This window comes from Coptis chinensis, chromosome 4 (genome assembly GCF_015680905.1).
Source record: "Coptis chinensis isolate HL-2020 chromosome 4, ASM1568090v1, whole genome shotgun sequence".
Lineage (NCBI taxonomy): Eukaryota > Viridiplantae > Streptophyta > Magnoliopsida > Ranunculales > Ranunculaceae > Coptis > Coptis chinensis.
The window spans coordinates 62,025,918-62,086,865 of NC_141459.1; the positions used below are offsets into that span (position 1 = coordinate 62,025,918).

A 60,948-nucleotide genomic window follows, 5' to 3' on the forward strand; every position below is an offset into this window, starting at 1 on the left:
GCAAAGGTTGGTTGCTAAGAAGTTCTATGATTAAAGGCCAAGATTCAAGGAGAAAAAGCTTTTTTAAAGCCCGGTCATAGCTGAAAAGTAAAAGTCAACGCGGGTAGAAATAGTGCACAAAAGTCAGCAGAACTTCCAAAGGCCATATCTTTGGACTCAGACCTCAGAATTGAGCCTACCTTATGTCAAAACGACCAACTTTGAAAGAGCTTTCTAATGGTTCAAGATTTGACCCGATCAGAGGAGCATAAGTGGACAAAAAAGCTATTGAAGTAATTTCTAGCTGAAAACCCCTTTGTGGACTGAAGTAATGAGGTTTTAGGCTCGATTTTTCTGACCCAAAACATGGCTCCAAGCCCATGCACGAAATTGTGGATCTAGTCTCTTCTATATAAAGAGACTAAGACTTAGCTCTTAAGTTAGTTAGTTTTTACTTAGTTATAATTGATAAAATTAGTTTTCATTCCAATTAATTAGTTTAGAACAAAGAAATGAGTTTTATTTAGAATCAGATTTAGTTTTATAATAAAGAATTAGTTTTTCATTTCAACTTAGTTTTATGATTCAATTCTTATTTAGCTTAAGTTTGTCTTAAATTCATAATTAGTTTTTCTTAATTTCATTTCATAAATTCAGCTTTAAATCCAGTTTAATTTTTAGACTATTGTTCAGTTAGATTTATAAAGTTAATTACTTATTCAATAATGACTTGTTCTTATTGTTCTTGTTTTAGAAATGATATTATAATGATTCAAGACTAAAACCTCCATTAGAGGGGGGGGTTTGAGGAAGCCTTGATGATGACTTGATTTTTGTTAGTATAGATATAGTTGTAATATTATATTCTACTCTAGAAAGTAATTAGTTCACCATGAGAATGGGTTTGATTACTTCATATGCTAGTTATTAGTTGGTAGAGATTACCACAAATAATTAGGGATTATAAATACTCAACCTTTACGTGAAAATGTAAAGATTAGGATTACAACGTATTCTATGCTAGTTTATTAAGTCGAATTAAGGTGGAATAAAATTCCCCTAATTCCTCCTCATATTGTCAATTTAGTATTTTCGTAGTTTGATTTATATCATCTTGATTGTTGATTCACCATCGTAGCTAAATTCAATTTCATTACTCTCACGACTTTGTTAGCTTACACGAACTAGGAAACTTCACATCTAAACGAACTAGGAGTGGAACGAATTCTCTACTCCAAATATATTGCATTGATAACGAGAGTAGATAACTTTGATATATAAGCTCGAAAAAAGTTTTAGTTTTACTTACATTTGAGTTTTATTACTTATTTGTAGGTAAAACTATCGTTTTACATTTTATCAAATGGCGTCGCTGCCATCTTAGTTGTGTTTAGTTTCATTTCCTTTAGTAGTGTTAATCCCACCAAAGTCCCATTAAACCCACTCACCCTTGTTTGGTTATAACTGTGGTTGTTTGCTTCAGAACTGATTTTTTTTGCAGGAATACACTAAGCGCACCTTGCGCCCTTGTAAGCAAATTTGGAGCGCACCCCGCGCCCAAAGTTCCTGGATATCGGCCAAGGCACGAGCGCACCATGCGCCTTTGAAAGACAAATTCAGAGCGCACCCCATGCTGAATTGTTTGGACCTCGAGTCAGGCACGAGCGCACCCTGCGCCTTGGAAGGAAAAATCAGAGCGCACCCCGCGCCCTATTATGAACCGCCCGATTTCCACAGGTTAGTACAAACTCCCATTTCTTCAAGTTATTCAGTGTTTCTAACTTGTTAAATACACTGAGCTCGTGTATACAAGACGCTATTCATAAGCGAAGTAAGGATGCATTCAGGTACTTCTTTCTTCCACTCCTCGCCTCTCCTGTTAGAGGATTTATACTAGCATATCAGGATTGTTTGATTGTTGTCGTATTTCTTTAATATTGGACTTAGCCTTGCATGAGATTATGGTCAGGTAAAAGATAAATGTCTAACGTAATCAATCGTCAACGTCAACACACACGCCTATCTAGTATACCACACTACACACCTAACTAGTATACCACATACTACACCTGAAATAATGGTTGAAGAAAGAGAGACTCCTCTCTCTGACTTTTACAAAGCCTTGAACGATAGCCCAAAATCATGCATCGTTCTTACAGATCCAGTGGGGGATTTCCGAATCCCCCCGAATATATTTAATTTGTTACCAGTTTTTCATGGGTTAGACCATGAAAAACCTTATCAGCATATGCGTAGGATTGAACAAGTTCTTACCACATTCCATCATCCTATGGTAGGTGCGGAACAAATTAAATTGAGGGTGTTTCCTTTCACCCTAGCCGATAAGGCAGCGTCTTGGTTAACTGCCCAAACGCCTAATTCTGTGGACTCATGGGCCAAACTTGTTCAATTGTTTATGGAACATTTTTACCCACCACTGAAGATAGATGAAATACTTTCCAAGATTCATTTTTTCCTCCAGAATCCTCATGAATCCTTTTCAGAGGCCTGAATCATTTTACTGATCTTCTTATAGAGTGTCCACACCATAACCTTGCGAAAGACACGTTAGTTCGTGCCTTTTTCAAAGGACTTTTACACCACCATAAAGAGGTCCTGGATATAATGAATGGGGTAGTTTCCTCAATAAAGGACCCCAGAGGCTTATAGGTTTTTAGAAGATCAAACAAAGCGTAATAATAACTGGGGGGTAGTGACGATATCCCCCGCTCCGCTAGTTCTTCTTCAATAGTTAAAGCTACCAGTATGTTTGAGGTTAAATCCGATCCTGAGCTTAAAACTATAATTGAATCCCTCACTAAAAAGGTAGAAGTTATTTCTGTTCAACAAAAGCCTACCCTTGTCATGAATGTTAACTCTATTCCATGTAATTTCTATTGGAGTCCTGCGCATCCCGACTCCTATTGTTCTCTAGTTTATGAACAACCATCCGCACAACCGAACAATGTTTGTTCCATTAATAGCGAACCTAACGCACCTTGGAGACAAAACCCCAACTTCGGTTGGCGAAATAATCAACAAGTTACACCTCTAGGGTTTAATAATCAAAATGTCAGGCCAGCAAACAACTACAACCAAGCTCCATCGAGACAAGGACAAGGACAAGGACAAGGTAATTATAATAATTATAACAATAATAATTATAATACTAATAGAGGTATCGTTCCGGTTAATAATAACTATCACGACCCACCCATTAATAATCAACGTGACATAGTTCCTGTCATACAACCTGTAACAACCACGCCTCCACAATCGGATCGTTTCGACGCCTTTATGCAAACCCAACAACAGATTTTACAGTCCATCCAACTTTCTTTACAGCAGCTAACCATAGAAAAAGTACAACCAAAATGTGTGTTTCCAGGTCAAGTGATACCTTAAAACACCAAACACAACCTTTGAGGTAAACGATAATACTAGTAATGAAAATAGAAACGTAGATGAGTTAAATGCTATCACCACTCTCCGTTCTGGCAAAGTGGTTGATAACGTAGTAAATACGCCCATTGTTACACCACCTATAAACATAACAAATGAAACATTACTAGATACCGAAATAGAAACTAAAGATCATACCCCTGTAGAGGTACCAGTTAAACCACAACCTAAGAAACAAAAAGCCAAGGTTAAACATCCGGTTGATCCATATGCTCAATATAGAGAGAAATCATCGTTTCCCCATAGACTAGCCATGTTAAATAAAGATACAAATTTTGACAAGATTAGGGAAGTTTTTAAAAATCTAACGATAAACTTACCTTTTCTTGAAGTAATTAAAAAGTTACCACAACATGTTAAGTTTCTCAAAGAGTTGTGCACTACTAGGCGTAAGACAAATATTCCTAAAGACATATTTTTAACTGAACAGTTTCCAACTTTATCCGAATATAATGGAATCGTTAAGTACAAGGACCCTGGTCGTCCTACTGTACAATGCACATTAGGAGATTCCCACACGACGACCGCACTATTAGACCTAGGGGCGAGTGTTAACTTACTCCCTTATTATTTATATAAACAAATAGGTCTACAAGAGATGCAACCTACTAAAATGACGTTGCAATTAGCTGATCGATCTATTAAGTATCCTAAGGGTGTGGTTGAAAATGTGCTTGTTAAGGTTCAGGATTTCTATTATCCGGCTGATTTCGTTATCTTCGATACCGAAGTCACTAACGACTCTATTCCTATCATCTTAGGGCATCCTTTCTTGGCTACTGCCAACGCGCTCATAAACTGCTGCAATGGTTCGATGTCCTTGTCCTTTGACCATCTTTCTATTGAGGTCAATGTTTTTAAAACGAGGCAACAGTTACCTGATATGACTATCAATTGAGAAGTTAGCATGATTGAGAGCTTAGTTCAAGATTATTTCAAAACCATGTTTTCTTATAATCAGATGCACAAATTCCTTACCTTTGGAAGTTCCAACTTCGACGAGAACTCCCTGGAAGTCGAGGAAGATTTCTTTCGACTCTTTTGCAACTTTGCCTTGCCACCTCGCAAGTCCACCCCAGTCAACATCCATTCATCCCTTGACGCTATAACGGAAGATGAATTTTTCACCCTCTATCCCAATGATTATTTTGATCCACCTATTGAGGAATGTCTTGTATATCTCAAGGCTTCTGATGATCTAGACCTGAGAGCTCTAGCTGAGCCCCATTCATCCACCTCACATCATCATGTCACTCATTCATCTTCCATCACCAATTTTCCCCACCTTCCACCTTTTCAAAGGAACCTTGAGTTTGCACTTGACCCTCTTGCTTCTCCTATGCTTAATGATTTTCTAAATCCTCTTAATACGGAAATAATTCCCAAGGAAAAGCCGTTTGACACCTTCATTTTCAGAATTGAGACAGTTCCTACCTACACCATGAATGAGTTTTGTACTAAACCCACATTCTCATTTTTTCCATTCTTTCCTTCTAAATCTTATCCATATCCAACATATCTTCCACAAACATCCATTTTCTCATGATCATTCACTTGGATACCCTTTCATTCAAAGCTGAAGAAGAAGGTGCATGCTCGGCTACGTTCTAGGTCTATTAGACTTTGCTTTCATTTCACTAAGTTACGTCGTAGAAAGTATTGTAGAAAGTATTGGTTCTTGATTGTGTTTGGATGTGTTTTCTGTGATCATTATTTATGGCAAGATCCACAACTATTTCGATTGTTGATATATGGCAAACTATAGGGTATGTATATATATATCTATTTATTTGTTAAAAGTCTCGAGTATCTGACTATAAATGACTCATTTTATTCTTCGGTGTACTCTATTCCAATCATATATTTTGGTAAGTGCACCATTCAGGTAATCGGGCCCTCCCTATGGAGTGTGTGGTTGTAAGTACCGGATCCTAAGTCCACATTTAACGTAATTCACGTTTTCCACTCTTGCATGTTTTCTCGGATTTTGAGTCATGTTTCTTTATGGTGTAAATTATGTCTTTATTGCTTTATTGTTTTCCTATATTAAATCTTATTCATAAAAAGTAAAAAAATATTAAAACCGTAAAAATAGTAATTTAGGAAGTTTCCCTGTTTTCGTAGAATTTTATTTCGAGTTGTTTACTTTATTAGTTAGATTTGAATTATGTATTTGTTTTCGACTATTTGATCGTTAGTTAAAATTTTAATTTAATTTGGTTTTTGTTTAAGCATGCGATGATTTTTCCATGAATCCCACCTTCCCGAATTGTTTGGGGGGTGGTATTATTGTTTTGCATTGCTTTTATCTTATCCACCGTTTTAGAACTTAATTAAATTTTGCAAATGGTGAAAATATGAGTTGTTGGGAATGTTGCCAATATTGGTGTGGCTAAGATTATATATTGTTGTAGTGATGGAATTTCAATGAATAGAATTAAGAAGTTGCTATTTTGAATTCGACCAAAAAGCTATTGGTTTATATTTGAAATATGCACCTAACTTGTTTCCATTTTTGTTTTAGAATATTTTGTTTTCGGCAATTGCCTTAAATTTTTTGGTAACTTGTGGATATTCGTTTTAGTAACTAAACCCCTATACATACTTGATTTACTCTACACTCACAACCCACACCTCTCACCTTGCACTCTCACCTTTCACTCCTCATTTTTCTCTTAGTTTTCCACTGCAGAGCACTCGAAGTTATACAGAGCGCACCCCGCGCCCTTAACAGGCTAAATCCGAGCGCACCTTGCGCTGAAGTGCCTGGAACTTGAGTTAGGCAAGAGCACGCCCCGCACCCTTAATAGGCAAAATACGAGCGCACCCTGCGCTGTAGTGCCTGGACCTCGAGCAAGGCAAGAGCGCGCCCTGTGACAAGCCCTCTTTTTGTGTATGTAGATGGTGTATGGTCGTTGAACAAAACAGAAGCGTATCAAAACCTAATTATCCCTCAATAAGTAAAGGATGAGTAGGATATCGTTCCACTTTTAAGTGCATGTTATGTGAAAGACAGGACTGGAAAGGGAGTTTAAGGGATTAAAAACTATGATTGTAGAGACTTTAGATTCTAATGTTAAACTACACTAAATTAACTAAACTATTGAAAATTTATAAGAGAGGGAATTCAAGAGATTAGAATCCACCAATACTTTTAATCTATGACCTTCTACTTCATGGTTGTTCTTACAAGTAGACTACAATTAGACAATCGAGCGAGTGTCGATGCCCTCTTAGATGAAACATCATTAACAATTAACTCTACTTAAGGTTATTCCTATGTTTATGCTATTAATATCTTCTTTTCTTTTATGTAAGCTCGGGCATCCATTCAATATATTACCGAGAGCAACATCAAGGAGTACTTCTTAATAGGCAGCCATTCAATGAATCACTACTTAAGGCAAACACAAAGAATATTTCCCCTAGGCAGCCACTCCCTGAGCTACTCCTTCTAAGGCAACACAAAGAATACTTCACTAACTCTAAGGAACTATACTACTAGAAGAAAAGTAAAGAACACTAGCATGATATTAATATAGTGAAACATAAACCCTATTCTATACTTTCATCCCCTGGTGTGGGCAACAGAACTAATAACTAAAAACATAAAGAACTAACCTGATTGAAGAACACCATAAACCAGAAGAATCATTAAACCTTAAGCATCGGCTTCATCTTCTCCCTTGAAGGAGAAGATTAGCCTTCCATAAAGAAGGAAGAACACGAAGAATGAGAAAAAAAGAGTCGAAGAACATAAGACTAGAAAGACTAATTTATTAAGACTCAGCTAGTTAAAACCGATATTTTATTATTAATCTCTCTCTGCCTCAAGTTAAGACAAGAATATAAGTGAATTGGCAAATTACATGAGGCACTTAGGTCCTCTATTTATAGAGGTTACAATGAGCTCTAGAAGCATTCCAAACCGTCATTTGTTTCCTAATACAAATAGACTTCTTTCAGAGTCCAACTTCGTCTCCAAAACTGAGAAGAAATTAGCTACAGTGTCGATCTATGCGTCTGGATGCACTATTCATGCGTCTCAGACACGATCAATGCGTTTGGACGCTCGATCCATGCGTCCCAGACGCGTAAGCCTATTTTGTCTCTTCTGCTCTATCCTTCTATCCTCTTTTGTGGGCTTTGGTCCAAGCAACGAATAATTTGGCCTTGGGCTTCCAAATAGGCTTTAAAATAGGTCCAAGTCGCATATTTAATAGCTCCAATTCCTTGGCCTTCTCCATGATTGTCCACGGGCTTCCCATGTGATCCTTAAGGCTCCGAATTGCTCCGTTTTACCCCTTTTTCTCTAATATTCCACAAAACTTTCTCTTTCACCTGTAGAATCATAAAACATAACTTTTAAACACTATTAGTCCACTAAGATGGCTAAACAAGAGGCATAATCGAGGGTTAAATAACACTTTTTGAGCACTTATCACCCTGCGCCCTTCACAGGCCAATTCTGAACGCACCCCACGCCCTGACCTTCGCAGCCACTTAAATTTCTGATTTTTTGTGAGTTTTTTCAAGGTTGTTTGCAGCACTTCTAGAGTGTAATTGTTGTGATGACATCCCCTCGTATCATACCGGAGCAGTCTTTTAAAGATTTGTTCCAAAGTGACGCCTATGGTGCTTGGTTTTGTGAGGTGATCATACACGTAGGCTGGGAACTGCTAATGGTAAGACCTGATGAACTTTATTCTCCTGCACTTACATCTTATTTTTATAATAATTGTAAGTTCTTTGATAGCCCAGATGGAGAACAAGTGTTCTCCATCACCATTGAGGATGAACCGATGGAAATTACCAGGTTCTTGTTAGCCTTTGTTCTTGGACTTGCTATGCCCGCTGAAATACAAGACTCATGGGCCTATTTGGTAGATAATATGTACCTTTATAACTATGAGAATTTGCATGAGCATTACGGGGCAGGAATCTTTAGGATAGAGGACCAAGGGGAATATAACATCGCCCTTGGTAGCATGTCCATGAACATGGGCACTGTTATGTTTTAGATCATGCTAAACATTAGAGGGGAATGGTGTTATTCTTCTGCGAATAACGAAACTTGTGATATTTTCCTTGCTTTAGCTAGGGGATGTATACTCTATGCTATTCCCCATACCCTAATATCTAGTTTAGCATGAGGCCATAGCATGAGGCATAAGTACCTTCTTATGCCTGCTTTAGTTTGCCGTATTATGCTATGTTTCTTTCCTGTTTTTTGTACCCGCTTCACGGATTGGGTTGGGGTCGACATTGTGAGACCCACCAATTATATTATTCGATCTTTCTGTGCAATGACTTGGCAAGGGTGGAGGATACAACCTCATCAGGTTACACCTTACACCCCATCCGACTAAGTGGCGCTTGACAGGTTAGCTATAGTAGATGATAAATGGTGTGAAGCCTGGTGATAAGTGCTCAAAAGTAATGATTTATAACCCCAATTATGTGTATGTTAGTCTCCATTTTATATTTAAATATTCTAATATGATGCAATTTGAGTTTTTGCAGGTCAAAGAACCTAAATGTGAAATATGGAGGGAAAAGAAGTCAAACAAGTCAAAAAGGAGTCACTGAATTACAAATTAAAGGCTGGGGCAAAAATGTCATATTTGTCTCCATGAGTGCCAAGCCTAATGGGACTCTAAAAGAGGATAATAATTGAGTTAAAAAGAGTCTTAAATCTGATCTCAAAGCCTTAATTTCGACTTCATAGAAAGAGAAGATCAATATGGAAAAGAAAGTCGAGTTTCACAAGAACTAGGAAACCGAAAAGCGTCGGAAAGCCGCACTTGGTAAATAGCCTGCAGAACAAAGTAGGCCACGTCCAACTTTGGTCCAACCGAATTTAACTTTTCCAGGATTGCTTCTAGAAAGATTACAGAGAGTTTGACACCAAATAAACATAGGATTTGGATCTCTATCCAGACGAGCATGTAAGCCAATATATAAGGCACAAAAACCTCAGTTTATATGATCTAGGAAATTTAGTTTTTGCATCTTAGATCTAGAATTAAGAGAGAAGAAAGTTCAGACCTTTTCACCATTAATAGCTATAAAGATTATTCCTTTTCATATTGTGTTCATAGCATAGTATGAGGGGCTAATCTCCCTTCTCTTGGGAGGGAGATGAAGCCTTTTTCGTATATTTTAGTTTAGTTCTTCTTCTATCATGTTTTAGTTTAAATCCCTCATTGAGTTTCTTCTTATTCGTCCATTGATCTAACGCTCCTGTGGAGGTTAGGAGGTCTTAGGGTAATTATTCAAGATTGTGTAGAGCCAAATACCACAAACCCTAGATTCTTTTCTTCTAGTTTTTAGTGTTCTAGTGTGATGATTGGATTCTTTATGGCACCTCAATTAGTTGTATGGTTAATGCCACATGTGGATTTTCCATGGCACCTAGAGTTGTATATTGAATGCCACTTAAAGCACAATTTGGTTAGATAGAAGATATCATTGGAGATTGAAGAAGTATTTGATGGAAAGATAGAAAGCACGTTGAAAGCCACATATTATCATCATGGTTATGAGCATAAGGTTTGTAGGTATGGTGAGTTTCTATTGGTGATTTATATTAAACATGATAGGTAGATCTATTAGACTAATTCTATGATTTTGGTGGATTCATCTCTCCCAAGATATTCTCTCTCTTGATTCATATTTATATATTTAATTTAGTTTATTTTATGTATAGCTTAAATCTCAAATCAAATCAACTATATATTAATTATTACTTAGTCACATCTTTTACTTGCATCCATTAGAGTAATTTAGATTAGGAATTTCTATTATCATCACTTAGTTATTTAGAGTAAGATTGATACCTTGCTAGCCACTATACTAATCAATATATATTAGGCTAAGTAAGATTTGCAAAAGATACGTAACACAAACAACGACATATAAATAATTACGTGTTGCGTGCTTTTTCAATGGCGCCGCTGCACGCTCTAAATTGATTAGGTGATAGAATACTTAATTTAGGAATTCATATAGTATAAATTGCATATTTAGCATAATTAGATTAATTTAGCATAATTCAATTAGATTTGCATAGTAAAAAGTATTTCCATAAAGTTTAGTGTTTGTTTAACAGAAAAGAACAGTACAGAAAACGTATTTATAAATTTCAAAAAAATTCTGAAATTTTACAGAGTTGATCTGTACAGTATCGGTAATTTATTGAAATTTTTTCGAATTTTTAGTACTTGTCTTACCTTGGTAACTAACATCGTCTTTGCAGTACCCCGTTTTCAGTTTTCAGGACGCAAGCATCTGTAAAAACAGTCGAGCAGAGCTAATTGCACATTATCAAAAATTCTAAATTTTTTACAGGAGCAACCTTGATTTGTCACGAGCTTTCAGTAAAAATTTGAGTATTGTTTGACCTGTTTTGACCACTTAACTAGTTGCTTGTTTTTAGTGTGTTTCTGCAGCTTTTCAGGACCAAGGTCTCTGGAAGAACAGTCGAGAAGAAGGATCTATAAAATTCCAAATAATCCAAACATTTTACAGGATCATCCCTAACACGTCAGGAGACTCCAGTAAACATTTTGTGATTTTTAGTGCTCTTTTACATATTTATTCAATCAATTGTTTTCAGTGTGTGCAGAAAACTTCTCACTGGACTCTGCAGGATTGAACAGTAAAGAAGAGGGACTTACCAAGCTCCGATTGCTCTAAAATTTTACAGGCTACTTTCTGGACGTATCAGGTAGCTTCTATAAAAATATCAAAATTTTTGGACTTGTTTTAGCTTGCTGTAACAGTAAGTGCTTCTCTTCTACCGTGAATCCCCTGTTAGCGGCCCTCCCAAGAGAAGGGAGATTAGCCCCTCATACTATGCTATGAACACAATATGAAAAGGAATAATCTTTATAGCTATTAATGGTGAAAATGTCTGAACTTTTTTCTCTCTTAATTCTAGATCTAAGATGCAAAAACTAAATTTCTTAGATGATTGTAAACCCGAGGTTTTGTGCCTTATATATTGGCTTACATGCTCGCCCCGGATAGAGATCCAAATCTATGTTTATTTGGTGTCAAACTCTCTATAATCTTTCTAGAAGCAATCCTGGAAAAGTTAAATTCGGTTGGACCAAAGTTGGACGTGGCCCACTTTGCCCCTCAAGTGCTATTTCCCAAGCCGCGAGCTTTCCGAGATAGCTTTCAGTTTCCTAATTCTTGTGAAACTCTGACTTCTTTTCCATGTTGATCTCATCTTCCTATGAAGTCAAAATTAAGGCTTTGAGATAAAATTGAAGACTCTTCTAACTCAATTATTATCCTCTTTTAGAGTCCCATTAGGCTTGGCACTTATGGAGACAAATATGACATTTTTGCCCTAGGCCTTTAGCTGTAATTCCCAATGACTCCTTTTTGACTTGTTTGACTTCTTTTCCCTCCATATTTCACATTTAGGTTCTTTGACCTGCAAAAACTCAAATTGCATCATATTAGAATATTTAAATATAAAATGGAGACTAACATACACATAATTGGGGTTATAAATCATTACTTTTGAGCACTTATCACAACCCCCAACTAGCATTTTGCTAGTCTCTTAGCAAATATATGTTATACTACGTATGTTCAAAGCTAACAATACTAATTAAATAATAAACTAACTCACTTTTGCAGGCATCGCGGTTGCATTTACCATATGCAACAAGGCCTTAAACCTTTAAGTTACCCTTAAAGGACGAGTTATAGCCTCGTGAGGGTTTTCAGTTGATATACCCACAAAATCAATTTTACATATGAACTATGGTGAAATCTAGATAAAACAACTTTTTCAGTTAAAATGTCTAAATCAAAAAGTTATTACTTATCATACCCATGATCATAAAACATTAGGCTAAGGTTCTATTCATAAAGATAGAAAAGACTGACTAATCATCCTAACTAGAGCTTATTCATTTTTAACCATTTTGATTCCTTTCTCTTTTCCAAGTAACGAAATTTCTACCTTACCTTTGGATTAGTATTTTGACTTCAAATCTCACCATTTCATACACTCACAAGAAAGTCTCTCTCAGATAAGTTTTCTATTTTACCTCCATATGTCGGGAAATGAGTAAAAAAATAGAACATCCCACATATTTAGTCAGAAAGACAGAAATTTTCAAATATATAAATAAAGTCTCATGGAAAGAATGTCAATCACATTTGAAGTGTCGGGTCCTTCACTTTAGCATCCTCTCACCTATTCTACACTTCATATCATACTTTAGTGATAAGTCTGGGTATTAAAACGGGGCTTAGGACAGGTTAACAAGAAAAGGGTAAAAATGATTCAAAAATTTCTGAGAATATACTAAAGACTTTGTGCTTTTGACCTTCTTGGAAATTTTCTTCACTTGTAGATTGCAACACTTGAACTTTATCACTACTTTTGCTCAAATTTTTTTTTTTTTATTTTTTTTTATATATATATTTTTTTCTTTGAGCAAAAGAAATGATTTTCTTCATTTGACTTTGGTCAAATTTTCTTCAAAATCTTCTTCGTTTTAACTTTCTTTTTAGTTCTTTAGAAATTCTCAGAAATATGGGTAAGGCTAATAATATGGGATATACTCCTTGTCTGGAGTTAGGTTTTAGGTGATTGGTTTAAGAATAAAGGGCTTAATATATAAGGCTCAAAAGTGGTTAACATGATAATCCTACTAGGTGGGATAAAGGCTGATTGGTTTACTACTTGACTTATCAGTATGATATTCCGCTTTAAATAGACTACAAGACCTAATGGCTATCTCCCCAGTTGATGCCACCTCGTGATTGACCAAATCAAGAATAAATGAGACTACACAACGAATTTAAGCACTGAAAAATGGTTGAGTCAACTTGGACTCAGATTTACGTAAGGACTCTCCAAGAAATTAAAATTGAAAGGCTCAAGTCTCACAGGTCAAGTCTCTATACTATTCCTCTAGTTTGGTAGAAGTTTAAGTTGCTTTTTCATTTGAAATTCCTCTAGTGGTGTATTATATGAACTTACTCTAGACTAAGACTTTTATCGATGAGAGATCTATTTCTAGTAATAGAAACTTAGTCTAAAAAGTCTTACTAATCCCGGTCATGACTTATAATTTCCTATTTCATTAGCCAGGTTTAAACGATAAAAATATACTTTTCACCTAGAATCACCATAATTCACATATAAACTTTCCAAATATTGTAATTAAAATATTGCAAAATTTTAATTCTCACCCCCTAACTAAATTAGGCATTGTCCTCAATGACTAAATAAAATAACTTGAAAGCTTACCATAATTGAAATAATCGAGAGAAAAGGAGGGATATTACCTTAAATGCATGCAAAATTACATCAACTAAAATCTGTAGAATTTATATCCTTAACAAAACAAATAAGAGTGATTATTTATAAGGATCAATAATTACTACAACGACTAAATATTTGTCATGTGCTCAATCAGAGAGTGATACGCCTCTAAAAAGACAGAGAAAATGTGCTAAAGTGGAATGTAAGAGTCACATGTACAAATGACACGACTGAAAAATAAAAAATAAACAATGAATAATAATAATAATAATAATAATAATAATAATAATAATAATAATAATTTAAATCAATAGTAATAATAATAATTTAAATCAATAGTTTCATTGTTGCACGGAATACAAGATTTGTCTCTGCCTACAAATAAAAGTGATAAAACCATAATAGACAATCAAATACATGAGTGATCAAAAATAGTTTTAAAGAAAATGCGGAACTGTGAGCTAAGTCCAAATTTTTCTACCAGAAAATCAGTTATGATAATAAACTCGATTTCATTATCCCATTACAACTCCATTTTCCCAGGCCACTCGCCTTCTCATAATCGATTCGACAATCATAAAAACATCAAACAATATATTTTCAGGACATTTGTCACCCTTAGAATACAAGAGACAGTCCCAACCCCGATTTTCGCATTCTTGTTTAAAAAAAATCCGTTTATGGCATTGTTATCAAACAACTCTCCATAACAGAGTTCGGCATGAATTTTTCGTTCGGTCGTCATGTTCAACCGTTTGCGAACTTATCCTCGAGCTGTCGTAATGGAGATGGCCATACAGAAGGTAAACTAACACAACAACACTACTAGAACAATACTGCAAACAGTTGCTCAGTAAACCAAAAAATCGTCCCTCCATACACCAAAAACCTTGTTTCTCCTCCGAATTTTCAACCCTAACTACGGCACCATTCCTTCTTCACAGTTCAACACCCATTACTACCTTCATGTTTTTCCCATTCTCCTCAATCAACAGCCAACAAAAAAAAGAAAACAAACTGAAAAATTAATTCAAATCACGAATTTCAGCCACCCATAATTGAAACTGAGCGGTGATACAAGTGTTGAACACGGCGGTCGAATCTTGAGCCACCCATAATTCAAATCCCATTATGCTTGACCGGCGGTCGATCTTGCCGGTGAGCAAGTGTTGAACACGACGATAAGTGCGTCTGATCGGCTAGAAGTTGCGGGTTGTGGTGGGTGGAGTTAAATTGTGATGAGGTGGTTGTTATTTGTGACTTGTGCGGCTGGAAGTATGCGACTTATGGTGGGGGCGGCTGGAAGTGTGTCCGGAAGAGGAAGAAGGAGTGTGGGTGCTTGCGGAAGAAGAAAAAGAAGAAGTTTTTTTTTTTTTTTTTTTTTTTTTTTTTTTTTTTTTTGGTTGTTGGGCTTTTTTTGAGTTTTAAGGCCCAAAATTGATTTTAGAGAGTTTTACTAGGGTTGGGATTTAAAACAAAGTGGGATTCTAACTTACTGGTCAGGAATAGAGATCTAGTCCGTAATGGAGAAGAATTCCACCTTACTAAAGCACAACTTAACATATATATATGTGTCGCGCATACACTTCAAAGCTCATATCAATTTCATTCTTATTCATAAAAACTAATCACTCACTCCATAAACTATTGATATTTTAAGAAATTAAAAACAACTAATCCCATGACAGTAGAAAATAAAATTAACATCTATGTAAACTCTTCCATATACTATACCATAACGAGTAAAAATAGATTAATTCTCCGTGCTCTTGATACTTAAAGCTCCTTCCCGAACATTTTGTGGTGATGGGATAGAGAATACAGAGATGTAGAAAGTGTTGATGTAGTGAACGCAAGAGACGCTACAAAATATAGCTTTATAGGAAAACTTTCAGAAGTGCTCCACGTCGTTACTAGTCCTAATCGTGAAGCTACAGCTTCCTGACGCTGGGTAGATTTCAACTCCTATCTTAACTCGAATTCCAAAATCTATCGCACTCTCCCTCTTTTTCCTTGCACGAACTGGGTTATGTTGGACTATCCTAAGTCCTCTATCATTGTTTGAATTGAATTTGGAGAAAGCTATCCACAGTTGGAAATATAAAAAGCTCAAGAATCATCAACTCACCGAATTCTTTAGCTTTATCTTTCAGCACAGGTTCAGGTACGCATCTATTTTATTTTATTTTTGTTCAATTTTCTTGTCATGAGATACTATCTATTTAAACTACTTGGGTGGCCTCCCATAAGCGCTACGTTTAATGTCGCCAGCCGACATAGAGGGGGGAAACTTAAGGTTACCCCCCTAACTAGCTTAGGTAATTGATTTTTTTTTTTTATTTTTTTTTTAAATTTGTGGGTCTTTTATAGTCAGATTCCCTAGACTTAAAACTTGTTTGTAATCCAATTTTTGCTCTTTTTATCTTTCTTCTTTTCCATGCGTGGCCTATACATTTTAGTAGAGGGCTTAGTCATCTTAATTAAATATTTGATAAATCTACGATTAAAAGTAGCTTGACATAAAGATGCTCGAATGTCTTCTATTTTTGTATGAGGTTGACCAGTGTCTAGCAATGTATTAATATGATGTATAACACTATCCTTGTTATAATTCATGCCTAATTGTGATACACATGATAAAAATGGATCTTTGTGGTGAGTGTTCCTAAAACTTTTATTAGCTATTGTGTGTACTACACATAGATCATCCATCTTTTCCGTAATCATCGTCGGGGTTTCTAAATAGTGTAAATATGTTTACATCTACTCTCATATTCGAAAGTGATAGACATGTTCCCATTCCTACAATTAATTAAAGCTTCTGCTGTAGCTAAGAATGGTCTACCCAAGATGATAGGAATTTGGTTTCCATTTGTAGGTAAAGTGTCAAGAACTATAAAGTCAACGGGGTAATAAAAATCAGAGACCTTGATAATCACATCCTCTATTATTCCTCGTGGAATCTTAATAGATCTATCAGCTAACTGTAGTCTAACATTTGTTGGTTTCAAGTCTTTTAACCCTAGCTGTTTATAAACTGAGTATCGTAATAAATTCACACTAGCACCTAAATCCAATAATGCTTGATCAGTGTAGTCGTCTCCTATTCTACACATAACTGTAGGACTACCGGGGTCCTTATGTTTTACTACGGCTTTGTTCTGTAGAAAGGATGAACAACTTTGTGCAATAAAAGCGTCCTTAGGAATATTTGTTTTCTTCTTTACTAGGTCTTTTATAAATTTTGCATATGAAGGTATTTGTTTAATTGCACTTAGAAAAGGAATATTGATATGTAGATTTTTAAAAATATTCATGATCTCATTATATTGTGCTTCCTTTTTGTTATCTTTTAACCTAGAGGGGAATGGTGCGGGTGGAATTTTTTTGGAGTTACACGCTCTTTGGTTTTCTCAGTTTCAACTGGCTTTTCCTTATCTTTTGTTATAACAACTTCATCAGAATCAGGTATGTCAACTTTGTTATCTACTTTCTTTCCTGACCTAAGGGTAGATATTGAGTTAACTGCCTCTGTGGGTGTGGATGAAGGGGTGGTTTCAACTTGATAAACATTTCTATCTTTAGGGTTTTGTTCAGGTTGACTTGGTAGAGTTCCCTGGGGTCTGTCTGCTAGACTAGCTAGTATTTGATTGAATTGTTGGCTCATCTGTTGAGTTATTTGTTGAGTTACCTGAGAAATTTGTTGTGTTACTTGTTGAGCCATAATATCAAATTTTTTATCAATTCTTTTGAATTCATTCTCGGTTTTGGTGGCTAAAGCTTTCATGGTTTCATCTATGGTGTTAGGTTGGGTTTGGTAGCTAGCCATAGGATCAATAGTTAATTCTCTGTTCATGTTTGTTTGTTGTTGGTGTTGTTGTTGTTGTTGTTGTTGTGGATAATACTGTGGAGAAGGTACTACTGCGCCTCTATTATTCATGTATTGTTGTCTATTGTTCCCTTGATAACCCTGAAAACCATATTGGTTTTGCTGTGAAGACATGTTCTGTCTCCATTGATAATTATTTCGTGGATCTTGGTTATAGTTATTACTAAAGTTATGGGCAACAAATACTGGACAAATTAGTGTATCATGGTCTGTGGCGAAACAACTTTCACAAAATTGATTGGCACTCATTGCTTGTTGAGGTTGATTATTCATTGGAGGGTTTGAAGTAAATGAATCAAATTTCTTGTTTAAGTTTTCGATTCCTGTGGTTAAACTAGCAATGGCACCTTCAAGTTTCTCATTGAGTTCATTTTTAACCTCATACATACCTGGTTTACTAAAACTTAAGTGCATATTAGATTATTTTACATAGCTTTATTATCTAGTGCATGAAAACTTGGTTTCGTGATTCGCCTCGTAAACGTTTAATCAGAAGAGCTAATTCTTGTAACAATCTTCCAATTCTGGTTTTGGAAGAGACCACACCATCAAACTCAGGATTTGATTCTGATTCTGAAACACACACACCACTAGTAAACTTAGAGGATACACCAGAGAGAGTACCATTAGCCGCCATGGCTGATCAAAGAACTCTTAGCACCTTGTTTCAACCTATCGCAGTTCAACCACTGAACTACATAGTGATGCCCGACAATAACAATAACTATGAGATTAAGCCCACTATTCTTAATATGTTGCCAAGATATTATGGAAAAACAAATGAAGAGCCATATAATCATTTGAGTAAATTCTTGAGCATATTAAGTACTTTTAAAGCACCTCATCTTTCCCCTGAAGAGACTAGATTAAGGTTGTTCCCATTGACTTTTAAGGATGCCGCACTACGTTGGTATAGATCCCTACCCTCTAATTCTATAACTACTTGGGAGCAACTATCACAAAAGTTTATGAAACAATATTACCCTTTACGTAAAACTGAAGCCATGCAATTGGCTATTTCAACCTTCAAAGGAAAACCTAATGAAGAGTTTCATACAACATGGGATAGATTTAATGATTTACTTGTCCGTTGTCCACATCATGGTTTTGACATACTTAATATTGTACATTACATTATAAAAGGTTTTTCACCTATGAACCGTCAGTTAATTGAATCAATGAATGGAGGAAGATTTACTAGTCTTACTCCTGATGAAGCCTACACTTTTTTGCAAAACTTTTCTGAGAGTTCTAAGGATTGGGCCAATAGTAGTGACCATGAGGACATGGCACGGGTAGATGGGGGGATAAGTTTTAGTAAATCAGGTATGTATGAGGTTAAAAACGAACTCAATGAGAAACTTGAAGGTGCCATTGCTAGTTTAACCACAGGAATCGAAAACTTAAACAAGAAATTTGATTCATTCACTTTAAACCCTCCAAAGAATAATCAACCTCAACAAGCAATGAGTGTCAATCAATTTTGTGAAAATTGCCTTACTACAGATCATGACACCTCAGTTTGCTCTATGTTTGTTGCTCAAGGTACTGATGATGTTTGCGCTTTTAATACATTCAAAAGACAGGGTTATCAAAATAATTTTAGTAATAACAACAACTATAACCCAGATCTTAGAAATAACTCAAACAATTCATGGAGACAGAATATGCCTCCACAACAAAACCAATATGGTTTTCAAGGTAATCAAGGGAACAATAGGCAACAATACATGAATAATAGAGGCACAGTAGCACCTTCTCCACAGTATTATCCACAACCACAATAGCAACAACAACAAACAAACATGAATAGAGAATTAGCCATAGATCCTATGGCTAATTACCAAACCCAACCCAATACCATAGATGAAACCATGAAAGCTTTAGCTACCAAGACCGAGAATGAATTCAAAAGGATTGACCAAAAATTTGATGTTATGACTCAACAGATGAGCCAACAATTCAATCAGATACTAGCTAGTCTAGCAGACAGACCCAAAGGAACCTTACCAAGCCAACCTGAACAAAATCCAAAAGGTAGAAATGTTTATCAAGTTGAAACTACTCCTTCATCCGCATCCACAGAGGGAGTTAACTCGATATCTACCCTTGGGTCCGGAAAGAAAGTAGATAACAAAGTTGACATACCTGATTCTGATGAAGTTGTTATAATAAAAGATAAGGAAAAGCCAGTTGAAACTGAGAAAACCAAAGAGCAGGTAACTGAAAAAATTCCACCCGCACCATTCCCCTCTAGGTTGAAAGATAACAAAAAGGAAGCACAGTATAATGAGATCATGAATATTTTTAAAAATCTACATATCAATATTCCTTTTCTAAGCGCAATTAAACAAATGCCTTCCTATGCCAAATTCATAAAAGACCTAGTAAAAAAGAAAACAAATATCCCAAAAGAAGTTTTCCTTGCACAAGGTTGTTCATCCTTTCTATAGAACCAAGCCGTAGTAAAACATAAGGACCCCGGTAGTCCTACAGTTATGTGTAGAATAGGAGAGAACTACACTGATCAAGCATTATTGGATTTAGGTGCTAGTGTGAATTTGTTACCTTACTCAGTTTATAAACGACTAGGGTTAAAAGACTTGAAACCAACAAATGTTAGACTACAGTTAGCTGATAGATCTGTTAAGATTCCACGAGGGGTAATCGAGGATGTGATTATCAAGGTTTCTGATTTTTATTACCCCGTTGATTTTATAGTTCTTGACACTTTACCTACAAATGGAAACCAAATTCCTATCATCTTGGGTAGACCATTCTTAGCTACAGCAGAAGCTTTAATAAATTGTAGGAATGGGAGCATGACAATAACATTTGGGAATCTAAAAGTGGAAGTAAACGTTTTTAAGCTTATGAAACATCCTGATGATACCAAAGGGGTAGATGATATGTGTATGATTGAGGAATTAGCATCCGAAACATTTGAACAAACCTATCGAGAAGATCCACTGTTAATGTGTCTATCACAATTAGTTACTGATTATGAAAAGGATAGTGTTAGATGTCAGGTTAATGCGTTGCTAGATGAGAACATTCCAGGTGCATCTAATAAATTTAAAGAAAAGACACAGGATATAATTGAACCACCTATATTAATGGAACCACCTAGGCGTGAGTTAAAACCTTTACCTGCAAACTTAAAATATGTGTTCCTAGATGAGGCAAAGGAATTACCCGTTGTGATAGCTTCAGACTTAACTAGTAAACAAGAAACTAAACTATTAGAAACTCTAAGAGAAAACAAAGAAGCTATAGGATGGTCCATAGGTGACATAAAAGGGATAAGTCCTTCAAATTGTCCAACATAGAATTCACCTAGAAGAAAATGCCAAAACTTCTCGCCAACCACAACGACGTCTAAATCCTAACATGAAAGAAGTGGTACTTGCAGAAATAATCAAACTTCTAGATGCTGACATTATATACCCAATATCAGATAGTAAGTGGGTTAGTCCAGTACAAGTAGTACCGAAGAAATCAGGTATAACGGTTGTAGCCAACGATCACAATGAGTTAGTGCCTACTAGAGTGCAAACCAGATGGAGAGTATGCATTGACTATAGAAAGCTAAATAGTGTTACTAGAAAGGATCACTTTCCTTTACCTTTCATAGACCAAATGCTAGAAAGATTAGCCGGCCAAGCATTTTACTGTTTCTTAGATGGATACTCGGGATATAACCAAATCCCTATTCATCCTGACGATCAAGAGAAGACTACATTTACATGTCCCTTTGGAACATTTGCTTATAGGCGTATGCCTTTTGGCTTATGTAACGCGCTGCTACCTTCCAGTGATTGTATGATGAGTATTTTTAGCGACATGGTAGAAAAATTCATAGAAATCTTTATGGATGACTTCTCTGTTTTTGGATCTACATTTGACGATTGTCTACACCATTTATCTGTAGTCTTAAAAAGATGTCGTGACACCAACCTAGTACTTAACTGGGAGAAATGTCATTTTATGGTAAAACAAGGGATTGTTTTAGGTCATTCCGTGTCTGATGCGGGTATTGAAGTGGATAAAGCAAAAGTTGAGTTAATAGCTAAACTCCCTGTCCCAAAATGTGTAAAAGATATTCGAGCCTTCTTAGGACACGCCGGTTTCTACCGTAGGTTCATTAAGGATTTTAGCAAAATTGCACGGCCTTTAACAAATCTCTTAGTCAAGGATAATGATTTTGAATTTGGGGAAGATTGCCTTACCGCATTTGAACAACTTAAACATGCACTCACAACCGCACCAATTATCAAACCTCCTGATTGGAGATTACCTTTTGAAATTATGTGCGATGCATCCGATTATGCCGTAGGAGCTGTTCTAGGCCAAAAAGTGGACAAAGTACCTTATGTAATATCCTACGCGAGTAAAACACTTAATGATGCTCAAAGAAACTATTCCACAACTGAAAAAGAGTTGTTAGCTATCGTCTTTTCCCTTGACAAATTTCGTTCGTACCTTATTGGATCTAAAGTTATAGTTTATACTGATCATGCGGCGCTTCGCCACTTATTAGTTAAACAAGATGCTAAGCCACGTTTAATTCGTTGGATCCTTCTTTTACAAGAATTTGACTTAGAAATCCACGACAAACAAACAAGAAAAGAAAATGTAGTTCTTGACCATTTATCTAGGCTAGTGTGTGAGTCTCTCGTAGAATCCCCACCTATTCAAGAAAAACTTTCCCCGACGAACACCTCTATAATATTTCACAAGTACCATGGTATCTTGACATCGTGAATTATTTAGTGACAAATCAAATCCCATCTCATTGGACCAAACCAGAGAAGGATATTTTCTTCACAAAGTAAAAGATTATTTTGGGATGACCATTACCTATTTAAGTATTGCCCGGATCGGATAATCCGTAGATGCATCCCGAAATTTGAGCAACAATCTATTCTATCTTTTGCCATGACCAAGCTTGTGGTGGGCATTTTGGTTCAAGAAAAACCGCTAAAGATTTTGCAGTGTGGATTTTATTGGCCCACCATGTTTAGAGATGCTATAACCTATTGTAAAGCCTGTTCTAGATGCCAACATTTAGGAAAAATAACCAAACGAAATGAATGGCCCCAACAATCCATTCTCATATGTGAAATTTTTGACGTATGGGGTATAGACTTCATGGGCCCTTTTCCTCAATCTAATGGTTTTCTATACATCCTAGTGGCAGTTGATTATGTGTCCAAATGGGTTGAAGCCGTAGCAACAAGGACCGCTGATCATAAAGTGGTCGTAGATTTTCTTAAAGCGTATATTTTACCTAGGTTCGGAACTCCTAAAGCTATAATTAGTGATAATGGCTTGCATTTTTGCAATAGGGTATTTGGAAATCTAATGTCCAAGTACGGAATAACACATAAAGTTGCTCTTCCATACCATCCACAAACAAATGGGCAAGCCGAAGTTTCGAATAGGGAGATTAAAAATATTCTAGAGAAAACAATTAACCCTTCGAAGAAAGATTGGTATTTTAGATTTAATGATGCTTTATGGGCTTATCGTACTGCGTTCAAAACTCCTATAGCTATGTCCCCTTATCGTATTGTCTATGGCAAGACTTGTCACCTACCTGTCGAACTAGAACACCGAGCCTATTGGGCATTAGAGCCATGAACTTCAATTAGATAAGGCTGGAGAACAAAGAAAGCTACAACTAAACGAAGTTAGAAGAAATAATGAGTGGCGCTATGAAAGTTCAAAGAACTATAAGAAAAGAACAAAGCTAGCCCATGATAAACAAATTTTAAGGAAAGATTTCTACTCGGTCGAAAAGTTTTACTCTATGACTCTAGATTAGAATTATTTCCGGAAAATTGCGGTCTAGATGGTCAGTCCTTACTTTGTAAGAAACGTTACACACCATGGTGTAATAGAGTTAGAGGATCCAAAACGAGGTACTAGTTTTAAAGTAAATGCACACCGTTTAAAACCATTTTTAGAGCTACCTACACGAGATATAGAGGAAACTTTTACTTATAGAACCAATATACAAAGACATACCCGATCCGGAAAAACAATCTATAGGATAAACTACCCACGGTGTTGCAAGATTATATCCTTGTACTAGCGAGAACCGCCACAATAAGCTCCATTCATTTCTTATTTTCTGCGCTAGAAAAACGAGGATAGAGCAAATCGGACCACATTAGAAGATGAGCCTAATTTAGTTAAGGGGGTAAACTTAAGTTTCCCCTCTATGTCGGGTTGGCGACATTAAACTTAAGCTTTATGGGAGGCAACCCAAGTAGTTTAAATAGATAGTAAAATTATTTCTTATCAAAAAAAAAAAAAAAAATCGTGCACTGAGGCACATTGTGCTGAAAATTCATAGCAAAATCCTCACTAAACTCACATTGCTTCAACTATATAAGAGAAGACTTTTTCCTACTTCTACTTCAACTCTCGTTAGCTTTATACTAATTCCATTTTAATTAGGATTAGAGGACTTAGGATAGTCCAACATAACCCAAAAGACTAAATATTTTCGTGCAAAGAAAGAAGAGAGAGTCAGGAGTCTGTAGAATTCAAGTTCAAAAAGGAATAGAAATCTACCCAAATCGAAAGGAAGTCAGCTTTTCGCGTTTCTGACTAGAAGAGAAGTGGAGCACGTCTGAAACTTCTCCTATAAAGCTATACTTTGTAGCATCTCCTGAATTCACTATTTCAATACGTTCTACATCTCTTTCATTCTGTATTTCATAGCCAAAACATGTCAGAAGAAATCGACCCATACTTTCCATATTTCACCCCTTTCACCGCAAATACCTCTCAAATCATAAACCGACCATGTGCTACAATGAATTACATAAACTTAGGAACATTCCAGACTGTTGAATTAAGCCCAAAATCAATCTCTCCCAGATGCCAAGATCATACTAGAGAAGTGCTATCAAGATTTGTTTAATGACCCTTTAGGACATTACTTGAAATCAACTAGAAGTTAGAAACCTGATCGGGTTTGTTTTATACACCGAAGACATTTACTTTCCTCTCCTCGGATGGTTCGTGAATTCTATTCTTGTCTTCAAACCTTCAGTACTATGGGATACCTAGTAGCATCTCTTAAAACCATGCACTTCTGCATAAGCCCCGAAGTGATTTCAAGGATGTTTGGAGTAGAAGATGAAGAGATTAGGTGTGAACTAACAGGATTGGTGGAGGATATGAGTCGAGGAGTCAATAGAAACTTTCTAAACCAAGAACCAAAGAATGGGGCTCTCACCTACGAGAAGCAACTAGGACCAGGTTTGAAAGTAATAGATCGCAAGCGCATCCCTATAAACACCTTTGCTCGAAACCGTGCCTTAGCTTTGATGTGGATCTCTACCAATATCTTCGGTGATCCTAATCTATTTTCTGCTGATAAATATAGCCTACACTTACTAAAGGCTTTGGAGAACGGTGAATTCTACAACGTATTCTATAGGATGCTAACACAAATCGTATACATCTTTCTTAGGAACACCAATAAGCTAGTGCTCCCCGTTTTTATTTGCAAGATGGTACATTACTTGTGTCCAGGCTTAGAGAATCACTACAAAGATTGGGTCCCAATTCAAATAGTCAATGCACTACACATCACTCTTAGGCGCTCTAGACTCTTGGCTTGGGATTATAAGGTTAAATTGGACATCAAATACGGAAGAAAGTTGTTGTCGAGGTGTTATTGGAGTGATGAAGATATTTACAAAAATTGTACCGACAAGGAAGTTTGGAAGATAATTTTGGAGCACATTGATAGCAATGACAAGGTTCGGGAAGGAGCTTGAAGTATCGAGAGTACGGAGAATTAATCTATTTTTACTCGTTAGGGTATAGTATTTGGAAGAGTTTACGTAGAAGTTAATTTTATTTTCTACTGTCATGGGATTAGTTGTTTTTAATTTCTTAAAATATCAATAGTTTATGGAGTGAGTGATTAGTTTTTATGAATAAGAATGAAATAGATATGAGCTTTGAAGTGTATGCGCGACACATATATATATATGTTAAGTTGTGCTTTTAGTAAGGTTTAGAATTCTTCTCCATTCTGGGACTAGATCTCTATTCCCTACCCGATAAAGTTAGAATCCCACTTTGTTTTAAATCCCAACCCTAGTAAAACTCTCTAAAATCGATTTTGGGCCTTAAAACTCAAAAAAGCCCAACAACCAAAAAAAAAAAAAAAAAAAAAAAAAAAAAAAAACTTCTTCTTCTTCTTCCAAAGCACCCCACACTCCTTCTACCTCTTCCGGACACACTTCCAACCGCCCCCACCACAAGTCGCATACTTCCAAAATTCTGACAAGTCACAAATAACAACCACCTCATCATCAATTTAACTCCACCCACCACAACCCGCAACTTCCACCCGATCGACGCGACTTATCGTCAGTGTTCAACACTTGCTCACCGGCAAGATCGACCGCCGGTCAAGCATAATGGGATTTGAATTATGGGTGGCTCAAGATTCGACCGCCGTGTTTAACACTTGTATCACCGCTCAGTTTCGATTATGGGTGGCTGAAATTCGTGATTTGAATTAATTTTTCAGTTTGTTTTCTTTTTTTTGTTGGCTGTTGATTGAGGAGAATGGGAAAAAATGTGAAGGTATTAATGGGTGTTGAACTGTGAAGAAGGAATGGTGCCGTAGTTAGGCTTGAAAAATTTCGGAGAAACAAGGTTTTTGGTGTACAGGACGATTATTTTGGTTTACTGAGCAACTGTTTGCAGTATTGTTCCAGTAGTTTTGTTGTGTTATTTTACCCTCTGTTTGGCCATACGCATTACGAAAGCTTGAGGATAAGTTCGCAAACAGTTGCACATGGCAGCTAAACGATAAATTCACGCAGAACTCTGTTAAGGAGAGTTGTTTGATAACATGCCATGAACTAATTTTTTTTTTAAACAAGAATGCGGAAATCGGGGTTGGGTCTGTCTCTTTTATTCTAAGGGTGACAAATGTCCTGAAGATATATTGTTTGATGTTTTTATGATTGTCGAATCGATTATGAGAAGGCGAGTGGCCTGGGAAAATGGAGTTGTATTAGGATAATCAATCCGAGCTTATTAACTGATTTTCTGGTAGAGAAATTTGGACTATCGCAGTTCCACATTTTCTTAAAAACTATTTTTGATCACTCATGTACTTGATTGTCTATTATGGTTTTATCTCTTTTATTTTTAGGCAGAGACAAATCTGGTATTCCGTGCAACAATGAAACTATTGATTTAACTTATTATTATTATCATTATTATTATTACTATTATTTATTATTTAATTTTTAATTTTTATTTTTCAGTCATGTCATTTGTACATGTGACTCTTACATTCCACTCTAGCACCTTTTCTCTGTCTTTTTAGAGACGTATCACTCTACAGATTGAGCACATGACAAATATTTAGTCGTTGTAGTAATTATTGATCCTTATAAATCATCATTCTTATTTGTTTTGTTAAGGATATAAATTCTACAGATTTTAGTTGATGTAATTTTGCACGCATTTAAGGTAATATCCCTCCTTTTCCCTGATTATTTCAATTATGGTAAACTTTCAGTTATTTTATTTAGTCATTGAGGACAATGCCTAATTTAGTTAGGGGGGTGAGAATTAAAATTTTGCAATATTTTAATTACAATATTTGGAAAGTTTATATGTGAATTATGGTGATTCTAGGTGAAAAGTATATTTTTATCGTTTAAACTGGCTAATGAAATAGGAAATTATAAGTCATGACCAGGATTAGTAAGACTTTTAGACTAAGTTTCTCTTACTAGAAATAGATCTCACTGATAAAAGTCTTAGTCTAGAGTAAGTTCATATAATACACCACTAGAGGAATTTCAAATGAAAAAGCAACTTAAACTTCTACCAAACTAGAGGATTAGTATAGAGACTTGACCTGTGAGACTTGAGCCTTTCAATTTTAATTTCTTGGAGAGTCTTTATGTAAATCTGAGTCCAAGTTGACTCAACCATTTTTCAATGCTTAAATTCGTTGTGTAGTCTCATTTATTCTTGATTTGGTCAATCACGAGGTGGCATCAACTGGGGAGATAGCCATTAGGTCTTGTAGTCTATTTAAAGCGGAATATCATACTGATAAGTCAAGTAGTGAACCAATCAGCCTTTATCCCACCTAGTAGGATTATCATATTAACCACTTTTGAGCCTTATATATTAAACCTTTTATTCTTAAACCAATCATCTTAAACCCAACTCCAAATAAGGAGTATATCCCATATTATTAGCCTTATCCATATTTTTGAGGATTTCTAAAGACTAAAGAGAAAGCTAGAACGAAGAAGATTTTTTAAGAAAATTTTACTAAAGTCAAGTGAAGAAAATCATTCCTTTTGCTCAAAAAAAGAAAAGAAAAGAAAAGAAATATAAATAATTGAGCAAAAGTAGTGATAGAGGTCTAGTGTTGCAGTCTACAAGTGAAGAAAATTTCCAAGAAGGTCAAAAGCACAAAGTCTTTAGTATATTCTCAGAAATTTTTGAATCCTTTTTACCCTTTTCTTGTTAACCTGCCCTAAACCCCGTTTTAATACCCAGACTTATCACTAAAGTATGATATGAAGTGTAGAATAGGTGAGAGGATGCTAAAGTGAAGGACCCGACACTTCAAATGTGATTGACATTCTTTCCATGAGACTTTATTTATATATTTGCAAATTTCCGTCTTTCAGACTAAATGTGTGGGATGTTCTATTTTTTTTTTAATCATTTCCCTATATATGGAGGTAAAATAGAAAACTTATCTGAGAGAGATTTTCTTGTGAGTGTATGAAATGGTGAGATTTGAAGTCAAAATACTAATCCAAAGGTAAGGTAGAAATTCCGTTGCTTGGAAAAGAGAAAGGAATCAAAATGGTTAAAAATGAATAAGTTCTAGTTAGGATGATTAGTCAGTCTTTTCTATCTTTAAGAATAGAACCTTAGCCTAATGTTTTATGATCATGGGTATGATAAGTAATAACTTTTTGATTTAGACATTTTAACTGAAAAAGTTGTTTTCTCTAGATTTCACCATAGTTCATATGTAAAATTGATTTTGTGGGTATATCAACTGAAAACCCTCACGAGGGTTATAACTCGTCCTTTAAGGGTAACTTAAAGGTTTAAGGCCTTGTTGCATATGGTAAATGCAACCGCGATGCCTGCGAAAGTGAGTTAGTTTATTATTTAATTAGTATTGTTAGCTTTGAACACTTCTCTAGTATAACATATATTTGCTAAGAGACTAGCAAAATGCTAGTTGGGGTTGTGATAAGTGCTCAAAAGTAATGATTTATAACCCCAATTATGTGTATGTTAGTCTCCATTTTATATTTAAATATTCTAATATGATGCAATTTGAGTTTTGCAGGTCAAAGAACCTAAATGTGAAATATGGAGGGAAAAAGAAGTCAAACAAGTCAAAAAGGAGTCACTGAATTACAGTAAAAAGCCTAGGGCAAAATGTCATATTTGTCTCCATGAGTGCCAAGCCTAATGGGACTCTAAAAGAGAATAATAATTGAGTTAAAAGAGTCTTAAATCTGATCTCAAAGCCTTAATTTTGACTTCATAGAAAGAGAAGATCAATATGGAAAAGAAGTCAGAGTTTCACAAGAACTAGGAAACCGAAGTCAGCCGAAGTCAAGCAGCTTGGTAAATAGCTCTGAGAACAAAAAGTAGGCCACGTCCAACTTTGGTCCAACCGAATATAACTTTTCCAGGATTTCTTCTAGAAAGATTACAGAGAGTTTGACACCAAATAAACATAGGATTTGGATCTCTATCCAGACGAGCATGTAAGCCAATATATAAGGCACAAAAACCTCAGTTTATATGATCTAGGAAATTTAGTTTTTGCATCTTAGATCTAGAATTAAGAGAGAAGAAAGTTCAGACCTTTTCACCATTAATAGCTATAAAGATTATTCCTTTTCATATTGTATTCATAGCATAGTATGAGGGGCTAATCTCCCTTCTCTTGGGAGGGGAGATGAAGCCTTTTTTCGTATATTTTAGTTTAGTTCTTCTTCTATCATGTTTTAGTTTAAATCCCTCATTGAGTTTCTTCTTATTCGTTCATTGATCTAACGCTCCTGCGGAGGTTAGGAGGTCTTAGGGTAATTATTCAAGATTGTGTAGAGCCAAATACCACAAACCCTAGATTCTTTTCTTCTAGTTTTTAGTGTTCTAGTGTGATGATTGGATTCTTTATGGCACCTCAATTAGTTGTATGGTTAATGCCACATGTGGATTTTCCATGGCACCTAGAGTTGTATATTGAATGCCACTTAAAGCACAATTTGGTTAGATAAAAGATATCATTGGAGATTGAAGAAGTATTTGATGGAAAGATAGAAAGCACGTTGAAAGCCACATATTATCATCATGGTTATGAGCATAAGGTTTGTAGGTATGGTGAGTTTCTATTGGTGATTTATATTAAGCATGATAGGTAGATCTATTAGACTAATTCTATGATTTTGGTGGATTCATCTCTCCCAAGATATTCTCTCTCTTGATTCATATTTATATATTTAATTTAGTTTATTTTATGCATAGCTTAAATCTCAAATCAAATCAACTATATATTAATTATTACTTAGCCACATCTTTTACTTGCATCCATTAGAGTAATTTAGATTAGGAATTTCTATTATCATCACTTAGTTATTTAGAGTAGGATTGATACCTTGCTAGCCACTATACTAATCAATATATATTAGGCTAAGTAAGATTTGTAAAAGATACGTAACACAAACAACGACATATAAATAATTACGTGTTGCGTGCTTTTTCACCTGGCAAATTATAATGGCATGGTAGGATGCGAAGGAATCTCACTTCTTTATAGAAGAGGAGGAGGATGCTTAATCGTGGAGATAAGGTAAGTTTTAGTTTATTTTTGTTCGTGTCTGTTTATGTCCCAAGCAATTTAATTTTGTTATCCCCATAACGGGTGGAACTTATATAGAGTTGCGTTTGTTTTTTTTATCTATATTAGTATGTTTTAACTTTGTTTTGCAGATGCTCTAAATTTTCACGCGTTTCAATGGTAATTCCTATCCTCCTTATTTCTCTACTTTGAGGACAAAACATGTTTTTGTTTGGGGGTGGCATAGAAATAAGCGTAAATTAAGGCACCTGTTAAGATATATATATATAAATAAAAAGTTTATGTTATACACTTAGGAATATTGGTATTGTTTCTTTTCCTATGATGGTATTAGTCTAGAAATCTCACATAGTACTTGAATTAGAATAGTCTTTAGAAACTTAGGTTAATATGTAGGTAATAATCATTACATCTTTCCATAAATATATTGCATGAGCATCTATGTTTGTATTGACAATAAGTTTATGAAATCTAGGCTAGAGTACTTATTTTACAAATCCTGTGAGAATATAGCCTAAAGCCTTATATGAGTGAAATATTTGAGAAATGACACAATGGAGAAGTAAATTCCGACTAGAGAAATCACATGTCCACTTGCTTGATCATTATGTCATATCTCAAGTGAGAATTTAGGCCCTCTTTGGATCGATACAGCCAAAAATTCAAACCTTATGAAATTATTATTTTATGCTAGTCTCCCCTCTGAGCCTTTCTTTAGCCTTCCATACACCACAATTCCTTTACCCCTTTACAAAAACAAAACAAAATAAAAAAAGAATAAATCAACCTACCCAATTTAGAATAAGTCCGAGAATAGAATGAGTGAAGAAAGAAGAAGAGAAAACCTGTGTAAACAAAAAAAAATTGTTAGTTGCTTCAAAAATAAAGAAAGAAGTTTCCATCCAAAGAAAAGAAAAAATAGAAATAAAATAAAACTCCAAAAAATAGAATAAAAGGGAGTCAAAAGCCAAGGAAAAGAAAAGAAAAAATATGGCTAAGGATGGAAACAAAGTGTAGAAGCAAAAAGAAAATAACAAGGTTTTCTAAGTTACATAATATGAAGACTCTATTATCTCGGACTTGTCCTTTTTTAATATCCATTTCCTTCCTTCTTAAACCATCTCCTAATCCCCGTAACACCTAATAAAGACCTCTAGCTCAATTAGGAATAGGTTAGTGTGATAGTAAGTGGTAGATGTGTTTGATCGACCCCGGCTTCCTTGTTGTCATTGAGATTGTAAGGTAAAGTGTGCCCAACTACACACCGGAGTAAATAAACTTGAGTGGAAAAAATCGAGTGTTGTTTCTTGACTATTATTGTGAGAACCTACTTGAGGACGCTTATTCAAAAGTTCTAAAACAAACCCGCTAAACATTTGATAAGTTACTCATCAGATATATGTTTATTTTAGATGATTGATTATTATGCATATATTAACTTAGGGTTTTGACTGGTTATTCTTATGTAATTGCTAGAGAGATGTATAGATAGTTGAGCATGAATAAGGAAACAATAGTTTTATTTTCTTAGTCGTTGTAGTATAGATGAAGTTTGTGAGTACCTTCACCGGAAAACTCTCACGAGGCTATAACTCGTCCACTAGGGAATTCCTAGTGGTTTAAGGCCTTGTTGCATATGGTCAATGCAATCGCACTCAGCGAAACGAGATTAGGTAGAACTCCATTTTTGGTCACTTATTCTAATTTCTCATCTTTGCTGAGGACAAAGCAAAATGTCAAGCCAGGGGTGGTTTGATAAGAGCCCAAAACTGTAGTTTTAACCCCTTAATAATCATACCGTTAGACCAATTATGTGAATAATAAGTAAGAGTTAACACCGATTACGCTGTTTTATGCATTTCGTGCTTCAAAGTCCATTATGTGCGAAATGTGCCACTTTTAGCGAGATAAAGGAGCAAAAGTCGCCAATCCTTCCGAATGCCATATCTTTGGACTCAGACCTCGGATTGAGGCCTACCTTATGTCAAAACGACCGGCTCGGAAAGAGATTTGCAATGGTCCAAGCCTTGACCCAATCAGAGGAGCAGAAGTAGACGAAAAGTCTGTGGAAGTCAACTGCAGCTGAAGAGGCCTTTTTGGACTGAAAGAATTGGGTTTTGGGCCTGATTCTCTGGCCCAAAACATGGCTCCAAGCCCATGCACGATTTTTGGATCTGAATGTATAAGAACAAAAGCTTAGTTCATTGTTAATGGTAGATAGTTAAGTTAGAAAATAATTAGATTAGTTAGCCTCCATTAAACCTTAGTTCTAGATCTTGTTTTTATATTAAAGTAATTAGTTTTATTCTTGTTTTAAATTTAGTATTGAATGATTGTTCTCCCTTGAATTAGATAATAAAATAGTTGTTCTTGATTCAATTTCGATTTGTCAATTACAATTGTTAGATCTAATTTCATTTACTACTTGTTATTCAATGCTTAGTTGTTAATTAGATTTTTGTTATTGTTTAATTTAGATTAGTTAAATTTCATAAAGTTAGAATCTTTACATTATGTTTAGTTTAGATTCAATGGGAAATGTTAGTTTAATGAATCAAGGCTAAAACCTCCATTAGAGGGGTTGATGAAGCCTTGATGAAAACTTAGTTGTTAGTGTAGAATTGTTTGTAGATTCTATTCCACTCTAGAAAGTCGTGTTTAAGCCATGAGAATGGGTGGACGACTTCACATGCTAGTTAGTACTTTCGGTAGAAATGCCATGAACACTAGGGGATTAGAACTCAATTTCTTTGCGCGGAGAACGTGAGAATCGAGATACAAGAATCTATACTAGGTTATTAAGTTGGATTCGAGGTGGATTCAATTCCCCTCTAATCCTTTATCTAGATTCAAAAGCAAGCATATTACCATAGTATTCGTAGTTAAATTCAACGTAGACTCATTTTAGTTTCATCGTAGTATAACACCCTTCATAAAGCTCTCATTGACTTAAGAGCGATTTCTTAGACTTAGAAAACATCCATGCTAGGGAACTAGGAGTGGAACGAACTTCGTACTCCATTTAGTGCAATTCGCATTGAGAGTAGAAGCTTTGATAATAGACACGTAAAAGTATAGTTCTAGTTTACTTACGTTTTGAATTCATAGTTCATTTCGTAGGTAAACTATTCATTTTACATTTATCAATATACTGCGCTTGTTCCATCTCAACCCCGCCCTGATGATACCACCATTGATATCAGGCAAGTTTTATCTCTGATTTTTATTATATTTAATTTTATTCTTTGAAGATTGAAAGACACTTATTTAGTATTAACATGTTGAATGAAGATCCAAGCAAAGACCGCTCACATTCCCCTTTTTGTTTATTTTAGTGGAGGGTGGCCGATATCCGAACTCCCCGCTGGTTTGCATGATCCTCGGTTTGTGGGAATGGCGCAGCGTAACATCATTTACCGGAGGCCCAATATGATGAGTACGCTGGTACTAATGCCAGTGGATATGCTTTTTGCCACTTTGCTGCTCTTACTGTAATCCCTGCGATTAATTGCACAACCAATAAAAAGGACTCTGTTTTTTTGTTTTTTTTTTTGGTGTGGGGGGTAAAAATGATGTGCTCGAATAAGCGATTAGAAGATAAATGCATCCTAGCATTTACCACCTAATAGGGCAGACCATTTTAGATGTTTCATCTTATATGGTGATTGGTGTTTTATGAAATTATTTAAGCTTAAGTTATTTCTATCACTAACAATATTTATTTGGTTAAGTGAGAACTTATTGATGTAATCACAGAGATGCAATTTGGTTAGTAGGTACCTGTTGATGCAATTTGGATATTTCTATTTTGACACCTAATTTTTATTGTAATCTTACCGGGATTTGGTTATATGTAAGGACTTCAGTTGCTATTCCTCATCATTTGAAGTCTCTTCTATCAAGGACAAAAGAGGTACTTTTTTTGCTACTAAAATATACAGAGTCTGATCACACTTTTATTAAAATGATAGTCATATATTTTACAGTTTTACCATCCGTGATTAATTGCTTGATTAAGACGAAAATCACTGAGGGAGAGGATGTAAAATGCTGGACCACGATAAAAAGACAGTAGTGCTTATCGTTGAGGAAGGGTCAATTCATGGTCATTTCAAACAACCTAAGAGTGGTTATGTATACTTTTGGTTCATTTTAGCAATTATTCATCATACATATTTAAAGAACCTCCAATTTTCAAGAAAATGTTAACTTACCTAATTGTGTTTGCTTTTTGGGTGATGTTTCATGGTGGTACCTTGCTTACAATAGGATGATTAGACCTCGAAATAAAGAATTTAGCATGGTTGATGCAGTTCTGAGGTTGCTATAAAGTTAGTAGCCAAACAAACTTTGGAATTCCCTGTTACTGAGGCAAGTACTTCCTGTAGCCCATTCCTTATGCATCTCCTTGGTCTTTTCATTTGTGACTTATTATGTTGATCTCTTAGACCTCTCACTGGCATCTTAATTTGAGTCATATAATATCAGCGGGCTATGTATCTTATCATTTTAAGTAATCTTTTTAGATCTAAAATGTGGAGATTTAGTTGAAATTATATTGTGCTTAATAGTAGAGAACTATATACCTATTTGGTTGAGGACTTGATCGAGGGTTTAAATTTAAATTGTTTGAAATATGATATAAATGGTTGGAAGGTTTAAATTTATCTTCAAAATTGCAGATTTCTTGGTTATTTAGAAAGGTCGGTACAGATGACAATAAGGGATTTCAGTGCTACTTGGCCAATGTTCAATATAAGCTAAAGGATAGTGAAAAAACCACTCAAGAAGGATTTGTAAAAATTGGCGGAATTGGTAAGCCAAATATGTTCCTTCCAATTCTTAAAAAAGTATGACTTGAAGAGAAATGTCATAAATTACCAAATACATGTGGTCAAGACGATGGGATTTGGTCTCTAGGGGCCAAAATGCTAAGATGTCTCTATCTAGAACCAGATCAATTTGTTGATTGGTAATAATAGATAAGCAACAATCAACAAAAGGGTCTTAAGGAATTTATATTGATAACTAAGACATCCCAGCTAGGCTCATACCTCTTAGCCCACTATGTGTCATGTTCCTTAGCAAGGTAGTAAGGTAAACAATAAAGTTTTCAACATATTTGAGCTCCACTTAAAGACACTGCCTTGGGATTTCAATCCTCAAAACAGAGCATTTGCAGAAGCCCAATCAAGGAGAAATGTCTTGACATCTTGGCTGCTATTTCTGAGCATGCATTGTTTCTTTGAACTTTCTTTTCTTTCAGAGTTTATTTTATATTTTTTGCCTTTTGTCTCATGATAAATGTGTAAGTGGACCTTCATATATTGGGCAGAGACAACGAAAGAGTTCACTGCAAAGTTGGATCTTAAACCGCCGAGAAAGTTCTTGGTGGTGGTCATGCATTGGTGGAGGAGACTTTTACATGCCTGACAACTTTAGTGTTATGGTTTCTTTCAATCTTGAACGTACCATTGGATGCAAATGCTTTGTTGAATTTAATGTTACTAAATGTATGCAAATGCTTCGTTGAAGTTGATGTTGCTGACTGTATAAAAAAGACATACCCACATACAAATGTGTTAATATTTGTACCAAAGTTTTTTTTCTTAATCTTTTGTAGAAGCAGCCCATACAAAGCACTTTATACTTTATATATTTTGTTTACTTTCTTCTTGGAGGAGGTTACTTACAAGAATGCTCACATAGAAGTAAACAAAGCAGCAGATCATCTAGGAAGGTTGGGTGTTCACAACGATGATGGATTCGTAGTATATGGCCCATATCTTGGTTGTAGTTAAGACTGTAATTAAGAGGAAGAATATATGACATTTCACAGAGTATCATTTATGGGTCTGCCCAAGGTTGCAATAAGTTGCATTCAGTTGCGTCAGATTGTAATCAAGTTCGCATTGATTTCATCACTCTTGGCTAATCTATATTCCAAATCGTTGCACATGTAAATTTGATTACAAATTAAATTAATATCAATCAACTTCATAGTAGATCATTTTAATTACATTTAATGGTTCCATGATTTAGTCGAAGTGTTAATCAACTTCATAGTAGATCATTTTAATTACATTTCATGGTTCCATGATTTAGGCGAAGTAGTCAAGTAGCTTGAAGTTTTTGGCAATGTAAACCATATGTAGGCATGCAACGTTGGTCTTAAGGAAATTGGTCATAAAGAAAGTGATTGCCGAGATGGTGGTATTGCCTATGGTTGTTGATGTGTTATTTGATTTTAAAACTTTGAAAGAGTTCTACCGGAAAGTGATGACATGCTCTTGCTCCCGCAATCCAAGACAACATGCCTCCCTATTCTTAGCTAAACCCTGAATATATGCCAACGACGTACCATTAATATAGGTTTATTTACTCATGCATGTAATCCATTATTCTCTTTGTTGGTGTTTCTTTGCATGCCAAGGGAGGACGAGACATTTTATTCTTTAATTAGAATTTTTTCATCTATACAAGTATTGTGTGTGTATAATATTTTGATTGCAATCTCTTAAAAAAAAAATAGAAAAACATAAACCCTTAAAAAAAAAAAAAGTATGTAGTGAATTATTAGCTATCATAATATCATCCTATCATGCAAATGGATTTCGTTGATCACGTGTTATTAGCACGTGACTGATATTCTTAAATTATCGCTCACTAGTCCAGAATTTATTTTTGGACGTTTATTAGACAGGTGGATTGCTGCTGCAATTTGTAGACGTGTGCATGAATTAAGTCTCAATCTTGTCTCAATTCTGTTATATTTGGACGATTCGAGTTTTTGAGTTGGACCCATTTGGAACTTTGGAAGTAGTATTAATGTATCAATTCAGTTGCCAACTTCAGTGGGTCTGAGATGAAGGTGTGTAGCCCGAAACTCACATCACTAGAGTACGCTGGTTGTTTGGTTAATGACTTTGTGCTAGAGAATCTTGACTCTCTACTTAGTGCGAAAGTGGGAATGATCTGCTGAATGCCGCGTTAAGTTTCTTAAAGGTCTGAGCAATGCAATGACTCTGGAATTGTCTTTGTGGGAGCTTGAGGTATGTTTCTCATTATCGTATTTTGGCATCCAAATAAGGTTCTAATGCACTAACTTTTATATTCGTAGAGTATTCTTCTAGCTAAAGAAGTTGAATTGATTCATAAGTTTATTTACTTAACAATTTGAAAATGAAGTACATAAGTATAGTTACTTCTTTTGGTGCTACATTAACACTGAGTTAACACAGTATCTCATATTTCTACAGTTGTAAGATATTTGAAAGTGACTATGAACTATAGTTTGTATTTTCAAGGGTATCATGCTGTATTTGAAATCTGAGATGTACCCTGCCTATAATATCCTCGTTAAAAGTTGTAGTAAGACTGCTATCTAATGGATACAGCATAGAGTCCCACACAATGTCCATGACTGGGTAGATATCGAAATTGGGTGGTGTTGCTGTATCTTGGGGAGGTTCAAGAAACAGATTGTAATTCTGACTCAACCATGTTGTCAGAAATGATAACGAAGCAGAATGGTGAAGAACCCTGTTAGTGGACATACCACTATGGAGGAAACCAACTCCAGCAGTTGTCGTAATTTGCGATGGCTAAGCTACGTTTATTAAGGTAGGACGACTCACAATGGGAAGTCAAGGTACATGAGTCTTAGGCAATTATTTTTAAGGCAATTTCTCAAGAAAGGAATAATTGCGGCTGATTATGTGGAGTCAAACCAAAATCTCGCAGATCTAATAATAAAAGTTTGGGTAGATGTTCCTGACAAACATTCATGGAAATGAGGCCAAGGTCTAAAACTGATCACATTTAATTGATGCCAACCTATGGAGGGATCATGTATCCACTATATACACGTCTTGGCAGAAAAGAAAGTGGAGGGAGCATTATCACTGTCTTCATGGCTTTGGCAGGGAATACCTGATTTGGAGTGGATTGGGAGGAGGGTGAAGAGGATTAGGGGCTTTTGAGACTGTATTGCTGCTTCTTTTTACTTGTCTGTCTTCTTCTTCTTTTTTTAGTGTATTAGGTTATGCGTGCATGTCTATGGGGAATGGCGGTTTGGTTTTTAAGTGTATAGGGTTTGGTGGCTAGGGTAGTTATGCTTCTGGCTTACTAGCTGAACTTGATGTAATTGGTTCCTAATAATATCAATAATCTTTTACCTATCACAAAAAAGAAAAGTAAAAGAGAAGAAGAGGACCCAACCAATGTCTTAAAATGATAGGCAAGGTTCAATGTGGAACTGAATAGTAAGCACTTGATTTTTTTTTTGTTTATTTACCACATTCACACATCCTTGTGCTGGTTCCCATATGATAGAGGATGGATGATGTATTTAATAAGCCCTAATTTTCTATGTAGTGAGTCACCTGATCACTCCAAGAATTTGATAGTTGGGATGGGCTGTTAAGATTGGATGTCATTTTAGGCTGTAAAGATTTTGACGGTTGGGATGGGCTGTCAAGATTGGATGTCATTTTAGGCTGTCAAGGTTCTTGACAGCCCATCCCAACCGTCAAAATCTTTATGAATCTATGGTCAGATCATGTTCTCAAATTACAAAGGAAATCAAAATCCTAGTTCTACAAGTGTGAGATAATCCTGTACCGTGTTATTGGATTAATGGACTTTTTGGGTAACAAACTTGTACTCTTTTTTCATTTAGGGTAACGTTAAATTTTTTTAGTCAAACAGGGTACGTGGTTAACAAAATTTTCAAAAAAAGATTTCATCTAAACACCTTTAACAAAATGCTGATGTGACACATCAGCATTTTGTTAACGACATCTAGACAAAACCCCATTTTTTATTTTTTTTGTAAACTACAATCCTTTTTTGACGAGAAAAATTTAACCTCACCCTAAATGGAAAAACAGTGAGTTTGTTAATCCCTGTGTTATTCAACGTTCAAAATTCAAATTCCCTTGAACTGGAGGGATAAAACTATCAAAAGGGCATTCACGTCCAATTGTAAGACATTGGTATGTGTGTCACTTGAATTGCCAACTTCAATGTATTCATCTGAAAACGTTGCGATTTGGGTCTGCTTTGTTTCCTGAAGGCAATTCGAATAGGGAATTACCGAATTAGTATTGAGCTATCCACTATTGGGAAATCTTGATATAAAAGAATGTTGTGACATGCCATCTAAATCTTATTAATATATCAGCTCCGAAACTTAAGAACTTGGTGATACAATGTCTACATGTTTATGCCGGAATCAATTGTGGTTCTTGTAAGTTCAATATGTGTAGCCCAAAGCTCACATCGCTAGAGTACTTTGGCAAACTTTTGTACAATGACTTTGTGATAGAGAAGCTTGACTTTCTAGTTAGTGCTAAAGTGGAATTGAGTTGCCGGTCGGATGCTCAACGTCATACCAATTTTCTTAAAGGTCTCACAATGCTACAACTCCTCTGGAGCTGTCTTTTTGGGAGCTACAGGTGTGTTTTCTCGTTATCCTTTTTTGGCATTCATATGAGATTCTAATGCACTAACTTTTACATTTTCATAGTTTAATTTTAATGCCAATATTTACATTCAGAGTACTCATCTAGCTAAAGAAGTTGTATGAATTCATATATATGACCTGTTGGGTACTAAACGATTTGAAATTGAAGCTTTTTAAATGTTGTGATCCCACATTAACACTCACTAATGGAATCACATGTCAAGGGCTCACATCTTCCATCTCATTGCTGCAACACTGTTTTGTTATTCTCTAAGTTACATTGACACGGACTCGGATACGGAGTCTCTGACATGGCGAAATATCAAAAACTGAGGAATATCACACACAATATGTGTCCGACACGGACACATCTCCAACAGATTATTTTAGAAATATGGTGTGTCCATGTAGCATAGGTTATTCTTATCATGTTAGTACAATGAGTAGTAAGGATAGGATTGTTATCCCATGCATGGATGAGTTAAAGATTATTATGTCTGTTGTTGCATAACACCTTAACTGATCAAAAAAGTTGCACAACTCCTTTTGTTGGAAATATTGAAATACTCAAAGTGATTTAGAGAACAGGAAGTTGAAGTGGAGAACTCAAGGATTTGTGCGTATATGAAATGGGTTGGTTAGAGAAGGTTTGACTCGTGTCTTTAACACCATTTAAGTGACATGGTTTTCTGTTTGAGAAACCAGTAAGGGATGAGACCACGCTGAAACAAAGTGTGTTTATATTATTGGAAATAGGTATACGTTCAGAGGTGGAAATGGTTGGTTCCTTAGTTCTTCATGGTTGATACATTATGTTTCGACCAAATATGATCAAAACACTAAGTGGTGACGAGATACATATAACGTAGAAAAGTAGTGAGAAAAGTGATGGTGATCGAGTGAATAATGAGACTGTACTTTTTGGTTGCCTACGTACCCAAATTATCGATGAGATCAAGTCTCAAGAACGTAGTTCTATATGAAAAATAGTTTTGTATTTATATGTGTAGAGTAGAGACTTCTTGTAGCTCAAGTAATTGAATATAACTCTTAATTGATAATTATATTTTTGATAAGAAACGAATTTGGACATAAATTGATGTACGTACGTGGCAAGCCATGTGGCTAGGGTTCAGCCTTAGACACATGAGTTAATGGGCCTGTACATCAATCCATGGTATTGCAAATTGGGCTTTAGCCTTGTCAATCAATCCATGACTTCTTTATTTTTTATAAGGCATTGAAATCTTTCCGTTCGAAACTTTTTTCGCAGACTTTTCGTACATATCTTTTGCTCATCATACTGCCGTTTCAACCTATAGCAGAAAGAAAACTAGGTTTTCGTCAATCTTTTAGACTTAACCAAAATTTTAAGATAACTGATAACAAATACTAACATACTTGTTTCATGTTGTCGAAAATTATTGACACCGCTTTGTCATATTCTTCGAAAGTTTCCGTGTTTTGGTCACACTTAAAGTATTTTTCGAGCCCATGTATTGTGTACGACACATTTTCTTTATCCAATACTCTTTGAATATCTCGCTTGTTTCGCCTTCTCACAGAATATCTTGCTTGTTTCGCCCTTCTTTCCTCTTCTTTTTGGACCCAATTCTAGATTTTCTTTTTGATTGACAAATTCTTTTTGTTGCTATTTTCTTTTTCTGAGTTTCTGTCAATATCCTCGGTATTTCGCTTGGTCTCTGGCAATAAGTTCGCTTCGTCTTCCAGCATTGAGCATCTCTGCTTCATCTACAACTTTCATTGGATTAGTCTGGGAACATGCTTCATTACCATTAAAACACAAACAAACGAATCAACGACAACTTACTTGTAATATGCTTTGTGGTTTTCCTCCTTGAACGGTCTTATCCTTGACTGTACTGGTTACTGGTCGCTAGTTATCTTTCTCATGCAATTTATGGTGCAATGTGTTTCCCATTCCTGTCTTTGTATTCTTCATCAGCTTATCTTTTGCATACGATTCCGTGTTGTCATCTTCACAGATTCTCTTTTCTTGCACATACAAACAAATCACATACTTGTCCTAGATATATAGGATCTCTTACTGAAATAGTTTCCCGTATGTAGACAGTTTATTATCTCCTTAGTTCTTGTGCGTTAGTTTCTTGTTCCTTTAGTTTTTGTCTCTGTATCCTTCTTTTGTCATTGATGGCTCTGTTGAATAGGGGCAGGACCCCACAGTCCTACTTCTATTTCCATCAAGTTAGCCCCACCATTCAATCATCTTTAAGGTCAGCGTGGGTTTTGCTTTGATAATTAATCGACGAGGTTAATATGGTTGAATGGCACGCCTATAGTTTTGAGAAAAGGCAAGAACGCCTATAGTTTTTAGAAGCGGCAGATACGAACGAGAGATGAGCGAAGAAGAGAATACCATGCATGCATCAGCTTCACCAATTGTACTAACATTTTCATCTTGCAATCATTATCACCCTCTGTGTTATTCGGTTCGAACACTTCTTCATCTCTTTCGTTTCAAATTCATCAACTTCTCCTCCGACTGTCGTGGCCTCGTGTCGCTATATCTGTCACCTTCTTTCCACCTCACATAGTCTAAGATCCTCATAATGCCCCCGATGGATTCTCATTGTTCTCGATTATTTTTGCAAAACTTAATGCTATTCCTTCACTATTTACTATTTTTCGATTAAGTATACTTTTGTGGGTTATTGGTTACCATCACGTTCCGGCCATCTCTATATATATTCTTTCCCTTTTACCGATCTTGCGTTGGTCTATTATCTTATTCCTTATATAATTCTCATATCCAGACCAATTTAAGGTGGGAGACTTGCTTATAAGCCTTTTCCAATTCAGATTTAAATTTGGATTTATACTTTTCTATGGTATTTGATCCCATCATGTGCACATCTTCAAGTTCAGTAAGCATACTAAGAATTGCTCTCACATGCAATAATTTATTCGTTGCATGCATGTACTTATCACTAAGCATTTTTCTCGATAGTCCATTTTCATATCGTTTACATTCACATGACACTTTGTTATACATTCCGCTCACTATTTTCTTATTCCATTTTTCATTGATTTTTCTTCTCTTCTTTGTCATATGAACTTTGTTCGCATGCCAAAGAGGGAGCGGTGTTTCCACCCCCACCTATGTGGCAAACGTCCATTGGTAGGGGTCTCCACTTCATTCGTTTAATCAACAAGGTTAAGGGCTAATTTGCAATACCATGGATTGATGTACAGGCCCATTAACTCATGTGTCTAGGGCTAAACCCTAGCCACATGGCTTGCCACGTACGTACATCAATTTATGTCAAGATTCGTTTCTTATAAAAAATATAATTATCAATTAAGAGTTATATTCAATTACAATTACTTGAGCTACAAGAAGTCTCTACTCTACACATATAAATACAAAACTATTTTTCATATAGAACTACGTTCTTGAGACTTGATCCTATTGATAATTTGGGTATGTAGGCAACCGAAAGGTACAGTCTCATCATTCACTCGATCACCATCACTTTTCTTACTACTTTCCTACGTTATATGTATCTCGTCACCACTTAGTGTTTTGATAATATTTGGTTGAAACAGTTGTCTTGTGGGAATGTTAAGTAGTCCACTCCATAGGGGAAATAGTGATAACATAGTCCACTCCATATTTGTGGTATGGTGTGTGCCTACCCCCTTTGTATACATTAGCAAAGCCTCCCTCTATAAGTTCGAGCTTTTAGAGCAAGTGGTTCTCAACATTGGGTGACAAATGGGTACGAAACAGTTAAGTGGTGTTTCAAAGTGTGGCTTATAGATTTCTTAACCTAGATCCAAATGAAACTTTTGAATTTGTTGACGTAGATTTCTTTGAGAAGTTTACATGACCGAATTGTTCAAAACCATAGAACTTATAACAACCAGAGGCTCACACTGACATAGACCTAGCTGTTAGAAAAATGGATGTGTAATTGAAAGTTCAAAACTTGGAACTTGGATTTGCACAAATCCATTAAGAAATGAATGAGTAATTTGTCTCCCAAGTTACCCTACTTGAGATGAAATGGGTTTTACTTGAAACAGTACGTAAAGAGAGAAAGACCTTTCCGAAATAGTGCAACGGTTCGAAACTTTTATTATGCCGAAAATGTGCGACCTTTCGAAATAGGCACTGGTTCGAAACAGTGCTTTATGCCGAAATGGTGCGTCCTTTCGAAACATGTGACCTTTTAAAGAGGTGTCCAATTTTTTCAAAGAGTCACTGTGCTGTTTCGAAAAGGCACTACTCACCTATAAATAGTGGACGAATTTGGAGAGAAAAACACACCAGATCACACATTTTCTGATCTTTCTCTTCTCTCTCTGTTCTTAATCAAATACTATGTTGTGTTCGCTGATTCTGTAGAATTGAAGTGCTAGCTTTCTATAGAATGAAATCCATTATATCTTAGGAGACAGATTCCCATCAACCTTCAAGCACTGTGCCGTGAGGGGGAAAAACTGTCTTAAGGGCATAGTGCTTCTACACTAGGCTCGGATTTAACAAAGAAGTACAAGACACTTACATGACAAAAAGTTTGTACTGTTTGGTGATTGGTAAAGAGTAAGTACATTTAAGTTGTATATTCTTAACACTAGCCTGCCTCAAGTAGGTAATAATAATTCTGATACAACTAGGTCGTAACCTATTGAGGACGTTGAACTTACTAGGAGTGAGAGATCTAGAACAGAAAAACCCTTTGCACCTGATTTCCTTGTTTATCTTATTAAAGGAGATATGAATGAGATTAAGGACCAAACCGACTACGTTTGAGCATTTTGGATGAATGAACCATATACAAAAAAATGATGCGGTAATTTCTCGTGACTTTGAGAAAGACGTAACTGGTGAAATGAATTCCATTACGTCCAACCAAACTTGGGGTTTAAGTTTAAATACTTGCCACCAGGTGCAAAGGCCCTTGGATCTTATTGAAGATGAGCATTGTTTTAAGTTGGATTGCCATCTTCAACATGGTATCAGAGCGGGATATTGTTGTTGGCCCAAAGGGCCTGTTTCCTCTCCATGTTACCTAATATGTTGGTCCACATGTTAGGCTCAAGTAATGCCACACGTGAGGGGGCATGTTGAGAGATTTTTAGTCCCTAAGCCTTGCATTGAAATATATAAGTTCCAGGGTTTCCCAGTGGATGCCCATCTTCAATAGATGTAATTGGATGCCCAATTGGTTTTAAGATGGATGCCCAATTGGTTTTAAGTTGGATGCCCATCTTCAATTGATGTAATTGGATTTTCAAAAAGAAATTGAATGCAAATGGTTTTATTTGCGTATTCAAAGCAAAGGAAATTCCTAGTGGATAGGAATTGATTATTTTGACACATGCCCCTGCCCCAGTTGCTAGGATTTCATTTATCAGAGTTTTTATTTCTCTGCCTTTACAAATTGGTTGTCCATCAAATGGATGTAAACGCAGTCTTCTAAATGGTGATATGGGAGAAGAGATTCACATAGAACGACTTGAAGGGTTTGTTCTATGTGGCCTAGAGCCGCAAACTCTATGCAGTGGCACGTGAAAGTTGACAAAATAGCTGTTATCTTTTGGTTTTAAAGTGAATAATGTTGATAAATGTATCTATTATAAGTTTGTGTCATCATTTGTTTGTATGTAGATGATATGCTTATTTATTGCACAAATTTAGCATGAGTGGAAGAAACTAAAAAATTTCTGACCTCTAATTTTGACATGAAAGACTTGGGGGGCCTGATGTGATTTTGGGAATTAGATTAATCCTAAGGAAAGATAGTGGATTTAGAGGTAAGAAATATGACTACTTTGATTGTAGTCCAGTTTCAACCCATGTTTACCCAAATGTTAAGTTAACGAAGAACAATTTGGAGGTCATTGGACCAACTCCAGTATACATCATGGGTTTGTTGTGTTGTTTCACAAATATCCCATGAATAGACCACTCGAATGCTGCTTATAGAGTTTTAAATTTTAAGATATTTGAAAAGGACTAGCGTAGCCTGCTTTATTATAAGGATACAGTGATGCTAGTTGGAACAACTTAGATTCCAACTGAAAATCCACGAGAAGGCAGATATTTAAATTGGGAGGTGTTGCTGTATCTCACTTAACCATGTATTTCTACACTTGTATTTCTCACTTAACCATGTCAGAAATGATCTGCCTTGGCGGATGCTTCCAGCGAAGCAGAATGGTTAAGAGAATACTAGTGGACATACCACTACGGAGGAAACCAAGTCCAGCAGTTGTGTTAATTAGTGATTGCCAAGCTACTTTATAAGTAATGGGAAGTCAAGACACATTAGTCTGAGGCACCAATTTTGTTGGTAATAGCTTAAGAAATGAATAATTAGGGCTGACTATTTGGATTCAAACAATAATCTAGCGGATTGATTAATAGAAGTTTTGGTGACAGAGATGTTGTCTACAACATTCTAGGGAATGGGCTAAGGTCTATGAATAAAACCGATCACCTTTAATGGGAATCCAACCTGTGGAGGAATCATGTATCCACTATATACATGACTTTGGCATAGAAGGCTAAGTGGAGGGATCTCTTTGGTAGAAAGTACTCAAGGATTTGAGTGGAATGGGAGGAGGATGAAGAGAATTAGGGGATTTTGAGCAATGCTGCTACTTTTAACTTTTCTGTTTTATTTTTTAATTATTTTTATATTTTTTTGGTTATGGGGGTAGCCGTCAACTAGCTGAGATTGCCCGGATGCTAGCACAATTGACCTCGCAGGTAGCCATCGGAAATACCCTGGCTGCACCTGCTGCTCAAGGATTGTTTTAGATTCTAGGTGCTGGGCCTTACCTATATTGCTATGAGTGGGTAGAATAGGTACGCCTATGAGCGAGAGCGATGGGATTTGGGTTTCGGGTGCATGGGGTTTGGTGGCTAGCCTAGTTACCTTCTTGCTGTCTTGCTAGACTTGATTTAATTGGTTCTTAATTATATCAAGAAATCTTTTACCTATCACGATAAAGAAGAGAAAAAAAGGAGGGAGCTCAACGCATGGCTTAAAGTGATAGGCAATGTTCAATCTGGTGCTAACTATATAAAGCTTGGTTATGAAAAATGCACTAGATTTTTTTTCATTTACCCCATTCAAGCATCTCTGTGTTGATTCCCGTATGATAGAGGATGGACGCATGTCCTTTATATGCCCTAAATTTCTAAGTAGTGAGTCACCAGATCACTCCAGGTGCACTAACCTATATGAGTTAGGAATTCAGGCTGTTTCTTCGGAGATCTAGACCGACTTTAGTGCACTCAGTAAACAAGATATATGCACATGGCCATTAATGTGCAGAGCAAAATATCACTCTTCCCAAGCATATAAGTTTCTGTGGCAGTTTCTAGAGTTTGTGTGCAGAGTATTCTTGGGTTGTGATTAGGCAATGTGCACTTGCACCTCCATCATGATCTAGGCTCCATTGTATCTGAAGGCCATCTCTTGACACCTTAGGTGCAATTGTGAACTTCGATTGTCAGTAGAGAAATAGTAGTGTCTCAAAATAGCGTCTACATGCCTTGAAGTCGAAACGATCATTCTCTTTTTCCACTAGATTTTTCCATTCACCTTTGCTTATGTCTGCAACACCTTCTGAATGGCATTCTGTCTTTACACATCGCCCCAGCATTTGCTTTAAATAAGGAATACATGGATGTGATATAGATGTGGTTTGCTGATATTTTATAACCTACATTATTCGATTAGTCAATTGCCTTTGGTTCTCATCGTTGAATTATTAATTTCTAAATAGCAAGTATGCTTTCTTTTTTTGTTGAAGTTAAGAATTCTTCAGGTTCCCAAAGCTATATTGAATCAATTATGAGGAACGTTACGCAATCTAAGGTGCTTAAGGCTAACTAGATGGGGTTCCTGTTCGTGGACCTGTGTTATACCAAACTTGTTAAGGAGCTCTCCCTTCATTGAAACTCCTATGTTAACAAAAATTGAGGTATGGAAAAAAAAAAATTCAGTATACATTTTTCATTGTTGTGTGCATACAAACATAGTTCTAACTAAGCCTCTATATTGTGACCCGTAAAGTGTGGGTTAATTATGAAATTATTTGAAATTTTCATTGTTTCATTTGTCATATCCGACAAGATACTTGAGTTTTTGTTATACTTCTTCAGCTGATGAGTGGTATAAACCAGGTGAAGATTGGAACGAAGTATTGTCATATACTCATATCATATCATCTCGAATATTTATAGGTTCAGACATTCGAAGGTTCTACAAATGACTTTAAGCTTCTTGAGCATCCACTGAATAATGCAATAGTCTTATGGGAGCATTACAAATTTACAATCATTACAACTACACGACTGTCGAGGGATAGAGATAGAGAGCTGGAAGAATTTACGAAGAAGATACATGCTCTACCTAGAACATCCTTATGCGTCACAGTATCTTTCTTCTCAAAAAATTGAGTGGGGGGAATTTAATTTTAGTTGTCATAAACAGAATGGTGTAACCTATGTCTATTTATTTCTTTATAATTTGTGGGTGAAGTAATGTACTGAATTATGCATTTATGTTTATTTTCCTTGAGGTGGCCACTGGCCAGATAAATTTTTTAGAGCCAATGTAGACTTCGAATATCATAAATTTTTTAATTTAACAAGACATGGATGTTTACCTTTACTGTTAAATACTCACTAGTGTAGGGACTCGAAACCAGTGATGGTCCATGTATATATAATGCATATGTAAAGTTCTCCTTGTTCAATTAATACATACAATTTAGAAATATATATGTAATAACGTTCCTTCTCTAAATTGAGGTTGTGATTTAAATTCGATACTAATAAGACCCGTGTAGCACCATCTATAATGTAAATGAACACGCGCCACAATTTCTACCGTTTATGATAAGGGGAACGCAGTAGTTGTCAAGTTTTGTTACCAACGACGTAATCAAATATTCAAATCTACCAATACAATTCATTGGAACGTTTTTTTTGGTGCTAAAACTCCATAGTCAGCAAAGCCTGGTAATTTACCCCTAGGGCCCGTACACTTCTTTGTTGATTTTTGGTAATAAAAGATAGAGAAAGAAAAACATCGGAATACTAAAACCGAGACACCACACCTCATTTCATTTCAGTCACCACACAAAATAATATGACAATGGCAACAATGGCATATTTGAAAAGAGAAACAGAAAGAATCCGAATGGAATCTGAACAAGAACAAAACTCATCATCCTCAAACAAACGACTAAAACCAACAACAACAACAAATCTACAAGACATCCTCAGCCACTTACCCGAACCACTTATCAACCACATCTTGAATTTCCTAGACATGAAACAAATTGTCCAAACCTGCCTACTTTCCAAACGTTGGCAAAACTTATGGGAATCTATTCCTAATCTTTATTTCAATGACCTTAAATGGTACTTAACTCAAACCGGCCCGGGTCGTAAATTCAAGAAAAATAAATTCAGGTATTTTGTTGACTCAGTTTTGTTACTACGTGATGGTTCTGATATACAGAAATTTACTTTATATTTTTCGTCATCTTGTGTAAGTGATAATAAAAGACTTGACCGTTGGATTAGTTACGCGTTAAGACGGAATGTTCAAGTACTTACGTTTGGCGCTACGGAGTTTTTTCATACTAATGTTATTAGATTATCGGGGTATGTTAGGACGTTGGAATTTAAAGGTGTTTTTTTCCCGTGTGACGATGGGTCGGATGATGGGGTGTTGAATATGGATTTAGTGAATGTGGAACATTTGTTGTTTGAAGATTGTGGGTATTGTAATGTTAAAAAGCTAGTTGTGAATGCTCCGGCGTTGAAGTCTTTGATGATCGATACTTATGATAAGAGGTTGAATCATTCTACTGTCGTTAAGATATGCTGTCCGAAAATGGTTGTGATTCTTTGTAAAGGGTATATGTTTAAGGATTATACTTTGGAGAATTGTGGAAATGTTGTTATTGCGAAGATTGATACCATTGTGAATCCTATTGAAAAAGGGTTACCGGATATACCGAAGATGGATGGGGAAGGGTTTGGTCGGTGTTTGAATAAACTTATTCATGGACTTGGTAACGTGAGGTGTTTAACACTGTCGGCACATGGATTGCAGGTATTATTTTTCCTCTTCTTATTGACTATTTACTTTGTGCGATTTCTTTTTTATGTCAGCTGGTCAGTCTGCTTTATGTTTATTACTGAAGATCTAATTAGGACCCCACGATACTATCATTTGGTGTTCTTCTTAGTGTCGTAATGCGTTGATTGGTTATTTAAGAAACAAACAAGCCTGTGAAGTCAAAAGAGGGTCTAGGTGCTACCAAGGTCTATTAGGCGCAACATGCGTGACCTTAGTCTTAAGATCATATTAAATTGTTCTACATATATTAGCTATCGCATAGGCTCAATGGGGGGCTATAGTGCATAAGCAAATGCCGGTACTGAAAACTCTCTCCAGCAGTGGTGGAGCCAGGAATTTGTTCCAGAGTGAGCCGGCCGGTAACCACTCCAAGTTTTCAATTAAATTCAACTAGGGTCCACACGCTACACAAGCTTAATTAGTTTGTTTTCTTTTGGTTAAACATTTATTAATCTATATATATTCTAAATTTTTTTATGCAATGAACTATTCTTAATTTATTTTGTCAATATTTGAAAACAAAAATTTTATTAATTTTAAGAAAAGGAGATTTCATAATTCATAAGTGTTTGAGCGCAACTTACATCAACAAGTTAGGAAACTTTAGTTTATTGGATTAATTGTAAAGGTTTGTTTTATTTGGTTTATTAATTGATATAGCTTTCTCTAAAACAAGGCCTATTTTCCATTTTTTCCTTTTCCCTTTTCCCTCTGCCTCAATTTTTGATAAACGATTACTTGCGAAAGGTCACACAATCAGTCTTGCACATAGTAGCATACAAACATATACTATGATCGGCTTACCGTATCCTTATCCACGTTTGCATAAATAGTTGTTATGTATTTGTTTTTAGTGAAAATGGACCCATGTGTTTCCAGTAAATTCCTCCGGTCAAATCAAATAACATTACAATTACCAATTCAGCCTTTATAGTTTTCTTGTTTACAACAATTAAAACCCTTACTCAATGGTAGAGAGAGAGAATTCATGGCACATAGGGGCAAAGTTATTTCATTCAATTTTAGTTTAACCAGCTCAAAACTCTTTCTTAGCAAAATTTCAGGGTGAGCCAGGGCGTACCCTGCCCACCCATGGCCCCGCCACTGCTCTCCAGCGGTTCAATAGCCAGTAGGGAAAACTAGGTTTTTGCGGATAATAAGAAAAGTAGCCTCTTGTTGTGTCCAGGCAAAGGTGTCTGTATATAACTACAAAGAAATGCTCTTGTTGATAATGGCTGTCACGATAAGCCAACTACGAATCTAAGTAAGAAATTATAAAACTAAATGTTCTTACTCAATTATTTCCTAAATTCTAGCAGATTATCCCAACTAGTAGATACCAAAGAAATTGTTGAAACACAACATAGTACTATGTATAATGTCTGTTTCCTTTGAAGTTCGTGTTGCTATGTTGATTGCCTTTGAACCTCGCAACCTTGAAGAATTGTTTGCCGTTCGACTAAGTTCAGGAGCTTTGTCCTCTGCCGGCTCTGCGTATATATATGCCGCAAATCAAAATTTTCTGTGATGTGAAAATATGACTAATGGTCATCTAGTCATCTGCTGCGAGAGTGAGTAGGAATTCAGTATGTGGTGAAGAGTGAAAAGGCCGAAAACGACTTTTATTTCAATTAGATTGGGTTTTTTCTTGTCACTGCATAGCTAGATCTTAATTCCCAATCCGCTTGATTCGAACCCAATTGGCAGTTTTTACTTTGTCTGGTAATTGGCTATCCAGTCTTCCACATTTCGCGGTTCCCTTGGGGTATGTGGCTTGAGCTGAATTGGAGACATTTCGAAGGAATTGTAGCTTACCATGGAGTGGATATTTATATCTATCCAATCCCTCTTATTTAAGTGGTCTATGGTTTTAAGGAGTTAAGAAATTGTCATTTTGAGTATTTCTTGTTTAGATGGGACCAATTGCAAGGATTGGATATGGTGTGATTGGTCTTTAGCAGTTTGGTTGTAATACTTTTCTATTGTTATGTAGGCTTTCTCCGCGTACATTTTATTTATTAATGAGATGTAACTTTTACCGAGAAAAAAAAAACGACCCAAGACCTTGTCCCCAATTGCCCAAGGCGTCACTAAACTCACTAAGCTTTTTACTGCATAGCTGCAAACTGTAGATTGTAAGAAAAGTAGCTTCTTGTTTTTTTCCAGGAAAAGGTGTCTATAATAAATACAAAGTAATTCTCTTGTTGCTAATGGCTAATTCACAATAACCCAACTATGGAACTACGTAAGATGTTATAAAATGAAATGTTCGTACCCAATTATTGATTTTTTTTCAGAATCCTAACAGATTATCCTAACTACTAGATTCCAAAGAAGTGACGCAAGTTTGCAATGCACCATAGCACCACTTTGAAGTTCGTGTTTCTGTGTACATTGCCTTCGAACCTCGCGACCTTGTAGAACTGTTTGTGAGTTTTTATTTTTATTTATTTATATCAAGCAAAATGACAGAGAATCATAGATTTTCGTTCACTTTTATGTATCGTGTGTTGAGATGTTTGTTATAGTCCCACATGCGATGCGTGAAGCCTTGAAGTATAGTATAAATGTTCCTGGGCCTCTCCAACTATCACCAATTGGTTTTAAGTTGGATGCTCATAGCATTTAAGATGATATCAGAACAGGCTATTGTGTTTGGCCCAAACGGCCCGTTTATTCCACGTCATCCAAGTGTGTTGTTCACGTGTTAGGCTTAATAATGCCACACATGATGGGGCGTGTTGAGATGTTTGTTATAGTCCAATATGCGATGTGTGAAGCCTTGCAATATGGTATAAATGTTCCTAGGCCTCTCCACTTATCACAAATTGGTTTTAAGTTGGATGCTCTTAGTGTTTAAGATTGTGAACTCCATACGTGATCCTGCTGTTGATGGTTCAAGGTTATATTCAACGATCAAATGCTTATTTTGATCCACTCCATTGTTCAAAGAACATGGAGTTCGCTTGCTTTGCGGCTTAACAAGAAGAGGTGCTCGCAGTAATTTGTACAAGCTTTTAAGGTGAATTGGGGAAGCATAAGAAGCGGTGGCATGAACATTCTACAAAATGAAACAGAACTGTGTTGAGAAACCAAATGTTGTTGGTCATAAAGATGTGCCGGCGTGTATGAATGTTACTCTCTGTGAAAAGTAACTTTAAAGTACTCACAAATATAACAATAGCAGTTTGTGTAGAGATACAGTGGTGAAAGGATGCCCAGGTATAACAACAGCAATGGAAGGTGTAGTGTTTTTGTTTTTCTCTCCGATAACATGGAATGTGTGTTAATTGTTTAGGCTTTCATTGCAAGACCATGTTAGAGTTCTAGGAGGAAGGTCCGATCCACCTCCGAGGGAGATGTCCCATAATGCTAGATTCGTTGTGTGCGGATGGCCATAAACTTAAGTTTGGGGTTTCTCTCCAAATTTTTTCTCCATTAAGGCATTAACATAGATACAATTTCACTGACCATAAACTTAAGTTGAATAGTTGGTTAGGCTTTCTATAAAGGTTGATAGGACGAAAAGGTTGATATATGATGCGAGGATCTATGAAACATCTATCTTTTTATACAGTCCTTTGAAAAAAGAACTCCATCGGACCCTTCCTAAAGGTTGCCCGTGTATGATATCCTTTGAACCTTTTTTATGCAGATGACAGGTTCTTTTTTGTTTCTCTCAGTGGTGTTTCTCTTGTATTCGGTTCCCCTCTTATGCTACAAACTTGATACGTTGTTTATATATAGTATACACACTTTACAGATAAAATAAAAAAGCTCTTTAGAGGGAAAAAAACAAAGAAAAGAAAAAACTTGGAAGGCAATTTACTGCCCTTGTAGCTTAGTTGGCCCTTAGCCAAGCCCCCTGGAACACATTTATTTATTTATTTTATATATTTAGTACTTAGAACTTTTATTCCATAACACATTAAATTCCCTTTTGCCCGTGAAGGCGGTAAACGACCCTACACCTTGGGCCCAACTGCAAAATGATTTATTTGAAAGTAGTTGGTTCTAATCTAATTTCTTTTGAACTATCAAGTCTTTCTCAGGATTACCAAATATGTTGGAACCTGCAATTACATGCCGAAGGCTGAAATATTTGAAGCTGAAGCTGATCAGATGGTGTAACAACGCTTATATCCATTCTATAGCAAAACTATTGGAAATTCTTCCTAATTTGGAAACTCTTGTCTTGGAAAGAAATGAGGTACCAACCAATACTCTGTTATGAGTTAATTATATGCATGCTAACAAATCTGATATTGTTGAAACTCACTATATGATACTTTTATTTCCATCTGTATTTTTTTTGCTAAGTGAGCTCGAATTATATTAATAGTGAGAAATCGTATATAAGGAATGGTGTTTAATGGTGGAAAAAGAAAAATAATAACGATACAAAAACCTATATAAAGGTGGTTGCATCTTTATGAAAAAAATGGCTTCCCTACTAGGTAGGCACTTCACACCCTCCCTCACTAATCATTTGCCCATAGACCTCTAGCTCAAAAACCGAAAGTATGATTGATCGGGAACCTCCCATTTATAAATCCATGGAGGTTTTCCTTCATACATGAGGACAAGGTCTGTGTTGGCTGAACACCCCTTGTTTGCTCCTAGGTCGACTGAAAAATTAGCTTCACGACTTGAGAAGTAGCAGTGCTCCAGCCTTCTTCTTACTAGTTTCCATCTTTGTACTAACCACCAAGGTAGAGTACTTCGTCAGAAAAGCTCTTACTGCTGAACTTGAATCGGTTTCAAACTTTCAATCCAAAGTTTTGTCCACCCTCTATTACATGTGATCTCAATGGCCTTCAAGATAGCTAATACCTCCGCAAGATAATTCATGTTGACTCCAATCTTCTTCCACATGACAAGCATGAAATCTCCTTTATCATCTCTGAAAATAGCTCCAATGCCCGCAATACCAGGATTACCCCTTGCAAACCCCCTTCACAATTCACTTTTAAGATGCGAGGAGGAGGTGAGCACCACTTACATTATCACAGGCGCAAGTCCTGGTTTACAGGGTACATTCCAATTTCTAAACACTACCAACTCCCTCGTAGAGTTATGCAATGCTGCCTTTGGACAAGAAACTTGTTTGCAATCTTAGGAACTTCATAATTTTTTTTGATTGGCAAGCCTGTTTTAAATGAGATCAGTAACTCCTTGCAGGTGCCGACTAGCAAAGTCGGTAAAACCTTTCGGTGATGATACCAGAGGTCTGGGGCTCGAACCCCGTTGACACCACCTAAAGTTGTTTCTTTTGTATTCCATGACTACATTATTTCTGTGTTTCCATTAGTAGTCATACCTCCCAAAATGGCTGCAGTCCAAAGATGCTTCGTGTATGAGCTACTCGCTTTGCACATGTTCATGGCCTCTTGTAGATTGTTGAAGTTGTTTCTAAACTTGAACTTTTCTGCAATCCAGTTCCATAAGTTTCTTGCAACAAACAATCCCAAAGCCAGTGATTGAGATCTTCACAACGACATAGACAAACATAACACCTTGATCCCAATCTTGCTCCTCTTTTCTGGGCTATTGAATCAGTAGCAGCACAATTAAGAGCTAGTTTCCAACCTATTGATGCAACTCTAGGATGTAGGAACTTATTCCGTATGGCCGTGTACCAAGTCACTTTAGGTTTAGTATCCCTAATAGTGTTGAAAGCTGAAAGTACTGAGAACTGACCCTTCAAGTCAGACTTCCAAATCCTATAGTCTTCTTAATGTAGATTTTACTGGCGGAAGCTTCAGTTTAATTGAATCTACACTTCAATTGAAACACAATTAAAAGACGACCTAAAAATCACTCTTTTATTGAATCAAATCACATACATAAACACAACTACCGAAACCCTAACTACAAGCCCGTTATTTAAAGTAAACCTAGAAAGCATAAACCAATAGGAACACGACATGTGTCCAACTAACTAATAGACTCGAACCATGGGCTTGGACTCAACTAAGGGGCACACGCCCATAAAATGTAGAGGGAACATAGGCGCACGCCTATGACTTGGCAGGAACAACTTCATGCTCTGCATCATTCCCCCCAAGTTGAAGAAGCTTGTCCACAAGCTTGTTGACATGAAAACCCACCAATATGCAAAATCTCTTCATTCTTGTATACATCACCCTCCTGGGGTTCGGTGGAATTCGACCTCGAGTTTTGGCTTTGTATCTACTCACAAAGGGAATAATGCACTACGATGTCACAAATGTACACTGTATTTCTGTGCTTTGCCGTAGAGAAAATGTCTCAATGTTGGGTAGAAAAGGATCCACATAACCACTGTCGAAAAGTACTGACCCATGCGATATAGGAGGCCCAAATCCAGAATGTTGCATTGGCGTTCCAGCAACTAATTGATGTTCACTAAAAGCCGTCTCAAAAAAATTTGTGTGTGGGCTTCCTTGGACCTGTTTGTCACAAGCCCATTGTGGTGAGCACTGCTGCTGATGGCATTTGTAATCACACTCAAGACACAACACAATGGCTTCAGAAGTTCCTTCCTCCTTTTTGTTGTCATCGATAACAACCGGTGTTTTACGTTGGGTTATAGAAGCTTCACCAACGATGGGGGGTTTGGGCTGCAAAAGCTCTACCATAGCTTCCCTCAGTCAACTAGTTGCTTCCTCTAATCGATCAAACCTGTTTTGCATTAACGTTTCTTTTAACTCTTCTAATCGAGCAACCCAAACTCTAGGGGTTAATATGAATCCAAGAGTTCTCTATGAATTTTTCATCTCTGACGTTGTAGACATATCTTGATCTATAAGAATAAAATTGGATTCACGATGAATAGTAACCGAGTGAACAATAACCTGGGTGAACAATGCCTGAGGTGAACAGTGTTTCGCAAACAGTGTTTTCGGTGAACAGTACCGTGAATAGTAGTCCCTGGAATTAATCTGTTCCGATACCAAATAATGCTTACTGGCGGAAGCTTCAGTTTAATTAAATCTACACTTTAATTGAAACACAATTAAAAGACGACCTAAAAATCACTCTTTTATTGAATCTCTCAATCACAAATCACACACATAAACACAACTACCGAAATCCTAACTACAAGCCCGTTATTTAAAGTAAACCTAGAAAGCATAAACCAATAGGAACACGACATGTGTCCAACTAACTAATAGACTCGAACCATGGGCTTGGACTCAACTAAGGGGTACACGTCCATAAAATGTAGAGGGAACATAGGCGCACGCCTATGACTTGGCAGGAACAACTTCATGCTCTGCATCACTTCTTCTTCTGTGTTGAAAGTAGGTAACTGAAGGTTCTGCATACTAGCTGCTGGCTGCCGCCAGGTCATTTTGCATGGCAGGCGGAATAGACCACATACCGCGTTCACTATTAGGTCACTGACTTTTGCCCCGCAAGTCATCAGCAGAAAGTTTTAATCGATGTTTGATTGAGTTTGGACCCAACCAGCTGTCTCTCCACACACTGATACACTTTCCATTGCCAAGCGCCCATTCACTTCTGTCAAGTATAGGGGTGTTCATGGTTCGGTTTGGTCCGAACTAATCGGTTCTGTAAAATAGCAACCGAAACCAAACCGACAAGTGACTAAAACCGATTAAAAACCAAACCGAAATTTCGGTTCGGTTCGGTTCTTGGACTTCATCATCAACTTTTAACAATTAGTCCAAGGCCCACTGATAGACCCGCATAATGGAGCATCTGTTGAGGCTCATGCCTCAGCTACTGTATTTGTAACTTCCTTTTAGCGTTACTTTTGGCTTTTTAAGCAATATGGGACTAAAGCAGTTGTCGTTCCAACTTGCCATTATCACTTTCTCTTCTTCACCAAATTGCAACCCATCAATTTCTAAACCAACACCCATTTCTTTCTTTCTTTTTACGATACACCATTGTTTTTCCCAACCCCATTTCTCACATAGCTTCTATTGTTTCTTTCTTCCATTATATCTAATTCCAATCACATAGTCCATTAATATTCTTATCCCTTTGGTTGATAATGTTAATAGTTTTTGAGTTTTGGTATTGCTCCATTCAATTCAATTTTATGAACATGAGATGACTTAAATATTAATTGCTCAATCCATGCTCTAATCTACGTTTCATACAAAGTAATGACTATTGAGTTTTCTCCTTTACTTTCCATTTCTAACCAAGTTTTAATGGTTGATGAGTTGGAATCATGGTTTTGTGAAGTGGGGTCATTGTTAGAATTTGAGAAGCTTGTTTTAAATGCTTCTAAAACTTTTAGAACTTGTTCATTTTCTTCATTTTGGACATATATTTTATAAATCTAGATGCTTTTGAGCTAGAGAGAGGAGGGATACGGGAGTGTGCAAGGTGAAAGAGAGGGTGTGAGAGATGAGAGTTTCTTCAAGGTGAAACTCTTACCATTTTACTTTAGTTCCATATTCAACGCATATGCCCATCAAAGAATATTGGCCCATATGTATATTTAGCTGTTCTTAGGCAGGGTCCAAAAGTTGGGTGTCCGAGTTGCTGACTAAGGTTAGTTGGTCAACATTTATGGGCAGTAAAAAAAAAGTAAAATTTATTAATGTAAAATAAGAATAATTTCAGTTCGGTTCATAACAGTTAACCGAGGCATGAAACCGAAAACCGCACAGAAGTAGTCGGTTCTTAGTATTGAGAACCAAAAACCAAACCGGGTATATTGGAAACTGAGAAAACCGGCCAGTTCGGTTCGGTTTCTTGGTTTTCGGTTATTTGTGGACAGCCCTAGTCAAGTATCTCCCAAGTGCCTCCATTTGTAAGAAACCACCTATGTGTTTCAGATGTGAATTAACACCATCTGTATATCTCACATGTCAAGCCAGTTGTCATACAATTTTGGTTTTCAACACATGAACAGTCAAAGTTTGAAATGAAAAGGAATGGAGGGGGAGAGGGAGGTATAGTCTCAAGCTCACCTTGTAAATGGCCCATTTCTAATGAGGAAATGTAAAGGCATAGACTGTCCCCCGGCCTGCACTTTTTCATTCTTTCCCTTCATTTGTAATAAGTTAGAATTTCACAATTAACTTTGTTTAATCAATGTTTTTTGTTCATATTAGACAATGTCCAACTTAGAGAAGGAGGGAACAGATTGGGGACAACAGTTATCATTCGAGTGCTTGCTTCTTCACTTAAAGTTTATTGAGATCAGTAATCTTCAGAAGTCTGAGAATGAACTTCAGTTTATTGAATTTTTGCTAAAGAATGCACCGATCTTGGAGAAAATCACTGTCACAGTATTTATCAGATTGACGGACGAAAAGGATGAGGTGTTAGATTTTCTCATTAAGCTATTGTCTTTATGCCATGCCTCAGAGGTTGAACTGTCTTATATCATGGTAGGAAAGATATGATTGATCTTTCCATTGGAAGTTTTCCTGCTACATAACTGTGAAACACATGGTTATATTTTGACCTGATGTAGTATGGTTCCATTTTACCAAGGATCACGAAGGATTTTGTTTTTGTTGAGTATTATTGTTGACTTATTGTTTTTACTTGCGTAAGTAGATGCTGGCATTGTTTTTGTAACTTAATAAACAAGTCATGTGACTATATTTTATGTTTATTCTCCGACTATTTTTCTTTTTCTGTTAAAAGTTTATTGTGATTGTTAGATTTCCATATAAGTACATGTTGGCGTTCTGGTTGTAACTTCCTGAACAAGTCATTTGACTATAAATGAAGTTCCTCGTTCTTGTCTGACGTCATATGGACCCATGGTATTAGTTAATCATTATTTAATTTTCTTCTCTCTTTACTCTTAATTTTCTTCTATGGCTAGACCATTCTTTTCCATTCGTTTGACCTTTGTGCAGGCAATTAACACACACTTTGTAGAACTTAAATGGAAGGTAGGGTATTGAATGTCTTTGCTTTCTGTGGAGGTTTATGAGGTGGGATTGGAGAATAATTTTCAACATAAGCGATCTAAACTTGAAGCATCTTGCATCCTTGGTTTCAATATATTGAAACTAACAGATATTCGATCGAGAGACGATTTTTTTTTTTTTGGAATCAATGGAGACTTGAGAGTGACGAGTGAGGGTGAGGAGCTTTTGACGAGTATAGAAGGAAAGAGATGATGAAGGACCTACATGGCTACATGACCGTCATGTTTAAAATGCCTATCATGTTAAAATTTTGTACCGTTAGATTAAGAAGATCAAAGAGTTAGAAAAATGAGTAAAACTTGAGTCAAATAAAGTTGAGTCGCAGGAACCGGACCCATTAACCGAATCTGCAAACAATATTTTCCCATAAGAACTTTATGTCTTTATCATATGTTGTTACTTAATTTGTTGTAGTGCTATTGCTTCTACCCATTTTGTAAAATAGTCAGTGGCAATCAACATGAAATGCCTTTTCCCTAGTGTCATAGGCATTGGTCCCACAATATCTATCCCCCACATTGCAAAGGGCCACGGACTGAAGATGTTATGTAGAGGCTCTGCTAGAGTAAAAATTAGTTTTGCATGCAGTTGACACTTAACGCATTTCTAGGAGTATGTCGTGGAGTCTCTTTTTATGTGTGGCCAATAGTACCCTTGACTTAAGAGGCGATGCGCGGTGGTGCTTCCTGCAGAGTGACTACTGCATTCTCCTTTGTGCAATTCGGCCAGAACTTGTTGGCTTGCTTTAGGTTTAGGCATCGAAGCAATGGTCCTATATAATTCTTTCTATATAAATCCCCATCCAACATAGTGTATCTTCTAGCAGTTTGTTCCAGTCTCCTTTTTACTTTCGGGTATTCTATTTCTCTTCTCTCCA

The 60,948-nt window shown here is 36.2% G+C and overlaps 1 protein-coding gene and 1 long non-coding RNA gene across 5 annotated transcripts; both read left to right on the top strand.

The window, feature by feature from the left end:
* The first annotated feature begins 36,565 nt into the window (after positions 1-36,565).
* Positions 36,566-48,675, top strand: LOC147504291 (uncharacterized). Of its 4 annotated transcripts, none has more exons than XR_015193031.1 (4): positions 36,566-37,586; positions 38,046-39,992; positions 47,813-47,983; positions 48,246-48,675. It is a non-coding gene; the product is annotated as an uncharacterized LOC147504291 (long non-coding RNA). The 4 variants fall into 4 exon arrangements; XR_015193030.1 differs by having other exon boundaries at positions 37,162-37,586; positions 39,881-39,992; XR_015193033.1 differs by lacking the exon at positions 36,566-37,586 and having other exon boundaries at positions 37,593-39,992; positions 48,165-48,675.
* Positions 48,676-48,985: 310 nt separating this feature from the next.
* On the top strand, positions 48,986-59,883 carry LOC147504292 (F-box/LRR-repeat protein At5g38396-like). The gene is made up of 3 exons (XM_086557264.1): positions 48,986-50,130; positions 54,200-54,367; positions 59,238-59,883. Exons 1-3 carry the CDS (start codon positions 49,156-49,158, stop codon positions 59,529-59,531), a joined length of 1,437 nt encoding a protein of 478 aa, XP_086413390.1. The 5' UTR covers positions 48,986-49,155; the 3' UTR covers positions 59,532-59,883.
* The last annotated feature ends 1,065 nt before the right edge of the window (positions 59,884-60,948 follow it).

What these genes read in the sequence shown, in the direction of transcription:
- LOC147504292 (XM_086557264.1), top strand. Translation starts at nt 49,156, where the DNA reads ATGACAATGGCAACAATGGCATATTTGAAAAGAGAAACAGAAAGAATC. An exon ending in TGTCGGCACATGGATTGCAG is followed by an intron (nt 50,131 to 54,199) that starts GTATTATTTTTC and finishes TGAACTATCAAG; the next exon opens with TCTTTCTCAGGATTACCAAA. An exon ending in TTGTCTTGGAAAGAAATGAG is followed by an intron (nt 54,368 to 59,237) that starts GTACCAACCAAT and finishes TGTTCATATTAG; the next exon opens with ACAATGTCCAACTTAGAGAA.